Source organism: Lontra canadensis, unplaced genomic scaffold, assembly GCF_010015895.1.
Source record: "Lontra canadensis isolate GAN:19392208 unplaced genomic scaffold, GSC_riverotter_1.0 scaffold109, whole genome shotgun sequence".
Classification (NCBI taxonomy): Eukaryota; Metazoa; Chordata; class Mammalia; order Carnivora; family Mustelidae; genus Lontra; species Lontra canadensis.
This window is the reverse complement of record NW_022631103.1, coordinates 3,308,547-3,380,635: the sequence shown is the minus strand read 5'-3', so window position 1 is coordinate 3,380,635 and position 72,089 is coordinate 3,308,547.

Below are 72,089 nucleotides of genomic sequence, written 5' to 3'. Positions count from 1 at the left end.
ATATATATATATATATATATATATATATATGCAACACACAAAAGGTTAAACACGATGAAGGGATGGAATATGACTGTAAAGATGCAAATTTTAAAAGATTCTAAATAAGGAATTGATAAGATAAGAATTTGGTTGAAAAAAGAAAAAATGTGATCAGGCTGGAGACTAGAACAAGGCCATGTGCTAGATTTAGGGTGTTTTGCTCTATTAGAAGAAATTGTATCCCAAAATTTTAAAGAAAAAAAACCCCTATGTATATACAAAAAATAAGGTTAAATACAATGAAGGGATATAATATGAGTATAACCATGAAAATTTCAAAAGATTTCTTAAAATAGGTATTGATAAGATAAAATAGTTAAGAAATGTCAAAATAGTAAAGAGGAAAAAATTTTTAAAGTAGAATAAGAAAAAAAGTAAAATTAAGAAAATTTAACTTCGAGGATCATGGGGGAAAAGCCATGAATTCTATGTGTTGCTTTCCCCTAACTCTGGAGTTCTGGAGTTCTCACTGATCAGTGAACTTAGGCTTGGCTGGATGTTCCTGGAGATCTTCTGGGGGAGGGACCTGTTGCAGTGATTCTCAAATGTTTCTGCCCGAGGCAGAATTGCGCCGCCCTTGCCAGGGGCCAGGCTAAGTAATCTGCTCGGGTTTGGTCTTGGAAGCTTTTGTTCCCTAAATGCTTTCCGTAGAGCTCTGGAGGACGGGAATGAAAATGGCGGCCTCCCAATCTCTGGCCATAGCAGCTGAGAGCTCAGGGCCCCACTCCTCAGTGTGTCCTTGGAGAAAAGCAGTCAATCCCTCCTGTCTCCCTGGTCTCCAGCTGCACTCCATGCTTGCCCAGCCTTTAACCGAACGTTTCTATCTCTGGCACCCGGGCCCATTTGGAGTCTCCAAACCCAGCAGATTCTTGCAGCGTGCTGCCGTGCTGCTCCTCTTGAAGGAGGAAGGAGGGGTTCTCCCTGGATCTGCCACTTGTAGGGTCCCTCCTTGAAGAGCAGTGGCCCGACTGTGCCTTGGATCAGTTTAAGGTAAGCCAGAGCTGAAAGCTCACCCTTCAGCTCTGTCTCTGCAGCTGGCTTCCCTGCTTCAATACCTGGCAGCTCTACCACACTCAGACACCCCCGTCCTTCTGTGACCCCATAGGACCTGAGACTACACTGTCTCCATAAGGGCTCCATCCCCTGCTAAGCCTCTGGAGCCATGTTCCTCAATGGAGCAGACTTCTAAAAGTTCTGATTTTGTGCTCCACTACACTGCCACTGGCCAGGAGCCGGCCCCTCCCCCTGTGGTCTATCTTCCCGTCACTTGGGATTCACTTCACTCCACGTCCTACCTTCTGGAAAGTGGTCGCTTTTCTGTTCCTAGAATTGCTGCTCTTCTTCTCTTCGACCTCATGTTATGTTTGTAGGTGTTCAGGATGGTTTGATAACTATCTAGCTGAACTCCTGGACCTGATGGTAGGTATTTCAGTTTCTTACTCCTCTGCCATCTTGCTTCCTCTCCTTTAATATTTGTTGTTTTAAGGCGCTAAGTTTTGGGGCAATTTGTTACATAGAATGAGATCAATAATAGAATGTTCGAAATCCTGGGCCCACTTTCTTTGTTCCTCAATTTTAATTTTTGCTTTCTTGAGTTTTCTATAACAAATGATTTCTGATTTTATTGCCTGTTTCTGGTGCCAAACCACTATCGCTACCTCTATTGTTTAGAGCTCAGTTTCCTCATCCAAGCACCAACAAGGGCTACTGAATACTGAACAGTCATCCCATTCTAAGGGTGTGCGCACCTGTTATTCTGCCACTCATTTCTACCAGCATGTGAAGTGACCATATGATTATCCCCACATGGTGAATAAACCAAGGCTCAGAGAGGTTAAAAAAAAAACAAACAAAACAAAACAACTGACCCACATTAGTATTTAAACATTGATAGGTCACACTTGAAGCCATATGCTCTAAATTACTTTGCCTTTCTACCTGCGGCTTTGATCCTGGTTCCCCTCATTTACTTAGGGCTTTAGAGTAGGACAATTTCTGGCTTCACAGCTCACCAGGTGATCACTGTTCCCACCTCTCTCAAAGAAGGGAAACAGCATCCACCTCAAAAGTTTCTGTGAGGGCTCAATGCAGGAAGACCTGCGATGTGTCCACCTGTCCCACTAAACCAGTGCTGTCCAACAGAACTTTCTTGATGGTGGAAGTGTTTTCTATCTCTCCATCATGGTAGCCACTAGCTACATGTATCTATTGGGCACTTGAAATGTGGCTCATAGAAATGAGGCACTGAATTTTTCATTGTATTTAGTTAAGATCAATTTAAATTCAAGTAGCCACCGATGGCGAGTGGCCACCATACTATGCAGCGTAGTTCTGAACTGTAAGCTGCAGGAAGGCAGAGACCACGCCTGTTTGGCTCACCACAGCATATCCAGCAGTTACCACAGCGCCTGGCACAAAAAAGGTCCCTGTAGTTAATTGTTGAATGAAAGAATACATGTACAAATGAGTGAGCAGCCCGTTGCGGGGTTTGATCAATGGAATCCATCCTCTGGGCAGAACACTGATGTTTGTCAGACCCCTGATGTTTGTCAGACCCCTCCTGCCTGTGCGCGTCTTGCCTTTTCTCCCCTCATCAACAGCAGCCAATTATGCTCTCCTGCAGAAATGTCACTGGAGCTGGGAACTGGACAGAGACCAGATTTCAGGTGACTAGGGGGACGGAGGGAGAGAAGCCCCCTACATCTCTAATGGGCCACAGAGGACAAGAAGCCCTCTCCTCATCCCTCCAAGGCTGACTAGAAAGTTTGTCTGTAACAGAGATGGTTAAATTAATGATGAGGCTCAGTGACAGGGAGGCCAGAGCAGCCCCCTAAATGTCACCTTCGTTATTTTTCAAGCCAGCACGATGAACTGCCTTCCCAGTCAGCTTCCGTGTTGTTACTGTTCTGCCTCAGGGTGGAGGGATTTTTTCCCCTAATCCCTACAACATGAGTGCTGTAAGTTCAGCGAGGGCAAGAGACAAGATGGCACAGGCCACTTAATAAGGGGTTTGGCTGTCACTGAGCAGGAGCTGTTGTGCAGACATGAAGAGGTGGTGGGGTGAGAGCGGCCTCGTGGGGCCCCCTTCCTGTTTACCCACCTAATATGCAGAGTTTTTCTTTCAACTCCTGCCAGCGAAAGAGCGCCATCTGACTCTCTGACCCAACAACACTGGGTTGTTGGTTGGTTTGTTGGTTGATTCTTCTCTAGATCAGTATTCTAGTGTAAAACACTAATCATGGCTGGGAGCACAGCAAGCTCTGGGCCAGGGGTTCAGAGACACAGATAGTCTGGACTCTGATGCCACAGGTGTGGCTGACCTCTGGCAATTCACTTTTCATCCCTGAACCTCAGTTTTCTACTCTGCAAAATGGGAGGGGAGTGGGTGTGGCGATCCTGAAAACCTCTTTAAGCTCTAAGCTTCCATAGGAGCTAAAAGTATGGGCTTTGAGGTTACAGAAAGTAAAGTTTGAACCCTGGCTCTGCTCCTTCTTAGCTGTTACTTAGTCTCTCTGGGACAGTAATAATAGAACCTCAGAGGGATGCCGTGAAGAGTAGATGAGGTAATGAATTTCAGTGGCCTCAATCCTGGCTGCATATTAGAATCACCTGGGGTGCTTTTAAAAAATAACAGTGTCTACAGCCTCACCCCTAGAGATCATGACTTAATTGTCTGTGGTGAGGTCTAAGTGCTCGGATTGAAAAAGCTGCACAGGTGCCGAATCTTACTTATGGCCTAATGGGGAGGCATTTGCTCATACATAGCTGGAACTTAGTATTTGGTGATTCAATGCATATTTTTAAGATCATTTACATCACATCTTTCTCCAAACCTGGCTGTCTGGCCCTAAATTACACAGGCCAAAAGCCAGCCCCAGGCTTGTGAAATATAAATCCCCATTGATCGCTCCTTCTCCCATCCTCTTCCCTCGTCATCAGACTCCTCCATCCCCAGCCATGCCTTCAGTGCTCTGGACTATCATTAATGTACCTCTGGGTTCTTTACTAGCCTATTAAATTATATTCCGGCTTCCAGCATTCATTCTCAGGAGGGATCAGGGAGACACAATTGTTATGAACATAGACTATGGACCCACACTGGGTTCTAATCCCAGCTGAGCTGTTTACTAGCTGTGTGGCCTTGGATGCTTTTTTAAACCTTTCTGTGCTTAGTCCCCTCATCTGATTTCTAGGGATCCAAGGATCCCAATCTTTGTTTGAAATCAGTTTTTCTCCTCTATATGACTCTCTTACAGTGTTGTCCTATTAGGAGAAGGAAAGAAAATTGAACAATAGAGGTATTAAGCATAACATGGAGTATGTCATTTCATCCCCCCAGAAGCAAGCATCCTATGCCTGTTTTGCAGAAGACAAATGCCAGGCACAGAAAAGTTATTTAACCTGTCCAAAGTCATGCAACAAAAAGAGGCAGAGCCAGAGTCCCCCTGCCCAAGACTAACCAACTCCAGAATCCATGCTATGAGCTTCTGATATAAAAAGAACGTCCTTTGGGGACGTTCCTCTGCTTTGATTGAACTCGCAACTCTAGGAGCGATGCCAGTAGTGTGGAGCAGGGAGGAAGGAGGCACCCCCACCCACCCTCTTGTTTGACCACAGATTCTGAACCAATTCTGTTGGGTGACAGATATCAAATTACAGAATATATCTGTGGCAGGTTTGGGGGGTTTTTTTGTTTTTGTTTTTGAGGAAGCATAAGTAGGAAGGAATAGCATGTTTCAATAACCAGCCTGAGATTTCCCAGCAAACTCATGAAGAATTAAATATGATAGCATTCATTCCTTCTTTCTTAGTATCAGATTTGGATATCATGTTGTAGTGATCATGAGGTGGTAGAGAAGGAGAGGAATTTGAGTTTTCCAGAATAAGCGAATACTTGAAGGTAGGAAGAGTGTGACAAAATATCTCCTTTCCTCGGAAAGGAGGACAGCTCTTTACTGTCACACACTGAGTCTGGAGGATCGTGGTGTCTGGGAGCAGGCAGAATGAAGTCTCAGAAAGGTCTGTACCAAAGGTGACAAAGCAGCAAGATCTCCATTAAGACTTGGTTGAGAAAGGAGGGTCCTGAGGTCGTGGGGAGGAGGAGGCGGTCACTCTGAAAGCAGGAGGTGTGCCCCTCAAAGTCTGGTTTCCTCTCCTTGCCTGCCCTGGCACCTGCTTGCCCTTCACAGGTCCGCCCTCCCACTCCCTCCCCAAGCCTGCCTCTTCATCTGTCAGCAAAGCTGTTCTGTGTTGCTGTGGCTGCCTTTGCTCAAGGTGAGCTTTGAGTCTGGGTCAGCAACTACTGCAGCAGGCCTCCTGGGCTCACCCTCCCCGAATGCCCTGGCCCTGCTCCTCTGAAAGGTATTTCTGGTCACTGTATCTTAATACTGAGGCTTCCTTGGCTGCCCCTACCCTTCAGTTATCCCTGTAGCTGGATGCATGGTTTGGACTTTATGCCTGTGGGGCTGTTGTAGATCAATAGCTCAACATCATTGTAAGTGACTTCAAGGGACACTTTTCAAAGGGTCTGCCCTTGTCACCATCTCTGGAAGGAGGAGTTCATGGTCCATTTGAGCCTCTACTTCACCCGATTGCTTCCTGAGCCAGAGGTGGGCACGTCACCCCAGCCCAGAATTGTGTGGCAAACTTTAAAAGTTGAGTGGAGCCCATTGATTTATTTCCCCCAAGTTTGGAGTGGGAAACTTAGACTGCTGCCAGTATGTGGACAGCCCCGTGGACCCACAGCTGGAGGACTGAGGGGACAAGTACCAGCAGATGTGCAAGCAGAAGAGGGAAGGAAAGGATAATGGATAATGGGCAGACCCAGGGAGAAAAGCAGAGACTTGCAGGGCCCGTGAGTTGGCGCCCATGCCTCAGTTTCCCTCAGGACTAGCTGTGCTTGCTTTCCTATCAGGTTCCCTGAGACCTCTGAGCACAATCCTCCAGACCCTATTATCCTGGCTGGCTCTGGTGGGTTTCTCTTTTTTGACAAGAACAGAGCATGGGGGAAGCTGCCACACTGATATGCAGTCCTCCTGGGAGAGCCACCTAGGGGAGAGGAGAAGAAAGAGCTGGCTCCAGGTGGGCTTACTTCACTGGCTCTTCCTCAAGTCTCCACAGCATGCCTCAGGCCGCCAGGGTTAGCTGAGCTGCACAGGGACGGCAGTCTTGAGAGGTGGGATTCCAGGTGATTAGTGGAAATGGCTATAGATTCAGACCGGCTGAGAGGAGGGAAAAAGTCCTTTCCAAGAGGGGGCAGTGGTAGCAAACACTTGGAAGGATGAACACATTTATTATTGTTGTTATTATGTAAGTTTACATATAGTCTGACTTTATTTTTCTGGGTGTACAGTTCTAGGAGTTTTATACATGTGTAGATTCATGTAACCACACTCACAATCTGAACACAGAGCAGCTTATCCCCCCAGAAAGTCCCTTGTGCCCCCTTGTGGTCAAGCCTTCCTCCCACCTCTAACCCCAGGGTCCTCCATCACTGCAGTTTTGCTCAGGATGTCCTATAAATGCAATCATACAGTAGGTTAACTTTTGACATTCATCCCTGTTGTGTGTTTTTAGCTGCTGGGCAGTATCCCCTTGTATGGGTAATACCAGCAATTGTGTAGTCTTTCTAGATCCTTCCCTGGCTTGGGTAATGATGAATAGAGTTGGGATAACATGTATGTGCATGTTTTTGTATGAACATGTTTTTATTTCTCCACTGCAAATATCTAGGAGCGGCACCCGTGGATCATGTGCTAATTGCAGGCTTAACCTTCTAAGATACTGTGGGCTGCTTCACAGAGTGGCCAGACCAGTCTGCATTTCCACCAGCAACCAGTGAAAATTCCAGTTGCTCTGTGTCCTTGTCAACACCTGCCTTTGTCATTTATTTTTTAAGATAAATGGAGCCATTTGCTATGGTCTGTATGTTCATGTCCCTCCAAATTCATATGTTGAACTCCTAATGCCTGATGTGATATTAGTAGGTGGGATCTCTGAGAGTTGATTAGGTCATGAGAACACAGTTCTCATCAATGAGATTAATACCCTTATAAAAGAGCCCAGAAAGCTCCCCTTGTCCCTGTCCATCATGTAAAGGCACAGAGGAAAGGTGCCAGCTGTCAACTAGGAAGAAGGCCCTCATCTAAACTACGCCGATACCCTGATCTTGAACTTCCAGCCTCCAGAGGTGTCAGAAATGAATTTCTGTTGTTTATAAGCCATTCAGTATATATGTGTGTGTGTGTATGTATATATGTATATATATATATATATATATATATATATATATATATATATATGGAGAGAGAGAGAGAAAGAGAAGAGAGAGGGAGAGAGAGAGAGTTATAGCAGCCCAAATAGACTAAGATACCATGCTCATAGGGGTGTAGTAGTATCTTATTGTGGTTTTAATTTGCATTTTCCTAAAGGCTGATGATATTTCATGTGCTTATTTGTCATATGGATAGCTTCTTTACTGAAGTGTACATTCAAATACATACACACAAATACATATATATACATATATGTATGTACACGTATATAATATGCATTTACACATGTAAATAATATGTATTAATATAATTGATAGAAATGTATTTACATATGTATGTGTATCTACATATATGAACTCACATATATATTTGTGTGTGTGTGTGTGTGTGTGTATGGATTCAGTTTTTTTTAGAGCAGTTTTAGGTTTGCAATAAAATTGAGAGAAAGGTAGAAATTTCCCATATACTCCCTGCCCCCACACATGCACAGCCTGCCCTTTTATCACCATCCCCCACCAGAGAGGGACATCTGTTACAATGAATGGAGACTGACACATCACAATTACCCAAAGTTGATAGTCTACCTTAGGGTTCAATCTTGATATAGAAAGCCACCTCTCTGACCCTGTGTTTTGTTCATTTTTTTTATTTAGACATTCGTTTCCTTACTGTTGAGGTTTAAGACTTCTTTATATATTCTGAATACAAGTCCTTTTTGGATATGTGAGTTGCATGTATTTCCTTCCAGATTTTAGTTTGTCTCTTGTTTTTTATTGCCCCCTTTTATCATCACCATCCCTATCTCTGGTAGTTTTTCTTATCCATGTTTCTACTTTGATAGGAATCTATCCCTTCCTGCTTTCTTATGATTAGTATTTGTATGGTGTGTCTTTTTTTTTTTCATTTTTTTAAATTAAAAAAGTACTTTTTATATTGGGATGATTTTAGATTTTCAGAGATTTCTCATATGTCCTTCACTCAGCATTCCTTCATGTTAAGTTCATACAATACTATGGCACATTTGTCAAAACTAAGAAATTAACACTGATAAATACTATTAATCAAATAACAGATTTTATTTGGATCCACCAGTTTCCCCACTAGTGTCTGTTCTTTCTTCTGGGATCCAATTCAGGATCCCACGTTACATTTAGTTATCATGTCTCTTTGGTCTTCTCTGAGTTATATAGTTTCCCAGATCTTTTTCCTGATCTTGATGAGTGCGGTCTAGGTCCTTTGTAAAATATCTCTCAGTTTGGTTTTACTTGATGTTTTCTGGCGGACGGGGGTTGCACAGGTGAAGTTCTTTCTCATGGTATTATATCAGGGGTACAGAACTTCTACTTGACTTACCACTGCCCATGTTAATTAACCTCGATCACTTGGTTATAGTACTGTCTGCCAAAGTCTTCCACTGTTGAGTTACTCCCTCCCCCTTTCTATAGTCTGTTCTTTGGAAATGAGTCACCAAAGCCAGCCCACTCTTGAGGGGAGAGGAATTAAGCTGTAATTCCTGCCATGGGAACCAGAACTAGAAGGAGCTTCTTTTATGTTTATCCAGTGCATGGTTCTAGATTTTGGACAGACTTTTAGTCTGGGCAGGGCAAGATTAGAGGAAAAATCAACAGGGAATTCAGCGCCAGTTTGGTGCTCCTTTGCAGATTTGCCTAATACCATTTATTTTTAGTCCTCAGAGAGCTGCCCTGTGCTTGCTGTCTAGGGTATCAGTTGCTTTCACCAGGACTGGGACAGAGTAGAGGGTGCGCACTGCATCTTGACTAGAACCAGAAACCACTCATTTACTTTATTTTTTTTTGGTGAAGATTTTATTTATTTATTTGGCAGAGAGAGATCACAAGTAGGCAGAGAGGCAGGCAGAGAGAGAGGGAGAAGCAGGGTCCCTGTCGAGAAGAGAGCCCAATGCGGGGCTTGATCCCAGGACCCTGAGATCATGACCTGAGCCGAAGGCAGAGGCTTAACCCACTGAGCCATCCAGGCGCCCCTCATTTACTTTTTATTCACTAATTCCTTCACTCACTCTCATTTACTCATTTGCTTATCCCTCATTTATTAATTCTTTCATTTATTGTTACTTGTTTGCTCATAAGTCATATGTATTTCAATCAATACACCTGCTTTGAGCACTTGTTTTACTGAAGTGCTATGCAAGTCACTGCAGATACAGATATGAAATACAGTTTCTGTCCAAGAATACTCTTGGGCTACAGAGAAAGCAGGTTATCAAATAAACATAAATATAGTGGGATGAGTTGTGGAGACAACCAACTGCCTTAAGTGAGGGGATCTATAAGAAGGCAGCCTGGCTTCAGGAAGCTGTCTTTTTTAAAGACAGAAGTATTTGAGGTCTGCAGACATTTCACTTTGAAAAGACAGCATGAGCTATAGCATGAGATTGGGAGATGATGGGGGCATGTTTGAGGAAGTGAAGTCCCTTGTCTTTGACTTTGGCACTCCTAGGATTTCAGGACAGGCATGTGACTAAAAAACATCTTAGGATGGAACAAAAGGACTCCTTCAAGATAACCCCTTAGTTTAGGAAATTGGTATTTGATGGTCTCTTCTATCTGATTCTTACTCATACCGGTGGGTTCCATCTGCTTGGTGTTCTATAAACTACATTGAACAAATGTAGGCTTTGCTTCAAGGAGCCTGGCCGTCTGTCACAGGGCTCACCTGCCTTCTGTAAAGAGCAAGAAGACAGCAGAGCCTGCCTCTGTAGCTGTATCTGGAAAATGGGGTAGGGGTGGTAGAGTAACCTGATTCTCACTGATGTTCATATTCAAGAGGAACCAGGGGCTGAGATTTACCATTCATCTTCAATGACCTTCCATTTCCTTCTTTGGATCCTAGCCCCTGGGGACTCAGAGCCTCCTGTTCCCAGCCTCTTGTCCCTTCCCATAATTGGGGCTCCTTCATGTGCAGACTCAACACCAGGCCCAGCCCCACATCTGAGGCACAGCATCAAACCTCCCAAACCCCCTGCCTTGGATCTGGTCTAGTCCTCACTGCATCCTTTAAGATGGAGGAAAAAAAACAAAACAAAACAAAACATGAATTTGGGATCAGGTTTACCTGTGCTCCAATATAAAATATTGTGAGACAAGTTGTTTAACTCTTCGTTGTCAATTTTCTGATTGTAAAATTGATTATGGGAAAAATTCTTATCTTCCACCTTGCTAATAGAATCCCGTTTCTGTTCCCATGTTGGGCGATCACAAACTTCTAGGGAAAGAGTTAAAGCCTCCAGTGGGTTAATGTTGGTCAAAGCTGATTGGGGTAATTCCTTTCCTTTTAGGAAGGGGCATGGGATGAAATTCTGGCCCGTGAGACATGAGAGGGATGTCTGCTGGGGGCTTTGGGAATGGATTTCTTCAATGGAAAAGGAGCCTCAGAGAAAGAAACACTCACATTTCTTCCTCAAAATGTCTCTCATGTGATGCCTGAACTGGGGCAGCCATTGTAGGAGGCTGCAGAGCGTACAAAAGCACAAACCCACACCCTGAGAAAGATGGCAAGGCAGAAAGATAGGAAAGCCTAGTTCTGGATGACATTGTTAAGCCACTTCACTGAGCAATCCAGAAAGTGTGCTTCCTTCAGTTTACATATCGTTCAAGACAAATTTCCTTTTGCTTGTCATTTTTGGTTGAGTTCTCTGCTACTCACAGCCAAAATCATGCTGATATGTGGTATTGTAATTCCTATCTTGCAAGGTTTAAATGAGAAACTTTTGCTCATCCTTTAGATCTTAGTCCAAACGTCACCACTTCAAGAAAGCCTTCCCTGATTTCTTGTAGTAGCAGGTCATATCACCCTGTCATACATTCGTCACTAGCACCACGTATCATTCGTTTTCTTCATGGCACTTGTCTCAGTTTGTTTACTTGATTATTTACACTCTCCTTTATTAATCTCTAGGCTCTGTCAAATGGTCCTTTTTTGACCATTTTGTCTCCTGTGGCTAGCAGAGTGCACAGCATATAATCAATCTTCAAATATTTGTCAAATGGAAGAATAAATTGATACATGAACATATGGAGTACAGAACTGGCATGTGGCAGGAAAGTCCACCTTCATGCCTGTTCTGGGATTGAAAATTTCATCAACTCTTTCCTTATTGTTCATTTTAACAAATAACTTTGTACCCAGTCATTGGCTAATGTGTTTCAAAACAGTTTTAAATGTGCTTTGAAATGCACCATTATTTCATCCCTGCAGGAACAGGTGGTGTTCCTCCCCATCTCCCCTCTTGCTACTGGTTTTTTAGTATTCATGACAGCTAAGCAAACCCCTTCTTTGATTTTTCTCCTTCAGCAGGCTCTAGGAGACTGATCAGTCATTACTTGTGAATAATGACCAGGGAGGCTGCTAAGCCACTTAGGAATCTGGCTACCTTGCACTGAGCCCTCAGCTCTTAGCTAGTGAAATGAAGGCAGTTTTGTCACCAACACCATCCTAACAGGATATCCAAAGAGTTGCCTTCCATTATCCAGTAGGGATCACGGGACTTGTGATTGGGACTGGGGGTGGGGGGTGGGATATGGGAGCTTTGGAATAGTTCTGTCAACCCTCACGAATATTTTGAGGAAATCACTAGCACAGCATAGTGATTTATTTTTATGAAATATTAGTTTGCCTTGTAGGGTGAAGGTATGAGCATTTAGAGAGTCAGAGCTCGTAGTGAGAGAGGCAGAGCTTATCCTTCTCTTTCTCTCAACTGTGAGCAAGGAACGACAATGTCATTAATGACAACAGTAAAAACTGCAGTCTCAGAGGAGACTAGAAATGGAGTTAGCAGCAAGTATTCATGGTTAGTCCAGCATTTCTCAGAAGAGGTTCTGCAGAGCCTAAGTCCCTGAACACTCTTCGCTAAAAGGGTTCGTGGTTAAACTATTTGGAAAACATAGTATGTACTTCACTCAGTAAATGGAAAGGTCCTTGAAAAATAACAAAACCTGATTAATTTTGTTTAACCCAGAATTCTGATGCCTATTTCATCCAAGAAACCATTATTTTTTGTAGCTATTCTTAACAACTCCTGGAAGGAAGACATTTTGGGAAATGCTAATCTGAGCAAGGGTGGTGACTAGTTATTCTTACATAATATTTACTGAGCAATCAATTCATTCATTTATTCATGTAATCATTCATTTATTTGAGAAAGATCTACTGAGAGACTATTCTGCATAATGTAATGGGCCTGGAGCAAGGGGTGCAGATTTGATCAATGCCTGCCTAAAGCTATAGTCCAGTGGACAAGACAAAATTAAATCACAAATTTCCCAATTGATTGCTTAATTACAGCTGTGATGAGTGCTACGAAATGGAAGCACAGGATGCATATAAATTTATGTGTCAGGATAAGAGAGGTCATTTGGGCACTCAGGGAGGCTGTGAACCGACCATCCTGGTTTGCCCAGGACTGGGGGTGTCCTGTGATTGGTGACTTTAACTGCCCAAACTGGGACAGTCTCAGGCAAATCAAGATGGCTGGTCCCCCTAGCAGAATGCGACTTCCGAGGTGCCATCTGAGGATCTGACTTTGAGAGAACCCTGGTACAGTGGAGACATGTTTTGGGGAGTCATTTTACCCCCTAGGCCTGACTCCTATCTGGAATGAAAGGGGTGGTGGCTCTTCTGCCTCCTCATGGATTGTTGGGGATAGCTGTGGAATGATGACGATGGAAGGCCATAACCAGGCATTTGTACTTCCTAAGCTCCAGGGGTGATTCTTCCTTCTAGGGCAACTATAATTAATCACTACCTGAAGGAAAGTGCCCATCCCTCCAGGAGAACTTTTTCAGAGAAATCACTAGCTACACACCCAGGGTTTTAAATCCAGCAGCAAGAGGCATTTCCCACAGACATGAGAACAGAAGTGCATGTGCAAGCTTCCTGCAGGAGATGTGAATCACGGAGTGGGAGACCATCAGGATGCCCCAGGAAAACACTGCCCCCTGGGGCCTAGAAGGGGCTTGAACTCGAGAGCCTCTTCCTGCTGGCACAATGCTGGCAGGGTGGGCTGGAGGGCACTGCCTGGTCCTACAGCCCAAAGAACAAGATTGCATGTGCATTTGTGCACCACAAGCAACTCATTTCCTGCTGGGGGTTCAGTTTCTTCATCTGTAAAGCAGAAAGAATGATGTTTATTTCAACCAGCTGTTGGGAGTTTAACAACAACAATCGTCACAAAAATAACATCCCCAGAATGTAATAAATTTACTATGCACAGGGAATAAGTAGGGAATATGTCCTTACACATAGAGACTTGACTATTATCTTCCATATTACAAATGTAAAAAATGGGCTGAGAGAGGTTAAGAGACTTTTCAAAGGTAGAATGACCAAGTGTCCTGGTTTGCCCGGGAGTTTTCTGATTTCAGCATGCCAAGTCCCCTTTGGAAACTCTAGGTCCTGGACAACTTGGAATGGTTGTCATATTAGATAGTTATGCAATTAATAAGTGATGGAATTTGTACATGATTTCAGGAAGAGGATTGATGAGACTGTTAATAATTATAGCAACACTTATTAATATAATGTTTTATGTAATAATATCATTATTGTATCAATTTCCATCTCAATATAAACCAAATTTTATTTACTTATTTCTTTTTTATCATGATACATATACTCTTTAATCCCGATCTCCTATGGCCCCATCCCCCCACCCACCTGCCCTCTGGTAGCCATCAGTTTGTTCTCTATAGTTAACAGTCTCTTTCTTGGGGCGCCTGGGTGGCTCAGTCAATTAAGCACCTGCCTTTGGCTCAGGTCATCATCTCTGGGTCCTGGGATGGAGCCAAGTCCCATGTTGCTGAGCTGGGAGTCTCCTTCCCCCTCTCCCCCTTAAACTCCCCCTACTTGTGCTCTCTCTGTCTCTCTCTCTCAAATGAATAAGTAAAATCTTAAGAAGTCTCTGTGTCTTGATTTTTCTATTTTTTTCCTTTGCTGGTTTGTTTCTTAAGTTCCACATATGAGTGAGATCATATTTGTATTTGTCTTTCTCTGATGGACTTATTTTGTTTAACATTATTTATTTATTTATGTGACTGCCTCATATTAACATATAACACTGAAGCCACAGAACTTGGCACACAGCAAGCACTCAACAACTATTTCTTGAAGGAATAGAGGAACTACTCACCACTGAGATGCATAATCATTGGCAAGTTTTGCTTAGTATTATACTCTCTAGATCCATTCATGTTGTAAATGGCAAGATTTAATGCTTTTTTTAATGGTTGAATATTCCAGTGTGTGTATTTGTGTATGTGTGTGTGTGTGTATGTATATGTGTATACATACACACATACACATATACCTCTTCTTTAGTCATTCATCTGTGGATGGGCACTTGGGCTGCTTGCATAGTTTGGCTATTGTAAATAATGCTGCTATAAACATAGAGGTACGTGTATCCTTTTGAATTAGTGTTTTTGTATTCTTGGATTAAATACGGAGTAGTGTGATTTCTAGATCACAGGATAGTTCTATTTTTAGTTTTTTGAAGAATTTCCCTACTGTATTCCATAAAGACTGCACCAGTTTGCATTCCCACCAACAGTGCAAGAGGGTTCCTTTTTCTCCACATCCTTGTCAACATTTGTTTCTTGTGTTTTTGATTTTAGCCATTCCGACAGTTATGAGGTGATATCATACTGAAGTTTTGATTTGCATTTCCCGGATGGAAAGTGATGTTAAACATCTTTTCATGTGTCTGTTAGCTATCTGCATGTCTTCTTTGGAGAAACATGTTCAAATCTTTTGCTCATTTTTAAATTGGATTACTTGCCTTTTGGGTGTTGAATTGTATCAGTTCTTTATATATTTTGGATACTAACCCTTTATCAGATATTCCATTTGCAAATATCTCCCATTCCATAGGTTGCCTTTTAATTTTGTTGTTTCCTTTGCTGTGCAGAAGCTTTTTATTTTGATGTAGTCCCAGTAGTTTGTTTTTGCTTTTATTTTCCTTGCCTCAGAAGACATATCTAGAAGAATGTTGCTACAGCCAGTGTCAGAGAAATTACTGCTTGTGCTCTCTTCTAAGATTTTTATGGTTTCAGGTTTCACATTTAGGTCTTTAATCCGTTTTGAGTTTATTTTTGTGTGTGATTTAAGAAAGCAGTCCAGTTTCATTCTTCTGCATGTGGCTTTCCAGTTTCCCCAACACCATTTATTCAAAAGACTGTTTTTTTTTCCCACTGAATATTCACTTACTCAGTTAATGCTATAATAATTTTTATATTTTTATATAATCACATAATAATTATTCTACCAACTTCCATCTCAGTATGAACCAAGTACTTCTAGACTTTTAAGAAGATACTTTTCCCTTTATAGTAATAATGTTCACCAGATATTAGTGCTACTCACCAATATTTGTAGTTTTCTTTCTTCTGGACCAAGAACCTTTGATGTTAGACGTGACCCCATGACTTGTTTTGACCAATGGAATATGACTGGAAGTGATTCGCATCACTTCAGGGCAGAAACATGGAAGAATCAGTACACAGCTCTCCACATTCTCCACATTCTAGCATCCATCAGTGGATGCTGGTGGGACTTTGCCCAGGTCCTTTTTGCTGGCTGGTGTGCTCACCTTGCAGCTGCTGTGACAGCTGGAGTGCTAATAGCTCACAGCTGTCCCTACCTAAGCAGGACCAAGAGCACAGAATCTGAAGCCAGCCAATGTGGCCAAGTGCAGCTCTGCCATGAATGACTGTGACTCTGGATGAGTTACTTAACCTCCCTGAATATTAGTTCCTTCATCTTTAAAAGGGATAATGCCTACTTCATAGTGTTAAAGTGAGGATTAAGTGAGTAATGCTTGTAAAGCTCTTGTAAGAGTTTGGCACCTGGTTAAGGGCCTGGTTGCCTATTTTTATGTCTCCGCTTTTCTCTGTCTCTACTAGAGTATGACAACCCATTATCAAGGGGGTTAATGCTGCCACAAAAGAGTCACAGATGAGGAAACAAAGTCCAGAGATACTTCACAGGTGTTTTGGAGTTCCATGGGACTTCAGTGCTTGGGTAGTGAGAGAGGCAGAGCTTATCCTAAAAGCTAATACAGAGGTGATGATAACAACACTGAGTCAGCATTTACTATTTGCCTGACATTGCATTATCTTACTTACTGTTCACAATATATCTGGAAATTATGATAACCCTGATTTTACAGATATGGAAATAAAGGCAGGAGAGGAGTAAGTGGTACTCCCAAGGAGTAAGTGGTAGCAGAGTCAGACGAAATAAAAATGAGATATTTCAGGATGAAGCATTATTTAGCATTGAAAATGACAATTATGGTTACTATGTGCAAAAAATGGAAAATGGTGGTTACTAATTTTTTAGAAGACCAAAGGAGTGTTCATTTATTTACACAACTATTTCATACAACACCCACTATTCTTTTTTTTTATGATTTTACTTATTTATTTGAGAAAGAGAGAGACACAGCGAGAGAGGGAACACAAGCAAGGGGAGTGGGAGAAGGAGAAGCAGGCTTCCTGCTGAACAGGGAGCCTGATGCGGGGCTCGATCTCAGGACCACGGGATCATGACCTGAGCCAAGGGCAGATGCGTAACTGAGTCACCCAGGCACCCCAATATCAGGTATTCTATATTTTGCCTTTTAAAAAAATAAAATTTTTATTTTAGAACATCTTTAGATTTACAGAAAAGTTGCAGAGATAGTACAGGGAGTTCCCATATGTATCTTCATCTGGCTTTTCCTAATGTTAACCTCTCACATTACCATGGTACGTTTGTCAAAACTATTGGTACGTTACTGTTAACTAAACTCCAGACTTTTTTCAGACCTCACCAGTTATTTTCATTAATGTCCTTTATTCTAGGATCCAATCCAGGGTTTACTGAATTTTAGGCAAAGACAAGTCTTGCCAATGATCGAAAAGCTTGTTTACTTGTGGAATAAGGATTTGGTATTAGGGTAGTAGAATGATAAGTGACTTTTCTTCTGTGGTCAAAACTTTCACACTCTTGTTACATTAACTGTATGGGAAAAATTATTACAGGAAGGCTCTCGCACCACGGACATTTGGTATTGTCCGGTACAAATCAGGTTATGGATCAGAAGCATCCTTAAATGATCTGCTGGCCTCCTGGAGTAAAGGGAGAAACGTGTGTGTTTGTGTTGGTGGGAGCCAGGTGATTCAGGAAAGCCGAACCACCATCATTGTCACAAGGAGGAGGGAACAGAAAGAGGGAGGGGCCAGATGCTTTTAATTTCTGCCCTGGGGGTCCATAATCCAGTGACTGGTCAATCTAAGAAAGTGACTTCAAAGGTTTTTTTGTTTTTTGTTTCTGTTTGTATTTTTAATTTGAGGTTCTGTGATTCTTTGAACAAAGATTTATTAATTACCTGTAGTGTGGCAGGGCCTCTGTTGGCTGCTTTACCTGCACTCTCTATACTTATAATCCTCAAATCAAGATGTCCTTATTCTCATTTTAAGGATCAAAATGGTGCGGTCAGAGAGGCTAATTGATTTGCCCAAGGACACAGCTTGTCAGTGATAGGATTAGAACCCAGGTCATTGTGACACGCTTGTTCTTTTATGCCCCAAATTGTACTCCTTTGATATCCTCTCAAAAAAAGCCTCTTTGGAGTTTGGGATCAAAGAAGGACCCTTCTATTCTGCTGAGCATTTCGTTAAGGGGACTGAAGGAATACCAGGGAAGGGAGAAAAAACTTCTGGAAGTTTAGTGGGGTTTTGTGCACACATGTTGCCGGTGGGGTTGCTGGGTGTAAACCACTGCCCGAAGTAGAGATATTAACCTCTCCTCCCTCCCTTCTTCAATTGAACAATCACAAGGACTCTTGTGTCTGCTCTTGGTTAAAACTAGCATTTTGGAGGTTTTGGAGGGGGGCCAGCATTGGTGAATAAGCAGGGCCCAGTTAGTCTCCAGATCCATCTGGGGTTCCCTTGGGACTGGCCAAGTTGAGTTTTCTGGGCCAGATGCTTGGGAAACCTCCAACTTGGCTTTGGGGGTACACAGAACCAAAATAAAGTGGAATAAAAAAGCTAGAGGCAGCCCAGCATGCCCTATTTTCAAACTGCTTTAGTTCCTTCTGGGTTGTATTTGATTTTCTCCTTCACTGAGAAATGGGGAGACATCAGAATGACTTATGTGCCAAAGAGAGGACTCCCAACCATCCTTCAGCCTCCCTCACCCCCTCAGTCCCCTTTGTGTGACAGGATGCCCTCAATTACTCTCTCTGGGGGGGTCCTAGTCAGAAGAAGATGGAGCCAACCATCTGTTACTGACTCCAGTGAGCAGTTTAATTTTCTCTTGTTCCCAACGAGGAGGATTCTGTAAGCACATAAATTACCGTCATTCCTAGTTAATCAGGAGCTTGCTGTCTGAAGGGGCGAGGATGATCAAGTCAGAGACACCCACTGACCTGGACTTACCAAGAGGGCAGGCACCCTGCACTTGGGTGGAAAAGCCATTCCAAGGAAGCAAAGAATGTCAGTCAGGGAAACTTCCTTAGAGATCATCTAATCTGACACCTTCTTTTACAAATGAGGAAATCAGGGCCAGAGAGGGGAAATGAACTGTCTAGCAAGGCAAGGCACAGTTAGGGCTTGAACTAAGGAGCCCCAATTCCTAAACTCTATATTTCCAACACAACACAAAGTAAAATGAATGACCTGACCACTTGCCCTTGCCTTTAATCTCTAAAGTCAGGAGGAAAAGACAATAATCATGACAATGACAACCACCACAGGAGCTACACTTCCTATGACCTGAAATGTAGGAGAGGCAATTTAGTGCAGTTAATAGAAGGGGCTCTAGAGCGAGATAGCCTGGTTCAAACCCCAGTTCCAACACTCAATAGCTGTGTGACCTTGGGTGAGTTACTTACCTCTGTGACCTATAACAGATACTGTCAGTTTTTGAGGCCTATCCTTTCACTTCCCCTCAGCATCCCCACCCTTTCCAGCCCAACTTTCCATGTTTGGCATCTGCCTCTTTATGGGAGAGCTGTCCTTGGGCCCCCAGAATCCACTCTGTCAATGCTCATTGCAGGCCCAGAATCTCCTGGGGACAAAGGACCAATGACTGACAGATGTGGGGGGGGATAAATGCCCCAGCTTCCTTACCTCTTGCTCAGGATACCTCCCAGACATGTGTTTTGTACTGTTTCCCAGAGTTCCCTGCAGGAGTAAGTGCCACTCACCCACCACAGTATTTGGCTTAATAATGTGTGTGTTGTGGCTGCTTTCCCTTCCCTCACTGGTACTGTGTCCTTTGCATCTCTTCATTAACTCTTTGTGTTCAAACCCTTGTTTTAGGACCTGCAAATGGTTTGTTAAGGCAAACTAAGGCAGGGCCTCAGCTTTCTCATCTATAAAATGATGTCAATGATTGTTTCTGTATCAAAGAGTAGTATTAGGGTTAAATGGGCTAAAATTACAAAGAACAGTGCCAGACCCCTAGTGAAAATTCAACAAATAGTTATGTAGCTGACAAATCCTTATCTCATTAATTATCTCCTTAATTCCATACTGTACATACAATTACTCCCATTATACAAATAACATAATCCAAGCTCAGAGAGGTTAAGTAATTTTCCCAAAGTCATGAAGCTTAGTAAGGAGTAATGTCTAGACCCAAGCACAAATCCATCTTTGAAATTGCTTCTGTTTACCTTTACCAGTGAGTTTTCCCTGATATTCCCAATCTGGGTCAAGGTCAATAGTTCTTCCTCCTTTGCTCTTACTACCTTAGTCACAGCCCTTGACCCAGTGTATTGTTTGCCAGGATTTCCCTCTAGGCTTCTAGCTCCAGGAAGCCCAAGGCCTTCCCTCAGGCATTTCTGTGAGCTCAGCATCTAGCCTAGTGCCTGGTGCATTGTAGGCTTCCAGTGAGTGCTGAATAAATAAACAAGCAACCTGTCACCAGAGGACAGAGCCAGCAAGGTGGGGAGGCGGGGCCCAGAGTAAACTCCAGCATGCTAGTCTGTGTCTGGGTCTCCCCATCTTCAGATTTTAACAGGAAGCATCTTGGAAATCTTCCCAGGAAATACTCTTCTCCTCCCAATCCTACTGCGGACAGGATTTGTAAGTGTGGTTGATGGGCCTCTCGGGTGTTCCAAAATTTCATCAAAGCATCTAGTCCCTCTTAAAATCTTGTCAGGGAGACAAGGATCTCGCCTGTTACCCCATAGAGATAAGTGAACATCCAATCCCGGTAATTGTTCCATGGTGAGTTAACACTGGAGCAGCAGAGCTTTCAAGGAGTGTTAAGGAGTGTGAGAAAAAGCAGGCAGGAGATGAACTATGGATCGGCATGACTGGAAGGATGCCCACTGGGGAAGGAGGAGACCAAAACGAGGCTAGAAGCACAAGGATCTTATAATGATAGTGCTAACTGATAATCACAGCTGTCTCTTTAGAGTGTCTGCTGCACTCTAAGTTGGCTTTTCCACATTGCTGTTTATCCTCAGTTACACAGTCAATGTTGCTTGAGTTTGAATCCTCTGTCACTTACTAGCTGTGTGATCTTGGGTGAATTGTTTAGTTTCTCTGCGCCTCAGTTGTCTTATTTGTAAAATGGGGATAACACACCTCTCCTTCACAGCACTGTCATAAATAAAATAGCATGTGATGTGCTTAAGACAGTGGTTTACCACATAGTAAGCAAGTAGGCAATTGTTAGTTTTTACTCGGCACTGAATAAGACTTTAAGGAGTAAAAGGTGGACTGTTATTGCTCTCAGGAAGCTCAGAATCTAGAGCTGAGGTCGCTAAACTTTTTGATTACTTGCCCATGCATAGTAAAATGTTTGAGCAGGTTCTCCCAATTACTATACATTTGTTGAAGGGAGCTGAATAATAAAAACAGGAAGAGGATGCTGGGGGAGCACAGAGAAGCAACATCTAGTTCAGTGCTGGGCAAGGGTGGTGACTGGCAGAAGTCAGGGCAGGCTTCCTGGAGGAGGCAATACTTGAAGTGACTCTCATGGAACACATCAGAGTTATCTGAGAAGGTAGGAGAGAGCTTTCCAGGGAAAGGAACACCCTGGGTCAACATTGGCAAATGGGCTTTGGAAGGGCTGTTTGAGAAATGTTGAAAAGTTTGGGTTGATAGCATGGAATGGGAGAGTAGGGAAGGGTACCTCTGCTACTCAAAATCCTTCAGTGGTATCCCATGGCTCTTGGGCTATAAACCAGGTCCTATACATGACCCATTGAAGTCTGATGCACTGTCCCCTATGCCCCCTCTCAATCCCACCTTCTGCCGCCCTCCCCTACCTCACTTGCTTTAGTCACATTGGCTGGCTTAGTTGGACATTCTGTAAAACTGGCTCTGAGCCAAAGATTCAGATGCAGATGGTTTTTTTGTCTGAGGGTTCCCAGGAGGAACACATAAGGAAGTGGTAGAAGCCAAGGAAGGGCATGATTTTAGGTGCAGTTCCAGACTGTTCCTGAGCCCAAAGGAAGCCTTGGAGTCCATGCCAATCAGTTATTGGCACTGAGCACCCGGGGAGGACATAAACTCCCAGGCACCACTGGCTCTCGGCACAAGTGAGGTGTCTCCAGCCTCTGAAGGTAATGGGTGTTAAGGTAAGTGGCTAGCAACAGATCACACAGGAACAGAAGAGATCCCAGGGCATGAGGACAGGAGTGGAGCCCAACAGTGCCCATTGCACTGGCCTACTTTTGGTAACCTGAATGCTCCCTGCTCTCTCTCTTCCTTAATCTGGCTTTTTTCATCCTGCAGACCCCAGCTAAATGCCATTCCTCCAGGAGGCAATCTGACCCTCAAGACTGGGTTGGGTTTGCCAGCTGTTCTCAGTGCACCCTACATTTTTCTTCCTAGCACTTCAAAACAAATTGTAATCAATTACATATGTAATTCCTAGGCAAAACTCAGTCAACTGCAAATGATAGAAAACCAAGTCATACTAGCTGAAGCAAAAACAGGGGAGTGACTTCTGCAGCTGGAAAGGGTGTGAGGTGTAACTGGAGAACCGAAAGACAAATACTGCCCACAGTCCCCAAGTCTGCCGGCCTTGGACCTGCACCCTCCACAGAGCCAGGCTCTTCTCACCTCTAAACTCGGCTTGTTTCCCTGCACCTCCTTTCCACTATTGCAGATGTGGTGGGATGCAAACATTCGCAGCTCCAGATTCCCACCCTTATAACTACTATGAAATGGGCTACTGTGATTGGCCATATGCTGGGTCACGTACTTGCCCAGCTGCAGAAGCAGGGCCCTGCCCTGTAGATCTCTCAGAGTCACATGACCGGAAGGGGCCGTGCTACTTCTCAAAGGAAGTGCAGGGAGGGGCTGCAGGTGCCATGTCTCTGTCTTGCTTGATGGTCTTCAGGGTGGTCGGAGATGGCGACTTGGAAGATGGCGTTGGCGGGAGCCAGATGGTGACGAATCTCCTACACCATTCTGAGGGACGTGAACTAAGTCCAGATGCCTGGACAGCTTGTCTGCCTGCCCACCTTTCTTCCTCCCTCCCTCCCTGCCTTACTTTCTTCCTTCCTTTCTAGGTTTTCTTAAAATGTTTTCTTTAGACTGCCCTAGTGGGGGCAGGGCATTTATTTTAAAATACAGGTTCCCAGACCTTTCTGAGGACCCACAGATTCAGAAGTCCCTGGGGTGATGCCCAAGAATCTATATTTTTAATAAGCTCTCTAGGGGATACTTATGCACATTCAACTTTGAAAACTAATATCTGAAGCAGTAGAAAGTTGAGAGGCCCTGAACAGGGAAGAAAGTTGTTCTCATTTGTGTTCTAAAAGGGTAAGTCTAGGAGGCTACCGTATTGAGAATGGGCTGGAGGCTGGGCAGTTGTAAAGGTCTCAGGGACAGACAGAGAACCTGTAGGCAAGGTGATAGAACAGAAGAGAAAGTTTAGGTGGTGGTAGATCACCAGGGTTGGCACGTGGTACAGTGTGGGAGTGAAGGAGAGGGAGCTGTTTAAAGGCTCCCTGTGCTCTGAGTGGGGTGCTGGGAGGATGGGATGATTTTTCTAGGAACAATGAACTGTGGGCATCACTGGCATTGCATCTCTTTCTTTAAATATTCTGTATCTGAGGAGTGATTTTATTTATTTATTTTTAAAAGATTATTTATTTATTTATTTGAGAAAGTGCGTGTGCAAGCAGGGGGAGGGGCAGAGGGAGAAAGACAAGCAGACTCCCTGCTTAGCAGTGTGCAGTGTGCAGATGGATCCCAGGACCCTGACATCATGACCTGAGCTGAAGTCAGAAGCTTAGTCAGTGAGCCACCCAGGCACCCCTCCCCCATGCAAGGAGTGATTTTAGAGTCACACATTATAATGGTGTCATTTGATTATTCAACAGATGATTAAAAATTATTTATTGTTCCCTTTCCTCCTCCTCTTCCTAGTATTTTTTGTTTTGTTTTGTTTCTGGATTTTTACTTGAAAGGGGTAGATATCAACTGCTTATCTTTCCAATTTTGTCTCTGATATAATTCATTTGCCAAGGGAAACCATTAAGAAGGATCCAGCTTTATTTTTGTGACATAGAAGTGAGAGACGGTGAGTGATACTGAAGAGCTAAGGAACCTCATGGATTAGGAATATGGTGGCTGGAATTTTTGGTTGTTCTAATTGGATGTCTTGGGTAAAGCTGGTCACTCTGTTCCCATTTCCTCACCCCTGTTCAGAATCCTAAGGGATAAAGAATAAAATTATCTCCATTTACTCTTTCCCAAATATTTAGTGGGTGTGCTATAGGTGTAACTAGCTGGCGATTGGATGTGAGGACTACATGAGATAATGCTGGTAAAATTCATGGCACTCAGTATAATCCATGTATTTTCTCAATCAAGGAGGCTGAGCAGGGATTATTGGCCTCATTTTATATGCTCAGAGAAGTAAAATGATGCCATTTGGGTTCTATAATTTGTGTATTTTTTTGCCACTAGGTAGGTGAAGTTTGGGCAGGGTGTCAGGACCTTAGTTAAACTGGCTGGAATTCAGGATGTCCTCCATTCCAGGGTGAAAGACAATATTAGTTTGAGAAGCTGAGGCAGCGGTCTGATCTTCTCCACCATGGTGGCCCTGCCCAGGCCACAGATGGCAGATCTTATGCTCATCAGAGACCAAATCTAAATTCCCACTGATATTTGTTCAATAGCTCAGACATGCTAAGGTTAGCTGTCTTATAAATTATGGAACAGATTAACCAAGTTAGGCCTGAGACATAAATAACAAAGCCTCTCCACCCAGTGACAGGACACAAGGCCAGAGGCAGCAAAAACACAGGAATTGTAGCAGAAAGAGAGACTATCTTCCTCTTTTAGGAAAAGGATGATGGAGAAGAGGATCAGAATGAAAATAGAGGACAAGGGGCTAGGTACAAGGGAATTCCAGGCAGAAGGGATGACAGAACAAAGGAAAATAAGCTCTAAGGAACAACCTCATTGACTCTTATGGTTTTGTGGAGACGAAGCCTGGTTCACTGTTTGGCAGGGTGACTTGGTGGTGTCTGTGGGGCATCCAGTGGAGGTGGCCAGGGAGCAGCCGAGCCCACGTGTTACCACTCCACTGGGAGGGTACAGGAAAGAGCTATAGCTGCTCTTATATATTTAATAACATATAAGACATGAGTGGTAGCTAGAACAATGGGATATCACCAGGTCAGAGCATGTGGTGGGAGGAAAGAAGAGAGAGTTGGAGAGAATGCAATGCCAGCATTTGGTGTACAGGGGAAGGATATTCCAGGCATAGAGACTGAGACAGGAAGATTAGAACCAGGGGAAGAACAGGCTCAAGCAGAGCTTAGTAAGGACTAAAATCTTGAAGGAGGAAGATGCAGTCATTGCGAGAAGTGGGGAAAGAAAACAGGGAGAGAGCAGAGAAAAAAACAAACTCTGACTTCCCTTTCCTGGTGCCCACCAATCTCCCACTGGATGAATCCAGTCTGAAGTCAACCAGCAAGGGGTCCCAGGTGATGTCATCCACAAGGGCAAAGATATGAGTCCTTGCCACCATCTGTTATTACGTGCATATATTCTGGAGATGATATATGTTTTGAGAAGGTAGGAAAGTTCATGAAACAGTGTTAGGTGATACTGAGGTTATGGTGGGTCACAATATAGTGAATGTAGGAGAAGAAAAGACTTAAGTTCTCAGTAGACAGCATCTTGGTCCTTCCTCTTGTTTTCTTCTGAAGCTATGGAGTCACCCATGGTATTTCTCCTTCTCTCATATCCTGCTTCCAATACCTCAGGAAGTCCTGTTGGCTCTACCCTTCGCATCCAGAAGGCTATTACTTCTCACTGTCTTCACTTCTATTACCCTCCTTAAGCTGCCATCCTTGCTGTCCTTGCTTGGATTCGTTCAATAGCCTTCTACACTACCGCTGCCTTTCCTTGCCCCTTTGCAGTCCACTGACTGTCTTGCTGACACAGTGGCAAGATGGGTCCCTCAGAAACGCAAGTCAGATTATGTCACTCCTCTGCTCAAAACCCTGCTATGGACCATATTGCACTTAGTCAAAGTCAATGACCTACATGATCTGCATTCCCCCCCCAACTTTTTCTCTGACATCACTTCCTACTACCCTTGCCTACACTTCCTTCCCTCCAACTGCACTCACCTCCTTGCTGTTCTTCAAAAACTCTAGAAAGCTCCTACCCTGGCGGTTTTGCTTTGGCTCTCCCTTCTGCCTAGGATATTTTTCCACCAGCTGTTTATGGGGTTGACACCCCTCACTTCTTTGAAATCTCTTCTCAAATGTCACCTTCTCAGTGAGTACCCTGCTCACTCTAATTAAAATCACAACCTATCCAAGCTTCCCCTTCCCCAGGCTCCTGATTTCCCTTATCCTCCTTCCTTTGTTCTCATTGGGCTGTTTGTTAAGATGAGTAGTTGAGACCACCCATGTGAAGTACCCGCCAAATGTGCAATTCTGCACCTTCTGCACCTTCCAGTCTGGTTGGCCCCCCTGGGTGAGAATAGAAAGGGCGGGGGTGTGGGAGGCCCCTCTTGACTGCTCAAGCTCTGCTTTGCTTCCTCACGCAGCCCACAACCTCATTATCCATAGGCAGGAGCACAGGCAATCGCCTCAGGGTACAGAGTCAGCTTGCAAAGAGGAGTGCCTGTGAGGGAGACAGGAGGCTGAGGAAGAGCTGGCAGCCAGCAGGAGGGGCCAGCCCTGCTTCCCTGATGTCCTCAACCAGATGGGAGCTGGGGCCACACAGCAGGACCCACTCCTCCCACTGGAGGTGTGTGTGGGGCGAGGTGCCTTTGGTGGGGGGGCTGCAATTTAGGGCTCACAGGAAGTTCCTAGTTTCCTCCTGTTCCCCAGGAAAATGCTCCTGCTTTTAGGGAAAAGTGTCAGTTGTGGGCTCCTGGGTGGCTCAGTCGGTTAAGCATCTGCCTTCAGCTCCGGTCATGATCTCAGGGTCCTGGGATCGAGCCACACCTCAGGGTCCCTGCTCAGAGGGAAGCCTGCTTCTCCCTCTCCTTCTGTCCCTCTCCCCACCCATGCTCTCTCTCTGTCTAAAATAAATAAATAAAATCTTTAAAAAAAATTGTCAGTTCAATAAATGCTTATGCCAGGTGCTAGGCGGGAGACTGATAGAGTCCCTGCCTTGAAGGAGCTCTTGGTTGGGAGCAGTGGGAGGAGAGCAGGCAAATGAATGCTTTCACTTTTGTGTTACCAGTAAGTACTGTGATGAGGTAAGCACTTGGACACGCACTTGGCAAAGGGGTACTCCTCTTCTGGACTGGGAGTGGCCTCTAAACTGAGTCTTAACTCATTCGTGCATTCATTCAACAGTAGCTGTGGAGCATCAGCCATAGGCACGCACACGTTTTCAGGTGCAGGGGGCACAGTCAGGAATCAGAGAAAGTTTCCTCTGATTTCAAGAACTTAGAGACCAGGCAAGAAGACAGATCTAACAGGTAAACTGAAAAATAAATGTCACATTAAAATCGTGTTTTGATGAAAGGCCATGAAGAAAAATAGGAGAGACTTTTGATGGAGTGTTTATGGGAGGCTCTCTCCCATCCCCAGGGAGGAGAGGTTTAAAGCAAGAGCTGTACAGTGCTGTTCAAGCAGCCTCAGGAGAAAAGCAGGGGAGTAGAAGCCCTGGGGCAAGAAGAGCCTGGGAGTGGGAGGCAAAGGAGGGGCAGCCTGGAGGAGGCATTCTGGGCATGGCAGGGCTCTGAGTGTGGAGTGCAGGCCCTTGTACTCCTGTTCTGAATGTACCCATTCAGATCCTTTAAAGACTCCATGTTTAAGCCACATTCAACTTGGCGCCTCCCCTCAGGCCACTGGCGAAAGTCCCTACAGGACAAGTCTCACTTTGTCCTTCATGGCTATGCTCAGATATCACCCCTCAGGGCTCTTTCCTAAAGCCTGCAGGCCAAGGTGGTCATACTCACCTTTGAATTCCCAGCCTGTGGGTGTGACTCATCTGTCCACAGGACTGTCTCCCCAGCCAGGCTGTCAGGCCTTCAGAGCAGGGGCTGGGAAGCCCCTGGGTACAGAGCCCAGGGTTTAGGCCAGCTAGAGACTCAGTTAATGTGTAGGAAAAAGGGAGGAAAGTAGGAAGAGAAGAAGGAAGAAAGAGAGGAAGAAAGGAGGAGGAGGAGAGGAAGGAAGGAGCAAACTTCTAAAAAACCGTGTAAATATTTAGCCCTCACCAAGGATATATTCAGAAACCCTTATAAATCCAGCTATTTGCAAATGTCAATCTGGAAGATATTATTTTTGCCACAAAACTTTTCCCAAGAGCCATTGCTTTCCAGTCTTTATTACTTTTTCTTCGCTTCCATCACCAGCATTAGCTCTTGGCTTTCTGTTTCAGAATCACACATGATTCACAGAGAAATCATTTTTTGTACATTTTTAGAATTCAGTTCATGAGCATTACCTTGTAAACCTCAAAAGCCACTCTGCGATACGAATGCTGGGGTTCTCAAACCCACTCACTGGCAAAGCAAATGGCTCTCAGAAACCAAATTAATGATGCTGCAAAATGACAAATTACTACGTGTCACAGACCTCAGGGATCCCAAGAGAATAGTGCAAACAGAGAAAGTTAAAGCTGGAATGCTAATGGTGACCGCACTCACCTGGAAGGTATGGGGGGGGGCCTCTGGGAAAGACTTGGCAACTAGTTCTCTGCTCCAGATGCGCCTGGCTCTTGCTCACACTGGGCCATGGGTTTAGCTAAGTACTCGGTTACTAAGGAAACCCAAGTTGTCAGTCCTGAGCCATATGGGAATAATGGTGATTTATTTAGGAAAAGCAAGGTTTGTCACTTTAAGCTTACTGCTACAAAATTGCTTTTTGATTACCTCCCTCCTTATTGCATTGTCTTGTCACAATAAACTACAGAAACAAGTGGCAAGGTTAATAATTATGGGCTTCGTTCTTGTCACTCTCAGGGCCCAGCAAGGTCACGGTTGCAGCCTGAGTGTGGCAGGCAGGCTTGTTATTCAACCTCCTCCAGTGGAGAAGAGGGGGGCTTCTCGCAGAGGGGCAGTACACACCCACCTCTCTCCAGGAGCCTCTTACTCTCCACTCTCCATGATGCCAGGGTGCTGCTGGAGCCACAGGGTTCTTAAAATTCATCCCTCCCAGACCAAATGCAACCAGTCTTTCAAACCCATGCCATATCCTCTCTGGTTGAAATCACTCAGGACTTTCCTTGCCATTCAAAGCTCACAGTTGGTGCTCTCAGTCACGAAAGCATAGTGACTAACTGCTAGGTGCCTTACACAGTGCTAGCCTTTCCATGGCTTGTTCATTTCGCCCTCACCACCACTGACAAGATGGACATCATTGAGTAATGATGGTTATGCTTTCTCTTCCTGGTCGGCATCACTTTCTTAGGCTGGCTTTCCCATGATTTTCTGGCTGTCCATATCTCTGGGCCCAAATTTTTGATAAAAAGGGAAGAAAAAGGCTCCCTTGACCTGGTCAGAAATGCCTGGTGAAGAATCCAGATTGGTTTGCCTTGGTTCAGGGGTCTCTCTCTTCATGAATTAATTTAGTCAGGCAAGCAGCATCTCAGACAAACATGTCAGCTTCCATTCAGATTGATTATTTGGAATGATAATCTGAAAATAGGGAGGCTGCTGTTTCTGTCGGGAAGAGATTCTGGGATACAAAATGATAAACACTCATCACAGAGCTATATATTTCATTATCTACTAGATATCCAACTCAGAGTCCTCCGGAACTAGTCAGCACCTGTTCTCTGACTCAATGGGTGACCTCATCATCTGCAGAGTGCTCAAACCCAAACTTTAGGACTCACTGTGGTTGCCCCTTCTTCCTCCCTCATGTTTAATATTAGACTGGTGACCATGTCCTGCTATGCCATTTCTTAAAATTCTGCCCTAAAATTCTGCCTGATTGCCATTCTCTCTCCTTCACCCCCACTGCTAATATTATAACCCCATCCTTCCGTTTCAAGACATAAACCACAGCTCCTAACTGGCCTCTTTGCCTCCATTTTTCTTCTTTATATCAGTCAGGATCAGCTAGAAAATGGAAGCGACTGTAGGTTTTTCTCTAGCTTATTTAAACAGAAGGAATGTGATTGAAATACATCCAGTGGTAAAGACTGTGTGTTTGCCTTAGAGCATCCTTTCCCCTGTTTTTCTGCAGGATCTCCTTATGCTGGGAGATAGCTGGATAGGATACATGCACATCAGAACACAAAGAATCCCAATAATGGGTAGTTATTCCGCTTTGGACAGCTCAAACTCCTTTTAACTTCCTTCTGTGGGGCCTGGGAAAACCCATACAATGTGACTCCAATGGTTTAGCAGCAGCGCTCATTAAGCTTCCAGGATTTGTTCAATAGTGATGTGCAAGGGGTATGTCTTTGGGCTGCTGTGCATAGATTCTCTATGGTATCAAGAAGAATCTATTTCTCTCAAAAGGGAGATTAAAGTCCCCTTCCATTGAGACTGAGAACACTGATGATGTAGGCAGAGTACAACTTACATAGGAACTGGAGACTCAGAACCCAAAGTCATGGAAATAGGGAGTAGCTACCTTCTGAAGTGTGTTGGCAATAGCCAAGCCCCAAAGAGCTCAACAGATCATAGATCTTACATCTTGGAACTATACTTGGAGTGAGCTCATAGTCAAAGCCTACTTACAAGGGGAGGTATGAGGGAACAATGGATTAGGCAGTCTTCCTAGACTTCACAATGGTTCTCTTGCTTGATCTCAATGACCTGTGATGATGATATTGTAGGATCCACTTTTTTAAAAGACGAGTGAACTGAGGGTTCCTAATAGTTATGTAACTTGTGTAGGGTCAGTAGCCACTGACCACTCTACCAAGTGGTAGAGTGAGGTTTAAGTCCGGGTCATCCTTGACCATTTCCTTATTGAGGAGGGTGTGGAGACTGATACTGGTACTCACTGTGTTTCCTCATGTACACATGTATATAATTCTCTTTTCAGGGTGGGTGTTTATTATTTTCTCAACTCATCCTTTTAGCATATTTTAGCATAGCATAAAGTTCTGGATCAAAAAAACAAAACAAAACAAAAACCCTTTCAGGAATTGCTCTATAATTAATTCCTGAACTATGTGGACCCTGCTTTTCTATTAAAGACAAATTGTGTCTAGAGCATCAAAACTTGATAAAAACCCTTCCCTTCCCCAGAATGTGGCTTTAAATTGTCTTCTGTCTTGTCATATAATGTGTTCAAATTAAAATAGTAATAATTTATTAAGCACCTCTGTGTGTCAAGCACTATTCCAAATGCTTTGTATGCATTTACTCCTTTAATCCTTATAACAATCTTAAGATATAGATACTACTATTACCACCATTATTTTTTAGACTTTTTAAGTTAAAAAAATTTTTAATAACCATTATTTTTAGATGGAAAATTGAAGCATAGAGTGGTTATTGCCCATCATTGCAGACTATAGATCTAGCATTTGGATTCAGGTCTTTTTTTTTTTTTTTTTTTTTTTTTACAGAGTTCAATGTTTAATCACATGCCATTATGCCTGTGATTGTCTGATTTCTGGACTGGGGGACAAGGGAAAGTATGAAAGGAGCAGGGGACTATCATTCACTGGTCACTTACTGGGTGTTAGAACTCTATAAAAGATGCCACATATGTTGTCTTACTTTATTCTTCTAGCCACATGTTGCCTGCACACTCTAACTTCCAAGGGAAGCTAAGGCACCTTCCCTCTGACCTCTCATTTCTTTGCTAAGAGGGAACGCCTCTGATATGACCCAAGAACCCTTAGGAGGGAATGTGGCATCTAGTGGTAGGAACAAAGGGAATATAAATGAAATATGTCTTGAGAAAAGGGGAAATGCTCTGTCTTAGATGGTCCTTCCTCAAGGCCAATGTTAGTCAGGAGCCCTATTTCTTAATAGTGTTTAACCAAAGAGAAGTTAATAATGGAATTGAATAGAAGTATGGGCAGGGTTAAACGAACCAGCAAATGATGTTGATGCACTCAGGGGCTAGCAATAGATTCACTACTTTCCTTAGGCCTTCAAGTGAAAAGGGAAGAAGATGTTACTGGAGCCCAAGAAGTAGGGTTACCTGGCAGGAGCTATAACGACAGAGGCACACAGGCATTGCCAGAACTTTGGAGCTGAACTATGGAGGAAGAGAAGAAGAAAAACCCTCCCATCTTTTTTCTTGCTTTGGCTCTTCTGCCAGTGCTTCTCATTGACCAAACTCAACTAGAAGCTTAAGGGTAGGGAACTCTGGGGGTGCTGTCCTTGTGGGGCAGCCTCCTGGCGGAAGAATGGTGGATAGTGGATCTGTGTGAGTGTAATTGGCCAATGGAAAATAACTAGCATGGGGATGAGGCTATAAGATGAGTCTAAATCTGCCTCCAGAGGGAGATTCCCTTTGCTCTTCCCTCTCTTGGAGCATACACAGATCACAGAAGAAGGAACTGGCATTATGCTTAGGTGATCAGCTCTATAAATTTGGCAAGGTTCTTCCCACTGTGAAAATAATAAGACCTAGAGGTCTAAGATTGGGATGTGGTCAAGCAAAAGGCCCAAGGAGCAGTTATCTGCCCAAATTCCTGTCTGGTTCTTAAGACAGAACAAGAGAGGATTTTTCAGGCTTTATATGGACAACCAGAGAGTTCTCTGGGGTTGAAGTCCTGGTTAGTAGTGGACAGTATGTTTTCCTAGAACTTTGCCTGTTCACCTTGGAACAGTGCAGAAGTGGCATGACTGATAAGGTGAAAGAACGCTTAACATCCAGAGAGGAGGTGGGTGGGGGGAGTGAAGTAGGTGAAGGGGATTAAGAAGGTATAAACTTCCAGTTACGAAATGGGTAAGTCATGGAGATGAAAAGCTATAGCATAGGGAATATAGTAAAACAAACAAACAAACAAAAACCCCAACATCCATTCCACCCTCCTTCTAGTGTGCTTTCCTGTATGGCAGCATTTCAAAAGGTGTCCTGTAAGACTCCTTTCCCAGACTTCCTAGCAGTTGGGGTTCTAGATGTCTTTGGAGTTCAGCCAATCAGGATTGGCTCATACGAGATTTAGAAGTGAGAAAAGCCTTGCTTCTGGTACTCCTTCTGGAAACCATGGTTGCAGAGGCTAATTTATGTACGGATGTATGTACGTACGTACGTATGTATTTATTTACTTTTCCAAAGCAGCATTAGCAGGGGCTTCACTGTCCACCAACCAGCTTCCTGGGTGTTAAGATGCAGGGTGTCTGGCAGTGATGCAGACTAATAGGAACCACGTGGCTCTGCAGCTAGCAGCATTAGAAATAGCCATTTCACAGGAACATAGTCATAGTGGTCATAGTGGTCATAGTGGCTTCCTGACCATGGCCCTGAGGGTAGACTTGGAGCTGGTGGCTTCTGGATGGTAGAAGAGGCAGCAGCTCTCTTAGAGCATAGGGCATCGTTTTGGGAGTTTATTCCTAAAAATTCAGCTTTGAGCTTGTCCTTAGCAGTCGGTAACCCTCTTGGATGTTTAATCTCTGTAATAAATTTCATTTCTGCCTCCACTAGCTAGGGCGGATATTTTCTTCTGAAGCTGAACCTTGAACAAAATAGGTGACTAGCTAACGTTAAGTGCTAACATTAGCTAACATACTAGCTAATATTAAGTGCTTACTATGTGCTGAGTACTCTAAGCATTTTACATGAATTATTTTATTCATTCAGTTCTCTTGACAATCCTGTGTACTAGGCGTGATATTGATCCTCATTTTATAGATGAGAAATCTGAGGGCTCCAGAGACCAGTAACTTGCCCCACAGTACCAGATTTTAAGTGGTGAGAAGAGGTAGGCAGTGCAGTGTGCTTCTGGTGCCTGAGCTATCAAACCTTCATTCAGTGAGACAGGTAGGCTGAGGATTCTGGGATTCCAGATCTCGGGTATCATCTCATATTTTTGAATATATGATTAATACAACCGAAAAAGGAAACAGAGACTTAGACACATGGTGTATTTGCCCAAGGTCCTGTGGAGAGTGGGTGGTCGAGGTGGGATTCAAACACGTCTCCTTGACTTCCAAATCTATGCTATTGTCCACTTGAGTCTGTTCCTGCTGCCCATGACAGCCCTTCATATCTGCGACGACAGCTCCCATATCTCAGCGACTCTTCTCTGCAAGTTAAACATGCTGAGTACTTTCAGATGTACCTCTCTGAGCTCTCTCTCCACCTGGATCACCCTCCCCCAGTTTGTGACTGTCCCTCTTCAAGTCTGTCATCTTGGACAGATCACAGAGTTCTCTCTGTGGTCTGACAAGCACAGAAAAGCCCCCAGCATGAAAGCTCTTAATCTCGGTCAGACCCTTGAAGTTGAGAGGAGCAAATCTCTCTGTTGCCGCCATCTTCCCCCAAATGCCTTCCCGGTGGGACCCATTCACTTTACCTTTAAGGAAGACGTGACATATATATTTCCACACAAATTAAGAGCTTTTTTTGCCAGGCCATTCCAAGCAGGCGGGTGCGTTCCGTCTCCCTTCCACTGCGGAGCTGGAGTGGACTTTCGAGGAGTTATTTATGGGCAGAATGCTAATTACTTAACTACAAATATGTAAATACTTTGAGAATAAATTCATCACAATATATTAGGCATCACATTGTAATTAAGCTCAATTAGGTATTATTAGCGGTATTAATGTCATGTAGCTTGTGCCTATTCCTAATGAATATATTAACCCAGTCTTGCTGCCACTATCCATGTGGGTGCATGATGATGACGATGATAATAGACACATAATTAGAGCATTATTGCTTTGCTTGCAAATTGTGGAGAGAAATGTCTCTCTTTGGAATCTGAATGATTGGCCTGACTAGATGTGTTAGATGTGGTCAGGGCATTGTGTAGTCTAGAAATGAGAGTTAACATCTTGGCATCTCTGTTTGTAGCTCTTCAAAGAGAGAGGTTTCTGGTTTTCTTTCATGGACTAGAGTAAATTCAATAGGAATGGAGTGTGGGGCTGGAAGCCACCAGAAAGGTATTTGGTATACCAGAGTGGTGAGTTTATTGTTCCAAATCACAGCTGAGGAAAGGAACCAAGTCTGGACATGGAAATAGCAAGGGGCTGAAGGTAAGGTCAGACATGAGTCTGCATGGAGTTCAGGGTTCAAGGAAGGGGGAAGAAAGTAACCCTCAGCTCTATCTTTACAACAACCCTGTGAGGTAGATACTAATTCCCCAAATATGCAGAGTAAGCATCATCTCAAAGACGTCCACTAAAGTTGCCCCAGTCATACAAAAATAAGTGACAGAACCAGCCTTTGAACTCAGTTTGTCTGACAATAGTTCATAAAAGAATTCAGGGTAGGCCACTCTAAAAATTTAGGGCCAAGCAGACCATGATGTAGCAAGTATTTATTTACTAAACTTTAGCGAGTATTTTCTGTGAGCCCCTGCTCTGGGCTAAGCTTTCCAACAGACTCTACAAACACATAACTGAGGTGCTTACCATCTGCTTCTAGAAGGATGAGAGAAAGATCAGATGGGCCAACACAGAACAAAGGGAATGATACAGTCAAGTCTTTTACTCATGGTTTGGGCCTGGGTTGGGAGCACGTTGGTGTTATATAGCCAAGTTTTAAATATTGGTTGTAAAGTTGGATGTTAACTCTGAGTTGGAACAAGTTGATGAAGCCGGAGAGATGGCTGTGGTTGGAAAGAAAGCACCTCAGAGGTGATTTAGATATGTCCAACTCTGAAATTCTTTAGCAAAAAATTACTTGAGTGTCAAAAGTGGAAGATGTCTTAGAGATCACCCACTGGCTTCATTTTACTGCTGAAATAACTTACCCAGGGTCTCAGTCAGGGTCCAGACAGTAAAAACACTCTAAGAATGTCTTGTAATACAGGGTATGGTCACACGAGAAAGAACCCAGAAGCCAAATGGGATAGAGAGGTAACCTAGAGACTGTCAAAAGCTACATTCCTTGAGGTTGGAGGGCAACAGGAGGAGGTAGCTTTATCAGAGGTCAGAAGCCAGGCCCATCCCTGGTAGGAGCTAGAATGTTAGGACGCTGTGAACCTTAGAACTCCTGGAACCCAGTGAAATGTGCAGTTAGGCTAGATACACAGCATCTGCGAGGTATGGCACCTGAGGTAGAGTGAGAGGCTTTGCCCTCTTTTCTTTTGCCTCTGTCCCACCCTCCTGTCTTCTCTGGGAGCATCTCAATGGCTACACCAACCAGGAAGCCAACAAAATGTAATTCCATACATACGGAAAGGAGCAGAGAAAGGGCCAGGGAGGAAATCTGAAAGGAAAGGGGCAGAACCAGGAACAGAATTCAGGTTTTCGAATTTCCAGTATAATGTGTTTCACATTGAAATCAGAGCCTGGTTTATTCATGAGGGATTCTTACCAACTAAGAGGGAAATAATGGTGGTGACGAAGATGACCTTAGAAATATTTGCCTATTTCTTGTAATATTTTATGAGTAAGTTTTCCAAGGCCTTTCTCATAAAATATTTCCTCTAATCCTTACAAATTTTGGGAGAGGGACACTACTAGTCCTATTTTATAGGTGAAGAAATGGATACTAAGAGAGGCTAAGACAGCCTTACAGTTTCATACCTGATAAATAACAAACCAGAATTTGACCCCAGATAGATCTTACACCAAATCCAAGGAGCTCATGGAAAGGATGGAGGAGATGCTGAAATCCAGGGGCTCCTGTGTTTGCATGAACATAGGGACGCAGAGCTAGGAAAAAAGACAAATCACATTGCTGGCTGTTCTTCCAAAGGAAACCCTCTTGCATGGCTGACATTTTCCTGCTCCTTACAAGGGGCCACTAGGGCACTCGATGAACTCACCATAACCCCAGTATCCACAATTCACTGCAGTTTTCAAAGGATGCTCACAAAGAATTACATTTCATTTTTCCAGCCACCCCCAGAGGTAGTAAGGTTGGGGACAAATAGACAAAGTCACTGAAAGATGAAATGACTTAACTTGGAAGTTTACCACCCTCTCATGCAGCATAGGCTTCAGCCAAGCTTATTTCTACTTTCCACACAGATAATGGGCATTATTTATGACTTTGCATTTACTATTTCCTCTGCCTTGAGTGATCTCCTTCCTCAAAGAACTTTACTTGGTTGAGTTAGCCGGCTCCTCGTAGCTCCCGAAGCAAGTTGGTCTTGCCTCTATTGTATTGCTGTGTGATCATTTGCTCGCTTTTCCATCTCAAGTACACCCTAGTAGAAAGAGTATGTCTTAATCACCGCCACTTCCCCACATGGTGCTGAATAAATGAATGCATGTGTGCGGGCAGAGCTGAGTCTCAAACCCAGTTCTGGGTCCTTCTTGCCGCTGGTCTCTACCGAAGCAGCACTTTTGTAAGCACAGGAGGAAGCTGCTGATCAAGGAGCATACTTGGGGCTGATATAATGGGTTGTGTAAAGCTCTAAGCCATCTTTTTCCTTGTTTTTTTTTTTTTTTAAGATCTTATTTATTTGACAGAGATCACAAGTAGGCAGAGTAGCAGGCAGACAGAGAGGGGGAAGCAGGCTCCCTGCAGAGCAGAAAGCCCGATGCGGGACTCGATCCCAGGACCCTGAGATCTTGACCAGAGCCAAAGGCAGAGGCTTAACCCATGGAGCCACCCAGGTGCCCCTTTTTCCTTGTTTTTAATAGGAGAGTTCATGCAAAGAATTAAGTTATCTTCCTGAGACTTTAGTTTTGCTGAATTAGCAATCCCTGGTCAATTAGACTGCAGGACTTTCTCTGAACATGCCAGCTCTTGATTTTTTATTTTGTAGCAAAGCAAAGAGAGGGTAAAAGAGCAAGGACGTGGTAGAGGGTCTCAGGCGCACAAGGGAGAGTGGCAGAATTGCAGTGCCCTGTGGGGGTTGGGCGTGGATGGGAGGGTGGGCTGCAGCCCAAACCGAGTCTTCCCCTTCTGACAGGGTACAGAGCCCAGTTAGTTTCTGCAGGTGAGGTCCACCCCTGAGACAGGCAAGACTGAAGCCACTGTGACAGTTTCACAGTGGGAGGGAACCCAGTGCGTAGGCTCTTCTCCCATTTTCTAGTTGAGGAAAGGGAGGCGTAATGAGGCAGAGTAACTCATCCAAAGTGCCAGTAACTCAGTGTCAGAGCAGAACCCTCCCAGTGACCTCTTAAGCATTTACCTGCACACAGGCCTCTGTGCTAAGTGGCATCTGTGGTTCTTACTTACCCAGGATCCATTTTCTGACGTCTCATGGCAGCATCCTGATCTCCTCTGGAGGGGCTGATCCTTCTGCACTAAGTACCATCATAGTGGGTCTGTTAATCAAAGTGCCCTTCCGTCCCCCAGCTACCCCCAGCCAAGGGGCTGGCAAGTGAATCAAACACTGGCAACTGGATTCCCTTTTCCTACAATGTGGAGTATTGTGATATGGGGATTAAAACAAGTGAGAGATCCGCATCTAGGAGGCAGGGACCACCTTTGCATCCTACTCCCTTGGTCTGCCCTGGGTCCTTTCCTAGGCCAGCTGCTTCAGCTTTTCTTATAGAACCTATGCTCAAATCCTTCTTTATTTGGTTACAGTAACCAGGCCCAATTTCTACTGCTTGTGACCAAAGGATCCTAAATGGTCCATTTTCCCAACCACTATCTTTAAGAACAGCCAGAAGGCAAGGAGAGGAAAGAGGATAATAACCCTTCCAAGTGTGTGGCCCTTTCTTCATGATGTCCAATAGTTATATCATGTGAACTAATAGGACATTTAAACTTTTCTAGTAACTACATTAAGAAAGTACAAAGAAACAGATAAAATTTATTTTAAAAATAAATTCTATTTAACTTAATATAATCAAAGGATTATCATTTGCACATGTTACCAGGATAAAAATTGAAATAATTTATATTCTTTTTTACACCAAACCTTTGAAATCCTGCCTGTATTTTATACTTTTACATTTCAATTTGGATGCTAATTTTTCATCAGAAACATTTGATCTGTATTAAGATTTCATAAAACAGACAGTTGGAGAAAATAGATTCACACAACCAAATTGTGAATACTTGGATGTTTTCCAATAACCGAATTGAGTATTAGCTTTTAAATTTAAATTGAATTTAACTAAGATTTAAGATTTACTTCCTTAGCCACATTAGCCACATTTCAAGTGCTCATGGACACTATAGTTAGTGGCTACTATACTGGACAGCGTATCCCTTTACAGTTACTACCCTTATCACATTCTTACTGAAGCCCCACAACTGTGAGAGAAGAATTGTTACTATTATGAACACTACCATCATCATCATCATCACCAGTAGCATTATCATGCCCATTCTCCAGATGGGAAAACAGAGATTCAGAGGTTAAATAACCTGCCTAAGGTAACAGAACTGGGAAGAACTAGGTTCAGGGCTTGAGTTCAGATATGTGTGAGTAGCAGTGCCCGGGCAGGGTCTCCAGGTCATCCACATAGGGATAGCCTTAAATCAGAGTACAGCTGAGGCTGACACCAGTGTGCTGTGTGACCTGGAACACATTGCTTGTCTTCTCTGAGATGCAATTTCCCTGTCTATAAACAAGAACGTGAGACTGCCTCCTCTCTGATACCTTGCAGGTTTATCCTTCTACCTCTCTTTGAGGGTGTGCAGGTGGAAAATAGAAGCTAGTGTTTATGGAGGCTAAGCACATGCCACCCATGGTTCTAGATGCTTTACTTAGATTGCTTCATTTAGTCCTCACAACAACACTATGAGGAGGAGTCTCTACTTGTACCCCCATTTAATACACTAAGAAGTCAGGCGACTTGTCCAAATTCAGCAGTGACCTGGTGGTAGAGTTGAGATTTGAACCCAGGCTATCTGGCTGTGATGGCGGGTATTTTATCAGAGGCAGCATGGTGTCTGAAATAGACTTGCAATGAGGGCAGGGCTTCTGTTTTACTCACTGCTGGGATCCTAGTGCCCAGCACATAGTTGGTACTCAATAATTTTTGAAGGAAGAAATTAATGACTAGGTAGGGAGGAAGAGAGAGCCAATGCTGGATGAATGTAGTTCTTGAATTTTAGGGTCTCTGGGGTGTTTTGCAAGTGAAAGTAGGTATTTGGTATTCTAAATAAACAAATTCCTGAATGCATTCCTCTTTTCAGATGAACTGGAGATATGATTTCTATAGTGGCTCCATTCATTTTTGTCTTTTCTCTAGCATGTGCATGTGTCCCTAGGGTAGCTGGTGACTGTGAGAAAGCCCAGTGGAGCCCACACCTAAGTGGAAAATGGATTTCTTTTCTTTTACTAGAACCTAGATGAGGAGAATCATAAAAGTTGTGTTGCCAAGTATTATAACCCACACAACTTTGAAACAAAAGTTTTACCCAAATTATTTCTGATATTAACTTTTTAAAAATTTTTTCTGATGTCCCTTCCCCATAGCCTAGATCTTAGGCTATAAATAAGTAAATAAATATTTTGCCATAATATGGAACAGCACTACACTTGGGATCGAAAGACCTCTTTTCTTTCCTAGACTTTCATATACTTGCTGTGTGGGTTTGGGCAAGTTTCTTCACTTCTTTGGTGCCTTCCCCCCTCTGCCATTTTAAAAATGAAATAAAGGTCTAAAAGGTTTCTGATTTGTAACCCTCTATAATTCTAAGGAATTATAGCTAGTCATAGAAATAAAACCTTACTGCTTGCATAAAATTCTTTGAATATGTCTCTCATCCATCCATCTATCCATCCATCCATCATCCCATTTATTTAAGAAACACGGAGTGCTTACTCTATGCCAGGCATCATTCTAGGCATTGGGGGAATAGAAATAAAAACGACAAAACAAAACAGTCCTTGCCCTTAAATGCTCCTGGTTTTAGTGGGAAACTGAGAAGAAAACAGACAATTAGGACACAGTGGGGTGAGTTTACTGCTAGAAGATGCTGAAGAAGCACTAATCAGTGGTAACCAACCCAGTTTTGGGGTCAGGGAAGTCTTTTAGGGGATGATGGCATGTGAGCTGCTCCTGAAGGATGAGAATGAATTAGGGAAGATATAAAAGGAAAGCATTTTAGGCAGAGGATAACATGCACAAACATGGAGAGAAATGAGAGATTCTAGAATCTGCCCAGATAGTTCAGAATGGCTGAAACGTAAGGACCTGGGGCAAGCATCAGGAGGTGAGGTCAGGATAAGGAGCAAAGGCTAGATTGCCAAGTTTCAGTGTGCTAAACAAAGGTGCTTGTACTCAGCAATGAGTAGCCACTGAAAAATTTTAGGAAAGGACATGACATGGTCAGATTTGCATTCTGGGATGATTCCTTCAGCTATAGTGCCGACGATGACCCATAGGGCATCTTGGGAGGCCGAAAGACCAGTTGGAACATTGCAAAAATAGAGTAGGAGAGAGATGACAGTACCTGAAGTAGGAAAGAAGCAGTGGAGCTGGAGTGGATGGGGCAGCTCTGAGAGGTAAGGTCTGCATTGTGGGAATGAGGGCTGGAGAACATCTAGATCAGGTGTGGACCATGGGTGGACAATGTATTTTCTGCTAAGATGAAAAATGTGATGTCCGTTTACAATTCCATAATGTCAAGAGACAGGTTCTTCTCAGCTCTGACTGTTCTGCTTGGGGGATGTTTCCATTCATTTAGCTCCAGAATATGTTCTATATTAAATACTGTCAGTGTAATTACAGAATGTGATACACTGTAATTATGCTCTATAATTACATTTTCTTCCATTAGCACCATGGCATTCTGGCTTCATGTAGGCCCCCAGCACTCTGGACTGTCAGCATGGCCCAGACTGCAGGGGCCCCCCCAGAGCACATACAGAATTCTCTTCCTCAACCTTGGTCAGGTGGTACAGTGGGAGTAATAGGGAGGCAGTGCAGCATAATGGTTAAGATCATGGGTTTTGGAAGCAGGCTGCCCAGGACTGAATGACAGCATTACCTCCTATTAGCTTTGGGACTCAGGCAAGTTACTTAACTTTTTGTGCCTCCGTTTCCTTATTTTTAGAAAGGGGACAATTGATTCTATCTCACAGAATTATTTTTAAGAATAAAAGAGATAATGTATGGTAATTACCTCTCATGGTTCTTGTCAAATTTAAGCCCTCAGTAAAATATTACACTGATGGGAAGTAATAACAAAAGGGGACCCTGCTCATCTGCAGACTTCTTGGGTAATATCTAGCCTCCATTTACATGGGGGAGTTTTAAGATGCCAAGTGCTAAGCTATTAGGAATGATGTTCTTACATCATAGAATTGTAGAATGTTCCTAAAATTCACCTAGCCCTTCCCTCTTGGACCACATTTTATTTTTTTATTTTTTATTTTTTAAAAGATTTTATTTATTTACTTGATAGAGAAAGCACAAGCAGCAGGAATGGGAGAGGGAGAAGCAGGCTCTCTGCTGAGCAGGGAGCCTGATGTGGGACTGGATCCCAGGACACTGGGATCATGACCTGAGCCGAAGGCAGACGCTTAACCAACTAAACCACCCAGGTGCCCCTGACCTCATTTTATAAATGAGTAAACAGAGGTGCAGAAAGAATAACCAAATTGTCTTATAAATCATTAGCCTCAGAGATGTCTTCAACTCAGAATCCAGGACACCATATTCCTTGACTGAAGTTTTAATTTACTTGAATGTGTCTCTGCATTTTCAAAGCACGCAAGATACATTCTTATTTTTAAACCTTTGAATAGCATTTAATATTCTATTATTTTTAAAGACTTTTATTTTTCAGGAGACACTTGAGGTTTACAACAAAATTGAGAGGAAAGTAAAGAGATTTCCTATTATCCTTGTCCCCACACATGCATAGCCTCTACAATTGTCAACATTACTCACCAGAATGGTCCGTTTTTTACCAAGGATGAACCTACATTGACACATCATAATCACCCAAAGTCCATAATTTATCTTGGTGTTGTACATTTATGGGTTTGGACAAATGTCTAATGACATATATCCATCATTATAATACCATGCAAGTATTTTCATTGCCCTGAAAATCCTCCATGTTACACTTAACTCATCTCTCCACTCCCCACACCTTATGCTCAGAATCACTGATCTCTTTATGGTCTCTGTACTTTTGCCTTTTTCAGAATGTCATATAGTTGGAATCATACATTCTGTAGCCTTTTCAGATTAGCTTTTTTTTTTCACTTAGTAATATGCATTTAAGTTTCCTCCATGTCTTTTCATGGCTTGATAATTCATTTCTTTTTAGTACTAAATGATATTCATTGTCTGGAGGGACCACAGTTTATATATTCATCTATGGTAGGACATCTTGGTTGCTTCCAAGTTTTAGCAACTATGAACATGTAGCATGCATTCTTTTAGTCCACCCTGAAGTGACTTTAAAGATACCATCTCCATTTTATATATGAAGTATGGAGGTGTAGAAACTGAGTCTAGAAGAGATAAGTGGCTAGGATACCCATTTAGGTGATATTAGACCTAGAGCTTGAATCACCATGTCCAAAGCTCCTCCTTCATATTCTTTTCCTTTTCTCCATAAACATGTACTGAGCATCTGCTCTGTAAGTCCCTCCACGGGGATACAAGTCTGCTTGCCTGTAGATACTAAAGAGGATATATGTGCCTAGTACTAGTACTAAGTACCTAGTACCTAGAACTAACAGGGAAGGTAGGACGTGATAAAGGCCAGTTGGCTACGACAAACCTGAATGTCTATGAGTAAAAGGAAGAGGGTAAAGTGGAGGGGAGGATGGGCATTGTTCCTTGGTGACTGTGCTAAGCTGTGACAGGTGACAAAGGGGTTAGAAAGTTAAATAGTCAGAACTCTTTTTGGTTTGAAGTGACAGAAACCTAATTCAAAAGTGTTTAAGAAAAAAGGGAAGTCCGGCAATGCAGCTGGTTCTAGGCAGGTGTCCATCCAGGCACTCAGATGATATTATCTTGCCTCTCCCTCTACTGCCATCTCATGACTCTGCTTTTCCTTACTTGACGCTATTCATCAGAACAATATCCTTTTGAGGGACAGGCAAGATAGCCTGGCAGCCCCAAACTCATGTCCTCCCAATTGAGCTACACCAAGAGAATAGCAACTCCAGTGGAAAACTCAAGGGAAGACTCTGGATAGTTTGGCTTGGGTTATTGTCCATTTCTTAAGCCATCACTGTGGCCAGAGTGTGGGTCATTCTTTGGGGACATAGCCTAGAGGTAGGGGTAGATGAAGGTGAGCCCATCTGAATCACATGGAATGGGTACTGCATAAGAAAGAGGGATTCTGTAAGCAGAAGATGGTGTGAAGGGGGCCTGAGAAAATCCAAACCCCAAATACCAACTATAGGAAATATTCTTGGGAAGAGAAACAGCATAAGCAAAGCTTAGATGTGGAAAGGTGTAATTCTTGTTGCTAGACATGTATGTGAACAGTACAAAACTGAAAGATAAATTTGCAAAAGTAAGTTGGGACCAAACTGCAGAAGTCTTTAAGTGTCATGCCAAGGATCCAGACGTAGTGAGGATTTTCCCATGATCAAGCTCTCCAAAAAGGACATGGTTCGTCCACATCCCTGCCTTGCCCTCTCTGTTCCAGATACGCAGAACTCTTCTAATTCTTGGAACACTCTGTGCTTTCCATTTATTCCAGGATAAAACTGCAGTGTTTAGAGTTTCATTTCCTCTTCCTGAAACCATTTTCTTCTTTGACTAGAGAACTCCTGCTTGGCTGTAATGTCTCATTTAGAGGTCACTGCCTTCAGAAGCCTTCCTGGGCTACCACCCCAATGGATTAGATGTCCCCACAGCTTTCTGCAAACACACACTTCATTGTAGATGCCTATTTACTTATCTATGTTGCAAGTTCCCATGTATTCGTGCTTATAAGGTGCCAGGTTGATAGTTTTTTTTATCCTCCTTTTACATACAAGGAAATTGAAGCAAAGAGAGGTTAAGTAATTACCCAAGTTATGTAGCAACAGAGTGGTGAAGCTGGTATTGGAACCCAGGGAGTTTGCCTTCAGAACTTGTGCTTAACCTCTGTTTGAGAATGTGATATTCAGCACTGCATTCTCAGATTAATGCCATGCCTGTTCAATACATATCTGTTATTTAGATAAAAGAGGGCTAGTAGGGTGCCTGGGTGGCTCAGTGGGTTAAGCCTCTGCCTTCAGCTTGGGTCGTGATCTTGGGGTCCTGGGATCAAGTCCCACATCGGGCTCTCTGCTCAGCAGGGAGCCTGCTTCCTCCTCTCTCTCTCTCTCTCTCTGTACCTACTTGTGATTGCTCTCTGTCAAATAAATAAATAAAATAAAAAAAAAAAAGAAGGCAAGTAAATGAAAGAATGAATGGGATAGGAACAGGTGATGAGATCCCCATTACTAGAGTTATTCTAGCGGATCCCAGGGGGGATATCAGTGTGGTTGGTAGAGTATATTATTGCATAGTTTAGGGTGTAGGATTAGATGGTCCTCAAGTTTCCTTTCAACTATGTATTTTCCTTACATAAAAAAAAAAATCTTTTGTATAATCAAGTGACCCAATCATGCTCACTCTTGGAGGAAATAACCCTAGCAGTAGCATGGAAGGTAGATTAAGGAAGATTGCAAATGTTTGGCTAATAGGTCACCACTTGGATCTACTGCTGGCTGTAGGATGGGGAAGGAGGACAGTTCTCCTCCATTATCAAAGAAAATTACCCTTTGACTCTTGGCCTATCATTTGGGAAGTTTAATCCTTCCAACTGGGTCTCCTTCTGAAAATAGGAACAGAAATGAGGTCACACAGTGGTTAGGAGGCCATTAGGTTGTGTGGGAAAGGGCTTTGGACTTGGAATCAGAGAAGTGAGTTTGAATTCTGTCTCTATTGGGAGCCTCCGGGTCCTCATCTTGACAATGCTACCAGGAATACCTGCTCAGACTATTTTCCACCTCTTCGTGAGGGTGAACTAACATGAGTGATGTTAAAGAGCTTCTCAGATACAATGTGCCGTATGCATGGAGGAGCTGTACACACAGGTGGTGGCTGGAATCAGCTCAGATCCTCTCCTCCTACACCCTGCCCCCAAACCTTCCTGGATCCTCCAGGAAGAGGGTGGGGTGGGGAAGACAGGAGAAAGGGCCATATTAGAAAGAAGGAGCAATTCCCCAGAATCATAAATTCTACCTCAGGACCTTAACAGACTGTAAAATTGTTATCTGAAGACTGGAAGTGATTTATCGAAAAATTAAAACTCCCTCTCCACTGCAGAAAGCATCCTTAAAGATCTTATATATGATTTCATAAAGCTGCATGGCATCTTTTCAATTCCTTCCCAGGGCCGGGTAGGCCCAGAGCCCAGCATGCTGATGAAGTGGAGGGGCGGCTGAGGCTTAAAAGGAGAAAAATCCAATTACTCTTGCCCTGGGATAAAGGAATTCTGGGGATTTGAGATCACTGGAGCATAATTGGAATTCTAATAAAGTGAATTTTTGGGGGGGTGGCGTGGGGATGGAGGTGGTGCGTGGGGAAGTAGAGGTTCCCAAGCCAGCTGTGGGAGTGGTTCCAAAAGACTTTGTCATCAGACCCATATTTTGCTGCATAGAATTTTCCATAATATGGATTTGCTTGTGGGCAGCCAGAGGCAAAATTGGGAAGGAAGTAAAGTTTCAAAGCTCGCAGTTCCCTTGCCTGGGCAAGACTTTCGCTGAGGGCTGCCAAAAACCTGGCCAGAGCTCTGTGAACCTGGCCTCCATGTCATCCTTTAAAACCAAAAACCTTTGAATGCAAGGTCTGGAAGGAGACTGAATAGTCTTATAATCCCATGAGGAAAATGTGATCTATGGAGAAGGACTGTTCCAAAGCCATGTACTGAGGAATAGAATCATGGGACTTCCATCCAGAAACTTACAAGTCATCAGTGTAATATCCCTCTATTCACAGCAAACACTACAATATCCCAGACCTATTGATGCCTGGTTTCTATCTGGATGCATAAACCAAAAGAGTCTACGAGTCATGAGCTAACCCAGTGCATTTTCAGATAGCCATCCTGCTTGGCAATTCCTTCCTTGTGTAAGGCCACAAATGGGCTCTACATGACAGCCAGTGGAGATGGGAATCCCTAGTTTTTTGTTTGTTTGTTTGTTTGTTTGTTTGTTTTTGAGCAGAGGTCTTCTCTCACCTTGTGCAAATGACTTTGGTTCTCTGAGGCTTAATTTTCTCAGGGGTGTAGAGGAGACTGTGATATAAATACCTCCTAGGAGAGCAGTGAGAATTCAATGAAAATTCCTGGAAATCATTCATTTAGCTTAAAGCAGACCTGATGCTCAACAAATGTTTCTATTTTTATGAGTGTCTGTAGAATGGGGGTACTTACTTTCTTTGGGGTCACATGAGATACTCAATGTAAAGCACCAAGGAAATGCTTCCTCTCTCCGCATGGCCCACCTCTTCCTGCCATCGCCCCTGTGCACATCTTGACCTCCATAGGACCCTCTAAGCTTCTTGAAGACAGGGTTTGTTTTCTAATCCTTTTCTGTGTTCCTCCAGGACTTGGCTTTTAGAGGGATTTCTCTGTGTGTGAAATGAGTGCAGGAGGTTCATGGGTAGACCCCTTCAGTCCCAGTGCTGGCCTCACCTCCGTGTGACGTCAGATTCCACACGGTGCCGGTGGAGGCTCCACGCAGGAGCTGAGTCTCTGTGTGTGTCCTGCAGCAACACTTCTCAAAACTCCCTTTTCTCCAAGTCCCCACTCCTTTCATCTCTCCAGAGCCGAAATTCTTAAATGCCCCAGTTTGAAATTATTTCTCTGGCCCCCCCACTTCTCATTGTAATATTAATTGATAGCTTCTTTTGTTTCTCTTTGAATGTCTTTTCTGTTCATTAAGTAGATTTTCCACTTACGTATTCATTCCTTTAATAAACATTTTGACAGGCTCTTCTCGGGGTGCTAGAGATGGAGTAAGGAACAGGATGAAGTTCCTGCTCTCCAATGGAGCTTATTTTCAGTGAAGGAGAGAGAAAATAAATAGAAATAAGTGACTGTTACAATTTAATAAAGTAACGCCCCTAATGAAGTAATGTGATATTAATTTGAGTCAGAGGCCAACTCTAGCTAGTGTTCGGGGAAGCCTTGCATTAGGAGGTTATCAATTGAATTGAGACCTGAACGACAAGGATTTAAGCACATGAAATTTGTGGGAGAAGAATATTCTAAACAAGGAGAAGAGGAAGAGCAAAGGTCCTGAGGTAGGGGTGATCTTCTCTGTTAGGTCGTTTGGTCTGAAACTTGAGAATGCTTCGGAATCACCTGGAGGGCTTGTTAATCCACAGATTGCTTGCCCTGCTCCTGGACTTTCTGACCAGGTGGTGAGGGAGGATAGGACTGGAGACGTTGCATGTCTGACCACTTTCTGATGCTATTGCTGCTGCTGGACTGAGAACGGCACTTGGAGAACTGCCAGTCAGAGAGACAGAACATCAGTGCGGATGGAGCTGAGAGCATGAGGAGGTGAGTGGTAGGAACTGAGGACCGAGAAGCAGGTGGAGGCCAGATCCTGTAGGGTATTGTACGACACAGTAAGAAGTTAGGATTTTCTTTGCAGGGTAATGAGAAGCCAAAGGTTTATTGAAAGGTCTTGAGTAGGAAACTGACTTGATTTTTTTAAAACATTACTTTGACTGCTCTAGGGAGAGTGGATTTCAGTGGACAAGAGTGGGATTGGAGATGTGACAGAAATCTGCTTCAGGCAGATGTCAGCAGTGTCTGGGTCCAGGATGATGACTGGCAGACATCGGAGGGCTTGCTGGCTGGACTTGGGGTGGGGCAGGCTTCTTCACTGTGGCACTGTGGACACTGGGGCTGGAAAATTCTTTGCTGCAGGGGCTGTCCTGTGTACGGTCCTGCGTTTAGCAGCATCCCTGGCCTCTCCCCACTAGAGGCCAGTAACACCCCCTTCCATCTGTGACAACCAAAAATGTTTTCAGTCATTGTCAAATATCCCTTGGGGGAAGGGGCAAAACCACCCGTGGTTGAGACCCACTGGTGTTAGGGATTAATTCACCTTTCTTTCATTTATTTAACGAACATCTATTGATACTAACAAATATACGTGTGATGAGGTTGTTGTGGGTGTCAGTGTCTGGCTGTGAACAAAGCAGACCAGATCCTTGTCACGCTTCTGGTAGTCAGAAAAGAAAAGAGGGGTGTGTGTGTGTGCATGTGTATGTGTGTGTCAGAGGTGAGGGGTGAGTAAAGGCCACAGGGATGCTGTGGTGTTTGAGCCCTAGCCACTTTCTCAGATCTGTAGCACAGAAATCTGACAAAGACAGAAGCCTCCCTGGGGAGTGGAGCCAGGGAGAAGTTGAATGTACAAAGACAACATCATCTTTAGCCTGTAGGGGATGCAGGGTGGGGGGAGGTAGGAGAAGAAAGGGGGAAGAACATTTACATATTGATAATTTTGTCAGGCAGGCAGGCGTGAATGAATTTCTGGAGACCAGAAATATACAATAGCACTAGGTCAAAATGTCACATGTCTCTCTTTCTCTGCTACCAGCAGTGATCACATTAGCTCACCTGCCCGGTGCCAGGTACCGTCTCCGGCACTCTAGCTGGACCATCAGGTAGCTCTCATTTGATATTTTTTCTCCAGCTGAGAAAATGGGTCCAGAGAGGTTAAGTAACTTGTTAAAGGTCACACAGTTGGTGAGGAGCATGGTCAATCTTCCCACTCCTGAGCCCATTGTATTGTCATTAAACTTGGCCACTAAGAATCATTTTCTTTGGCAGCTTCATTGGGGTGGGAGGTAGAGATCTGTGAGATGGAGATGGAGGGGATTCTACGATCTTTCATAATTATCTTGGAGCAGAGAGAGAGAATCAGAGCAGGTGCTGGAGGAGCTGACCTCGAAGGCCACATCTCCTGAAGAGCCCAGGGCCAGTGGGCCATTGTCGTCAGTGGCATATATTTCTAGTGCAATTATCCCGTGCTCCTCTTACAACTCTCTCAGAAGTTCCTTCCATGATCATTAAAACTGGCTCTGGGCTGGGGCTTTGAAAGCGGCCGGAACCGCCCAGGGCTGGATCATGTCCTCATTAAGCAGGGACGGCCTTCCAGGGACTTCAACAGGATTTCTTCCTCGTTACAAATTGAGGGAGATGCGATCAGCGCTCTGCCAATTACAGGTGGGCACCTCTCGAAAGCGGTTGTTCTCTTTTGCTTTCAGAGATCTTAAGATTTCCGGCTCCATTTAAACTCAAAGGCAATCCTATGTCTCCTCTGGTCTGTCACCAGCCCAGGGGTCACAGGAGCCAGAGCTGAGAGAGGACAAAGGAGCGAGAAGGCTTGGAGAGAGGAGGGGGTACCACACAGTGGTTCTCTGACTTAGGGCTTGATGGTCTTAGGTCTGCAGACTTGCTCTGCCATGACTTTACACAGGTGCTTGAGCTCTCTATGCTTCGGTTTCTTTTTCTGAGATGACTAGCACAGTACTTGGCACCTGGTAGCTCTAAAAATACTGTGTTCCTGGGGCTCAGGGCTAGGGACACTCTCCTGAGATGTGATCTGTTCTTTCCCAGGGTCATAGTCATCAGCCTCCTAGAACAAAGGAGCCTCCTAGAACCTCCTAGAACAAAGCTAAGCGTGGAAAGGGTGGACGGGGTGATTAGAAGAGAGCCACATAGTCCTGTGAGAGATGGAGCGAGTCTCCTCTGAGCCTCAGTTTCCCTCATCCATAAAGTGGAATGATAACAACATCATTCATGCATTCATTCATTCATTCACCGTGCTCCGAGTGTGCTCACTCTGCTAGGGTCTGGAGTACAAAAGTGAGCAAGAGAGATGATGGGCCTTCTTTCAGGGAGTTTGTACTCTGAAAGGGCACCTCACAACAAACAAGTAGACACAGAATAGATTTATAGATCATGCTCAGTGCTCCGAGAGTCTTAAAACAGTGTGATATTACAGAGTAGTTGGGAGGACTCTTCTTTATCTAGGGTCCTCCTGGAGGTGACATGTGCATGAGCCCCATGGTGAGAAGAAGCCAGCTATGAGGAGAAGGAGGAGTATCCCAGGCAGAAGGGATGGCAAGTAAAAAGGCCCGAGAGGATCGAAGGGCCGGGCACGTTGGAGAGCAGAGAGCAATGGGTATTACCGGGAGGGCAGTGAGTAAGTACAAGGGGCAGTAGTGTGAAACGATGGTGTGTAGGACTAAGTGCAATGAGGTGTATGACTGGGGCTTTATCAGTGGTGAAGTGCTGACCATAGGGAGGAAGGATGATCAATGTGTCAATATGGCGGGAGAGCCTGCTAGGCCTAGCTGAGACCACCAGCCCAATGGGAACTGGAGGAAGAAGGAAAAGCAAGCTGGAAGGGATGAGGTGGGTGGCAGGGATGCAGGACGGCTGGGAAGCTGTTCCCTGCACATCCATTGTCTTCTGGGCATCGTGCTAAAGGACGTTTCTTCATACTTCATCCACCCAGCCACTCCAGGTGTCACCGATGAGGAACTTAACAGTTGTGGGGGTTAGTGACTTGGCTTGGCTCATACACAAAATTCTGTTTGACACTAGATTCTTAGGACCCCTGAGAGTGTGCGCCCAACTTTCATGATACACTGTTTCCCACTCAAAGCCATGGCTCTTGGTCAAAGGGAGGCGGGCTCTTCCTGAGAGTCCACTTGGGCCAGGTACTTTTCTAGGAAGCCTGTGGAGGAGACAAATCAATCCAGGTGGCCTTTGGGGCTGACAAGGGATGTTGGTCATGCTGGTCACCAGCTACTTTGGGGGACTGTGTAAAGATCATACAATTGGTCTCTGTTACTAGGAAGATGAGACATGAGGAAGCCAGGACTCATGTCAAATACAACAAATGGCCCAGCCTCTCCACTTCGTCTTGCAATAGTCTAGTAAAGCCTTGTCTTTCCACAGGAATCTACTGCTTGTGAGATCAGATCCCTGAAACACGGTGTCTTATCATGCACTCTTTGGGTACACCTTGTACCCAAAAGAGGCTCTTAGAATATCAGGGCCTGGAGGAATTGATGTCTCGTGCATGTATTCTATTGACATGCCTTCCAGGTAGGTCACTCAGCCAGCTTGCTCAGTGCCTGTCATGGGGATCTCACCACCTCTCTGGAGGGCTGCACGCGTTGGCCCTGAGGACATTCTTTATACTAAGCAAAAGTCTGGTAACTACCTCCTGTTGGCCCTAGTTCTGTTTCTGAGAATTCACAGAGCAAGTCTAGTCTCTTTTCCCTGTGATAATCCTTCCAGAGTTCTTCAGAATCTTCTCCAGATTCCAGGTTTTTCCGTAATGTAGACTTGGGTCTCTCCACTGTCCTATCTACAATTTAGGGGTAGTAAAAAGAGTTGAGATTCTGGAGTTTTTAGTCATGTGTGCCTGTTCAAGTCATTGAAGTTGTGTGTGTGTGTGTGTGTGTGTGTGTGTGTGTGTACGCACGTTTGCAAATGTATATGGAGTGTACAGGGAGTAGTGGCAGCAGATTCTGAGCACCTGGGCAGTTATCAAAGCCCGAGTCTATGCTCAGAGATGCCCATCCATGATCTGATCTCATCCTCACAACTCTGTGGAAGTGATCTCACTACCTCTCCCTCTTTTACCCTTGAGGAAACAGAGACTCAGTGTTTAAACAGCTCAAATCACACATCCAGTGGCAGCACTTGGGTTTAAAATGAAGCCTCTCTAATCTCAAACCCCTAAAATAATAGTTAACATCACTAAGGGTAGGATTCTACATCTGTAGATGAGAGCCATAATGATGCCTTCTTCCTGACTTCTGGAAGGTAGAGAGGATGTGGTGCAGGGGAAAGCCTTATGAAAATCCCAAAGCAGTATAGTATTTTACTTTCTTTTCTTTCTGTTAGTCTCAATTCTCCAGAGAGTTGAGAAAAAGTTTTTTTTTTAGTAAAGTTTCTTTTGGTTGCCAAAAATAGATCACAATTTTGGTGAGCTCAGGCAAAAATGGAGATACTTAGAGGTGCAAGGGAAATTTACAGAATACAAAAGAATCGATCAGCCAAGCCTCAGAAGAAGGAGCAAGGACCAGGGGCAGTCTTAGGACCTCAGCTGTGGGAATTCTTTTTTTTTTTTTAAGATTTTATTTGATTTTTATTTGACAAACAGAGATCACAAGTAGACAAAGAGGCAGGCAGAGAGAGAGAGGGGGAAGCAGGCTCCCTGCTGAGCAGAGAACCCGATGTGGGGCTTGATCCCAGGACCCTGGGATCATGACCTGAGCCGAAAGCAGAGGCTTTAACCCACTGAGCCACCCAGGTGCCCCAGCTCTGGGAATTCTTATAGTTTGTTCTAAAAGTCTTGACTTTGACACAACTCAACTGCAGTGAATCCCAGTCTGTGTCTTGGGTCAAAATTCCCAGTTCCTGCTAGAGAGATGGAATGTCTCAGCATAGCCAAAGTGTGGGGTCACATGGAATGGACATCACCACTGGAGATGCACCCTGAGAATCAGAGACAGATTTCATGGCTAGGAAGTTATTGTGAGCTGGAAAGCTTGTCCCCAAGAGGCTCAGGACACGAGTATTCTCGTGGTCTTCCAAGGCATTCTTCATGGAGCAATAGGACTTATGGCGAGCCCCAATTATTTTGTTTGTTGTTTACCCTCTCCACTAGCATGTCAGTTCCTATAGGACAGGAAGCGTGTCAGTCTGTTCAGTGTTTGTTTGTTGTTTTTTTTTTAAGATTTTATTTATTTATTTGAGAGAAAGGGAGAGTATTATTTATTTGAGAGAGAACGAGCTTGAGAGAGATCACAGAGGGAGACCAAGAGGGAGAAGCAGACTTGCCTCTGAGCAGGGAGCTTGATATGTGGCTCAATCCCAGGACCCTGAGATCATGACCTGAGCCGAAGGCAGACGCTTAACCGCTGAGCCAGCCAGGCGCCCCTGTTCACTATTTTCATAGCAGCTCCCAGCAGAGTGTGTAGCATGTGGTGCTAACTCCATAAATAAACGCAGAAAAAAATGAGTAAGTGTTTGAATCTGGACACAAATGAAGTCACCAGTTCTCTCTCCTCCTCTTCCCTCCGTTCAGTAGTTTAACTGACAAATATTTACTGAGTGCTAACTGTGTGTCAGTAGCTGTTCTAAGTTTTGGGATACAGGTTTTGCTTTTGTTCATATCCTCTGTCTCTCTCTTTCTTTCCCTCATCTCTCTTCTCTCTCTCTCTGGGTTTCTCTTCTTCTTCCATTGCAGACAGACTTTCTTTGTGCTGCCAAAAAGATTGCTCTCTCTGACCACTGATTCAAATCCTTTTATCTTCATTACTAAAAAAATAAAACAAAAAAAAAAATCCCCAAAACCCCAAGAGACATTTTTTAGGGGGCAAGAGAACTTCGATTGGCCGCCGCAGTATCACTCACTGGGCCAACGGAAAGGAGCACTGTAATTGGCTGGTCAGGGTGCCAAAGTCGAGGACAGGGGCAGGGCTGGCCTCAAATTGACAGCCCTGCTGGAGTGCTCTGACTGCTGTGGGAAGTAGTAGCTCTTTTAAGGGAGCTGACAGACCAAAACAACAGATGTCCACTCCAGGAACATATGAACACAGGGCCTTTCTCATGCCTGATGCCAGAGTATATGCTCATCTTCATTCTTTCTCAGTATATGGATTCCTCAGTGTAATCAAGACTCCATCAAGAATTGATCATTACAAGTGTTGCCAGCTGTGGGCAGAACATTTATTCTATTTCCTTTTCTAGGACTTGGATATATAAGTCAGTTCAACCGATACTCGGCAGGTGCACCTTCTATGTCCATGCACCATGTAAAAAAAAGCAAGGATAGAAATACAGACAAGAGACCCCCGACCCCCCGCCCCCGCCCAGCACACCGGTACCTGAACATGGGGTATGGTTAGGGTTTAAAGAAAACATCAGTTACAACTACTATCTTACTAAGACAGGAGGAAAAGCAATCATTTCTGAAGACTTGGAAGGAAAGAAAGAAGTGATATTGAGCACTGACTCTGTGCTGAGTTATGTTCTAGGTGCTTTCGTGTATCCATTCCCTCACTGAATGTATCCATTCCCTCACCTACTGTGTGTCATGCACTGTTTCAGATGCTGAGACACTACAGTCAGCCAACTGAACAGATTAGAAATCCATGCTTTTGTGAAGACTACATTTTTTTGTTGTTGTTGTTCATGACTGCAATCTTGTGGGGAAAGACAGATGTACGTAAAATAAATAAGAAAACTGCATGGTCAGGTAAAGGCCACACATATCATAGAGAAAAAGCAAGAGAGGGGGCTAGGACATGCTGGGCAGAGGGGATTCTGTTTTAAATCGGGTGGTCAGAGAAGGTGACGTGTGAGTGAAGGGTTGGAGAAGGTGAGAGGTGGGTCTTCAGGATGTCAAGGGGAAGGGCTTGTAGGCAGAGGGAACAGCAGGTGTTAGCCCCTGGTGGGGAAGCCTGTGTGGAGTCTTTGAGAGACAGTAAGGAAGCGAGTCGCTGGAAGGATGTCAAAGAGGGAATGGCAGGAGCAGACAATGAAGACAGATACGGAATGGCACAGGGTAGACAGTGGGAAGATCATGCTGGGCCTTCCAGGACATGGGAAGGACTCTAGCCTTAACTTGGAGGCTTCTGAGAAGAGTGACCTGCTCTGATTCACAGTGATCGCAGCATTCTGTAATCTCAAGGTCCCTAAGAGCGGTATTATTGGCCCCAGTCTGTGATGAGGAATGAGAAGTAGAGAGGGTATGTAACTTCCCCAGCATCCCACTGCTAGTGCATTTCGGAGATGGGCTGCCAAGTCATATGTTTCTGATAAGGACGCTCTTTCCATTAGACCACACTGCCTCCCTAGTCTTTACAATCTTATTTTACTATGGTTATAAGATGAAAAAGCCACCTGGCCTGTCTTCATTTTGGATTTTATACATTAACTTTATATAACAAAACTTTACTATTATTCTCCCAAATATATCTAAATAATACTCCTCAATTGTGAATGTCAAATAATTATATCTCTGTTTCATAATATAAAATTATGGTTAAGGCAAAATTTGCTTTAAAGCCTTTGTTGTATATACATGCATCATTTAACACTAACTCTGAGGTTCTGAGGTGCCTGGGTGGCTCAGTGGGTTAAGCCTCTGCCTTTGGCTCAGGTCATGATCCCAGGGTCCTGGAATTGACCTCTGCTTCTGCTCTTTCTTGGCTTCCACAGCCTGACTACAAGAGCTTGGCTCTCAGACTCCCCATTACCAGCTATACAAGCTGGGCAGGTTCACTTGACACGTACAAAGACTTGGTTTTCCCATCTGAAAATGGAGACAGTTGCCCTTTTCTCATCTTTGGCCCTGAAAGCACATAGACCTTCGAGCATCCTGACTCTCAAATGGTCAAACCGGCCAAAGAGGTAGAAGGCCCTGGTTCCATCCCTGGCTGTGTAACCTTGAGCAAGTCATGGGCTCTCTGTGGACCTGAGTTAGGAAAGTGCTTCTCTGCATCACAGGGTGAATCTCTGTTCTGGCTGCTTCACAGAAGATCGTAAAACAAACAAAATGCATTATTTTGCGTACTGTCAAATGCTTTATGAATGTAAACTGAATACTCTCAATGTTCAGATGTGTGTCTATCTGCCATGCCTACCTTACTTTCCTCAACTGTGAAATGGGACTAATAATGCCTACACTGCACAGTTGTGATGAATTGAGATGGTACATGAAAACACAATCCCAGTGCCTGGTACATCGTTGTGTACCAACACCTGGCTGTCCTCCTTTCTTCTTTAGGTTTTACAAAGCAGGTCACCCCCTTTCTTTTCCCATTTGGTCTTTTAGCCCGCTTTTGGGATTAAGGCAGCATGCGATTACATCCATTTCACAGGTGAGGAAGCTGAGGCTTGGAGATAGCAAGGGACTCAGCACAGTTGCACAAATAATGGCAGAGGTAGACCTGGAAACCTGCTCTCCAGTCAGCCCTTCACAGCAGGTCAGGAAATCTGCTCAGAAGCCAGCCTCCCTGTGTTTTCTAGCCTCGCTTTCTGCATGGTAACTTGTACAAGTTGGTCCAGCTCTCTGTGCCTTGGTTCCTTGATTGGAAAGGAGGGCAATTATGCCTGCAAAATAGCACCTGCTTCATAGGGTAATTGGGAGGATTCAACAAGGTAATGCATGTGACACTTAGCAGGTGCCTCAGACACGGTCCTTGCTCTGTGAGTGTGGGCAGTTCTTTTTTTTAATACCTGCTGCTGATGTGGCAGAGTGGTACAGACCTGGGGCAGAAGGCCCTGTGGTTAAGGCTAGGCTCTGCCCCTCTTCTACCTGCTGTGGGACTTAGGCTATGGAGCCTCCCTGGCTTCTATACAGGAGAGTGACAAAGCCTATCTTGGGAAGGGTAGAAATTGTAGATGCCGAGCATTATCTGTATAATGCTTGGCATATGTGGATACTTAAGAAATGGAGCAAGTGGGGGCTGGGAGGAGAAAAGATTTTCCAGGAGGAAGGGGCAGCAAGAACAGTAGTAGGGAGGTTGAAACAGCCTGGCATGCTCTGATGTGTCTTTAAGAGGAACAAGGTGTGGCAGGAATGAAGAGGAGAGACATAGAAAGTCCAGATCACAAAGGACCCTTGATCCCCATCCTGTGTCTGTGTAGAGCTCCTGAATGCTTTTAAGCAAGGAAGGTAGGAAGAGCATTCCCTTGTCTCACTGTCATCCTGGTGGCTGTGGAGGATGGAGGGGCATTTGCTTGCCTGGAGGCAGGGCTCAACGAGCGAGTGCTGCGGGTGAGAGCTGACGGTGACGGACTGGGCAGAATGGAATGGCTTCTATGACCACTAACCACAGGCTGGTATTTACTGAGGGTTTAGTATAGGCCAGGACCTCACTGTTTCATGGGCTTTGCATATATTAGCTCATTTAATTATCATAACAACCCAGTGCGGTAGGGACTAGTGTCATCTCTGTTATAGGTGCAGAGATCGAGGCACAGAGAGGCTAAGAAAGCATACGGAGGCAGAATCCTAAAATTTAAAGAATCCTTTAAAGGGATAAGGTGCAGGACCTGACATGGAGGGAAGGAGTAGGTGGCCTGCAGGTTTCTGGCTGGGGTGGCGGGCAGAGCCCAAGTGCCTGGGAGAAAGAGTGGGCTGGAGAAGGAGGCCAGAGCTGTGTCTGTGTTGAAGGCACGAGGGGCTTGTGTGGGAGGCAGTGGGGTATCTGGAGTGGGGAGAACTGGCAGAGGGCTCTCGTGCGTGTGGAGGTTTGGGCTTTGCCATTATCATGGAGTCCTGGAGCTGAGGGAGGGAGAAAAATATCTCTGGGAAATCTGAGAGGCGGAGAGAGTTCTGGACCATAGGACCTTCACAGACTTTTTCTGTCTTTCAAGTCCAAGGCATGGGTCCCAGTGCTGGGACCCAGAGTGCGGGGAAGGGTGTGGCTGTGGGCAGGCTGCCTGCTTCTCAGGAGCACTGATTTCCTCTTGCCGGGGTTAACACAGGTTCACAGGTGAGATAGCCAAGCAGCCAGTCCAGCAGTCCACGTACATTGTGTGCCTGGGCTGTCTGGGTCCCCCACGTATCGCTCAGTGACTCCTCTCCACCCCTGAACCTTGAGGGCTACCCACGGCTCAGCCTCTCACCCCTCCATTCCCACCTCTCTTCTATTCTCTTTACCTACTTCTCTCATCCTCACTTTCTGTATTTCCTTGCTGCTTTTTTTGGCCTCTGTCCTAACTGCTGTCTCTTCACTTGCCTCTCCTTCTCCCTTTTTCTCTACTTCTCTCTCTCTCCTCTCTGTCTCTGTCCCTCTCTCTCACTGGATCTGCCTCTGTCTGTCCCTGTCTCAACTCTTTTCTGTCTCTTTTGCCTTCCTCTGTCTTTCTCTCAGTCTCGGAGTCTTTCTGCTGCTTCTCTCTATTTGTCTCTGGGGTGCTGGTTTATTTATTTATTTTTTTCCTCTCTCTCTGTCTCTGTATCTCTTGTTCTCTATGTCTGTGTGTGTGTCTCTCTCTCAATCTCTGTGCTTTGTATCTGTGCCTATCCCCTTCCTCACTACCTCCATGTTTTCTTTCTCTCCTTTCCCTCTCCCTCCCCCTTTCCTGCCTCTAGGAAGAGGGCAGAGATCACTGGGTAGGATTGGAAGTCATTAAAAGCAAAAAAAGGAGAAAGGGCTCCTTTTCTCCTGCTTGCCCCTGGGGAATGCCTAACAATGAGAGACACTTTGGTGGGTAATCGATAGGAACAAGATGCAACTAGATGTCTTTGTTGGGCAGTGGCAGCAGGCAGTTCCCTCTGACCGGAGCCCCTGGGAATGGCTGGCCCCTCGACCAGGCTCAAACAGAGTGTATCACAGTGGAGCGACCTGAAGTGTGAGCCCAGCACATCCTGACCCCTGGGGCACTTCATTTCCATCACCTCCTCTCCCTCCCTCCCGGGCCCTGCTCCCCCTTGGTACTACATCCTGAATATCATTAATAGAAAGAGTCTCCATAATGGGCAGGGCATAGATTATAGCCAGCGTAGGTGTGGGGTTTGCTAATAATCAGTCTGGAGCTGGAGCAAGAATCTTCATCCTTCTAAGCCCAAATATCCTTATGCGTAAATGAGGGAGACTAATACCTGAAATCCGTTCTGAGCAAGGCAGCCAGTGTCCTTTTTGAATAACAAATCTGATCAGTGCCTCCTGCACTCCAACTCCCCACAGTAAGGATCACACGTGTCTTTCTCACTGCTGAATCCTAGCACCAAGCTCACGGGAGGTGCTTGGTAAGCATATATAGTATCATACATAGTAGATAGCCCATAAGTGATTGCAGATGAGTGGACCTGACTGCTTCTACATCTGAAATACTTGGCTGGCTTCTCCCTTCTTCTCCTGCCTTCCCAAGATGCAAGCCCTGGGCAGGATTCCAGATCTCGTCCTTCCTGCCTGGGTCTATCTTCCTTTCCTGGTTTTCCTTCTCCCTGCCTGTGACCCTCAGATGTTAGGGGAATGAAGAGAAAAGACAGTGAGTCACAGGGTTGAAAACAAAAACACTGGTCTCTTGGACATAAAAACCCAGCAAAGAGTGCACATACAGCAGCGGCCTGGACTTAAGCTGGAAAGTTAAGCAAGAGACCTTAGAGATCATCAAGTCTGCCCCTCCACCTCCCATTTTACAGATGACCAAACTTCCCAGAGAAAGGGAATGCTTGCCCAAAGTAGCAAGTCCCTGTGATGGAGATGGGCAGAAGGATAAGAGTACTGTAATCTCTCAGAGCTCTTCAAATATTATCTTAGGTTTTTATACCTACATACCCTTATGCCTTGGTCAGTGTAAGCTCCACTGAACCCCATTCTCCATTCCAGTCTTAAGAATGGAACTCACCAAATCTTCCCTATCCTCCTAAATGCAGTCTAATATTGGGACCCATTCCTAGCCCTTGGCCAACAGAGGCAAACAGGGACTCTCAACTTTTGCAGAACCAGCCAAAAGCATCTGCTTGCTACCTGGTTCATGCCTACTTATTCTTCCAGATTCAGCCTTCCCTGAAGCCTTTCAGTGGGTTTTGACAAATATGTGCAGGAGTGTGACTACCACTGTAATCAAGATACAGAATACTTTTCATTCCCACAAAAAGTAACCCCATATTCTGTGGTCAAATCTCTACCATAGCCAGCAGAGCCATTGATCTGATTTCAGCTGCCATAGTTTTGCCTTTCTAGAATCTCTTATCATTAAGAATTATTTCGTATCTTGTTGCTTTCACTTGGTATAATATTTTTGTGATTCATTAATGGTGTTACATGTATCAGCATTTCTTTCCTTTTTATTGCATTAAAATGGTTATTCATTCATTCCAGTACCACTTAATTAAGCGGCCATTCTGCCCCCATTATATGAATACACTACAATTTGTTTAACTATTCATCCGATGATGGACATTTGGATTGTTTCCACTTTTTGACTTGTGAATAAAGACTCATGTTCTGCTATTGACTCCTATTCTGCTGTGAACATTAATGTACAGTTCTTATTTTATTTCCATATCCTCTCATTTCTCTTGAGAAAGTTCTCAGGGGTAGGATTACTAGATCATTTGGTAAGTACATATTTAGTTTTCTAAGAAACTACCAAATAGTTTCCTGAAGGGCTGGATCATTCTCCACGAGCACTAGGAATGCATGAGAGTTACAGTTGTTCCACATGTCTGCTAACACTTGGTAGTATCAGTCTTTATTTTTAATCATGCTGGGGTGCAGTGCTCATTGTGGTTGAGATGTTGAGAATCTTTTCCTTGGTGAAATATCTATTCAAATCTTTTGCCCACTTTTATTAGGTTGCTTTTATTCTTATTATTGAGTTGTAAGTATTTTCGTATTTTCAATACAAGACTTTTATGATAAGTATGTTTTACAGATGTTTTCTCTCACTCTGTGGTTTGCTTTTCAAGGCATATTCAATACTATTTACTTCACTATGACCAGACCCGAGGTTTATTTACTATCTGAGCCTCAGTTTTCTTACCTATAAAATGCTACTAAAATCTATGTGCTTCTTAAGAGTTTTGAAGATTCAAAGAGAGACTGAATAGATAATGTTGGGTCGGTGGGCTCAGGGAGTGCAGGAGGAATAATAGAAACGACTGCAGACCACCAGGCTGCCGCCTTCCAGCCTCCTCCCCACCCCTCTCCTTAACCCTTGACTCTCTGGCCAAAAGGATATATGCCCAGGTCATGTCTCCATAGGTAAACCAACACCTATGCAGGAAACAGAAGTATCAGGACCCCCCACCCCATACCCTCCGATCACTAAATACCCTACCATATATGGATGTGAGCCCATGCCCTACTTTGGCCCCATAAAAGACCCCCGCCAACTCCCTCCCAGTGCGACTTCCCCCACTCCCCTTTCCAGAGTCGAGGAACCTCGCCTGAGGGTGCCAACCTCCTCCTGGCACAACTTTCCTGGCTCCCCTTCTCCTGAGCCCTGAAACTTCGCCAGAGACGCCTTTGATAAATCTTGCCTTGCGCCTACCTCGGCTGGTGTCGTGTTTATCTCGCCTATAAAGCCTTACAGAAAACTCATAGCATAATGCCTAGAGCTTGAAAATCCTTGGCTAATTGTTGTTTGACTTTTATTCATTCCATCTTTGCTCACTCAGACAGTTCTCTTCGGTTATCATCTCATAGTGATGACAACTGGTGGATGGAAAGAACGGTCTAGAGCTCAGGAAAACGGTTGGGACTAGAACTAAATCTTTTGATGTAATCAGCATGTAGACATCATTTGAAGACCTGGGGCTGGTTGGGCTGACTACAGAGACTCGTGTGTGTAGTGAGATGACCACAGCTGGAACTCTGGCCAATCCCAACACCTAAGGGATGGGCAAAAGAAGAGGGATTTATGAAGAATAATGAGACTGTCTAACTTGGGAGGAGAGGAAATTCAAGACAGAACAGAGTCATAGAAGCCAAGGCAGGGGCGAGACCTAAAACATAAGGAATCATTAAAAACATCAACTGCTATAGAGGGGTGAGGCCTAAAGAAGAAAAGTTTGGATTCACCAAGACCAGGCCATCATTTCCCACTGAGCTGTGCTTTCAGGGGAGGCAGGGCAGGAAGTCCAATGATGAAGGGTTGAGAAATAAACAAGTGATCAGGTTTCAGGAGTATCAAGCATGCACTCCATCCCCCCAGCCCCACATTAATTTTGATAGAAATGAGGAGAGGAGATGGTGATAACAGCTTTCATCAGAGGGTAGCAGTTGTGGAGGGAAATTTTCTTTTTATAGTATGGGACAGGCTGAGCATGTTCTTGGACAGATGGGAAAAAAACAATGGAGAGTGAATACTTAAAAGGACACAAAAGAAAGGGGTTAATGGATAGTGTGAGTCCCTGGAGGAAGATATGGCATCCAGATCACAGGATTAGCCTGGAGTAGGGGAGTCAGGTGGCTTTATACTGTGTCAGCCAGCTGAGCTGGAACAATGTCGCCTTTTAGAGTTTTGTTAGAGTTGGCTAGGAGAGAAGTTTCCATGTAATTTGGAAGACACAAGTGAAGCAGTAGCCATTACTCTCTGAAAGTCATTGTGGTTAAATGGGTTGAGATGTGGGTACATGCGGAGGTGTAGGGGAACACCAGCTTGCTCGTCTTTGCAATTTCCTGGTGGGAGTTAAATGCAGAAAATGTCAGAAAATTTCAGCTTGTCTTTACTGCCCTCAGTTCTGTGCTTAGCTCTTCTTCCTGCCTGGCTGGACTGCTCTCCAACATCCGTTCCAGACCCACAGCCAGATGCAGAGGCATCTTCCGAACAGTCTTCCAAAGACTTCTCCATCAGCTTTCCTTTGCAGACCCTCTCCAGCAGCTGGGTGTGCCCCACTGCCCATATCCCTTTATGAGCTCCAAGTTGACCACCCATTTCCGTATTTCAGGGAGGTTGGATAGTGACTTTTATTTCATCACCCAACTCCCCCCTTTTGGGATCTTCCCTCCTAGATTCTCTCACAGTTACAGAATGTGTTTTTCCTACAGTACATCTCTTATTCCACTATACTCACAGAATTTCAGCTTTCCTGATTGAACCCCGACTGATATGGGATGGTTGGGGCACTCTTATTCAGATTGAGAGAAGGTGCTAAGAGTGGGTGCAGAAAAGGAGTAAGGGAGTGGATGTCAAAGGAATTTAGGTCACATGGTCTTGAAGTCACTGCAGAAAAGGGTTAAGGTTAGCATAAAGCTTGAGCCTTGAAAAAGTTGGAGAAGCTCTAGAAAATGGTGTGTAATAGGTAAAATAACGAGTTGAAAGAACCCTTTGCTGGACAAGTGAAGAGGTTGGGAGGCAGCTGGGAAGAATGTCAAGGTTGGAGGCTTGAATTCTAGTCCTGGATCTCTCCCTCATCAGCCTGGTGGCCTTGCATAAGTCACATATTTTCCTCTCTGTGGCTCTCATTTGCTTATTTGTACTCCTCCCTCCTCTACTCTGTATTCCAGGAAATCACATTCCCCAAATTTCAGGTCAGGTTCCAAACAGGCCAAGCACATGTATGGAACTAGTAGAGGACTAGATGGGGAAGAAGGGAGGAAGCTTGGGTATCTGCCACCTGCAGTCTCACAGTCCCCTCCACAGCTCTGATTCTGAGTAGCTTCTTCCTCAAGGGTCCAGCTTCTGGCTAGCCAGGTGCCCCCTTCATGGTTCTTGCTCTAGCCAGAAGGCCTGGAAATGGTAGCAATCTCTGGGTTACACTTCAGCTCTTCTATCACCCATGTAGTGAGGTCCCTGTAAAAAAATCTTTTCTGTTTGAAATATGAGAGTGGATTCTGTTTTCCTGACTGATGTATTCATCTGTATAATGGCGCGGCTACCACCCACCTCCCACGGTTATTGTGAGTGCGTGACCCTGGATGACTTAGCTCACTCTGTGCCTTAGTTTCCTCATCTATAAAATGGGCAGCTCCATGTTATAGAATAATTGGGTCGAGATCTTACACATGAAGTGCTTGGAACAGGGTCTGGCACATATTAACTATCAGTAAGTATTAGCTATCATTATTACAAATTTTAGCTGCTATTATTGCTTTTTAAAAATTATTTCAAGAAGGCTCAAGGAAACTGAGATTCAGTGAGGTTACACACCTTGCTCAGGGTCTCAGAGAGAGAAGGTTATAGGCTTGATCTTAGGTCACTCAGACCCCAAAATTGTGCTTTTTCCTTTGGTCCCTTGCCAATGCTGGTTACTTCCAGCTGGGCAGACCCAGGGCCGCAGCAGCATGCTACATCGAGCAGCTCTAGGCTTCTCTGCTCCCTTTCACTTCCTTTGTACAGCTTCTATATTTAAGCCTGAATGAAACAATGCAGGGCCCTAAGAACAGGACAGACTCGATCCTGGTAATAAGTCCCCTGAGGGCCTTGGCTAGCAGAAGGGCAGCCAGAGATTCACAGAGGAGGGCAGCCGCTGGCCAGGGAGAAGGCATCTCTGCTTTGAGATTCCCTCCACCACTGCTCTATGAGCTGTGTGCATTCTGGAGGCTTTTATTACCAACAGGCAACACTCAGCTTGGGTCTCTCCTCCCCCAATCCCTCCTCAGCCTAAAATATATTGAGCTGTGTTAGAGACAAAGTGTATTTTCAGCCCTGCTGTTCCTCAGGGAAATGGCTACCATGGAGAAGAGCCAGGGATCTATGAAGGACTTTGAACCCTTCTTTTAGCACCTGCCTCCCCACCAACCCAGTCTTCCCAAGTGCTGCTGCCTGGCAGGCATTACCCCCTCACAAGCTTAGTGGTCACGTCTGCTTCCAAGGCTGGCATTGACCTGAACAACCTCCTCTGTGGTTCTCTGTAGACCATTCATTTTGTATCTTTGGAATTCAATTTGTACCTGTAACCCATTCTTCCCTCCCCTGCGCTCTTCTCCCCCTCCCCCACCCCCCGCCAGCACTGGGGTCACTACTCTATGGACTGGAGAATACAAACAATGGTCATAGTAAACCTGTGCAGGTTCACATCTGTGGTCTCATTTGAGCCTCTTCTATGAGGTAAATGTACGAGACAGACAAGGAAGAGATTGAACCTCAGAGTGGTGATGTAATCCACCCCAGGTTATGTCAAAAGAAAGGTGGGGCCAGAACACAAACCCCATGTGACTGACTCCAGAGCCAGAGCTCTTAATCCTATGCCACGATGTCTTTGAAATGGTTGACACTAATTCAGATGTTAAAGTTCTCACTTGTTTAATAGGTAATTCTTACTGTCCTCTAGTACTCCATTAAAACAGGGGTTGACCAAACAACTAGAAAGCCCATGTTTTCATTAAGGGCTCATGACTTCTAGTCTAGATCCAAACTTTGAAGTGCTGTTAGGGTCTCCTCTGCCCCCATCGAGGTACCGTAAATGTTTGTTGATTGCTTAATATGCACATGCCCTTTTCATGCACAACTCATTGTGAAATGGAGATTACTGTTGTTGTTTTGAGGTTAAGATCATAGCAATTGCAGAATCCATGCTAGGGCTTCTCCAGGTGTAAAAGTGACTTAAAAAATATCTGGATCTTCCTCCTGTGTCATACTGCATTACATTCTTTAATGATTCTGAAGGAAAAGTTGTAGTGAAGAACCTGAGAATGCATTTTAACACTTCTCTTGTTGCTATAATTAACACTTGTCAACTGGGATTGTATTTGGCTGCATTAATAGAAACCTGACCACAGAGGTATCAAAAAGTAGTTATTTCTCCTAAGGAACAAGAGTCAGATAGATGATCTAGAACTAGTGCAACTTCTTGAGCAAATACTCAAGGACACAATCTCCTTCTAGCTTTCTGCTCTGATATTCTAAATATCAGTTGACCCTGAACAACATGGGGGTTAGGTGCCTGAGGCTCCCATGCAGTTGAAAATCCATAGGTAACCTCTGATTCCCCCCCAAATTAATTTCTAATAGCCTACTGTTGACCAAAAGCTATACTGGTAATAAACAATGATTAACATATTTTACTGGTAATAAGCAGTTAATCAAACATATTTTGTACGTTCCATGTATTTTGTACTCTATTCTTATAATAAAGTAAGCTAGAGAAAAGAAAATGTTATTACGAAAATCATAAGAAAGAGAAAATACATTTACAGAACTGTCCTATAAAAATTTTTCATTTAAGTGGAACCATGCAGTTCAAACCCAGGCTGTTCAAGGGTCAACCGTACGCAACTTTTGTCTTTTCTGGTTGCAAGATGGGTGTCTTGGATCTAAGCATCAAGTCTGCACTTCAGGCAGGAAGAAGGATAAAGGATAAAAAACTATATGACTTTGGAGTCTGCTGCTTTCTATCAGGGAAACAGTAAGTTTTTTGGAAACTCCACTTTATAGACTTTTGCTTGTATCTAATTGGCTGTAAGTGGTCACATGGCTACCTATGGCCATAAGGGTGTCTGGGATGTGACTACATGGCAGTTAGTAACATGGCATCCTGAAACAGAATCAGAGTTCTGTTAATATGATAACAAAAGCTGAGGAGATAGGGGCAAAATCTTGCAGTGTTTCCCACCAGTTTGCATGAGTCTGTGCAGTAATGACCCATATAATCCCTTACCTTGATCTAGGTTTTTAATTTTCCAAAACCACTTTCTCGTGCCTTATCCCTTTTATTCTCCCTTCATGAAAACCTTTTAAAGTAGCCAGAGTATGGATTATCAGGAGTTATGCAGGTAGAGGAGAGAGGATGTAAAGCAGAGAAGGAAAGAAAGCCAGTAAAGTGTGCATTATCCAATATATTACTTGTGTGGGAGAATGGAGCATTATCCCAGTGGGAAATTCTAGGACCCACTGTGGAACATCCACTTCAGAGTGATTTCACCCAAGGTGCAAGAGAGCTATGATATTTATGCACTAACTTCTGTTCGTCCTTACTTGAGGGGTACTTTTGGAGGCTGCGAGCTTCCTGGTATTTATTTCTGCCTGTCCACATGTGGACAGAGGAATTTTCAGTGGCCAAAGAGAGCCATGAAGCAGAGTTTCAGAGGCTGGCAGTTGGATGGTGGGCTGGTCTCAGTGGAGATGATAAGGCTGAGGCAATAGGTCTGTATACTATATAGTTCACACTTGGGACTGCCTGGGTCCCTTTCTGCCCAAGTTCACTGTGTCTTCTTGCTGATTCTTTAAGAGTGTGACCTATGATAATTCTAAAAGCAAACGGCTGAACAAACAAAGCAAACAAAAATCCTACAACAGAAGGGTCAATGGGATATAGAGTCTCTGCCACCACAGTTGTCGTTAAGGTGATATTGGTAATTATCTCCCTCCTCTTTATGCTTTCAAATTTGACTTACCCTTGGCTATCACTTGTTCCTCTATAGCATTTCACCAGTGGGGTAACCCAGCTTCTCATCCCTGAGGTGTCAGAACCCTTGGTTACCATTCTTATCAGGCTAGTGTTGCTGTAATTGCACACTTATTGTTATCTCTGGTCATAGAAGTCTAAGAGACGTCCCAGTAAATCTTCTGAGTCCCAGACATACTCCTCTATGATGCTGATAGGTAGCAGCAACCCTAGCTCCTCATGATAACATGTTCAATCATTGCTGCCAGCATAGGAACTCCTTTTAAAAAATATTCTTATCTACTGGCATGAAGAGTTCAAAATACCAAGAGAGAAAACACTTCGTACAAGTTCCCCAGGTGTGTCACTGGGAGTGATGGTGAGAAAAGCCATTCCTTCTATACATTTATTATTGGATCCATGTATTCTACCTATGAGGCACGCAGCACCCTGTACTGATTTTTCACTCAAAATAGGAAGTGTGTTTAGGAGGACAGTACTCTGACACTGGAACGTGTCACCCCCCAGCTGGTATTTTCGCTATGCCTTTACAAGTCTTTTCAACATTCTATCAAACCAGCAGTGTTGGAAGCTGTCGTATATAGTAGTATATCGGTGGAGCTGACAGATATAAATACCAACTATGGTCTTTGCCCAGTTAAAGAAACAAGGGTAGTAGCAGCTATGAGGATTTTCTTCCTTGTTTGTTATAAATACACACACACACACACACACTCATAAACACACCCACACATATTTATATTCACACATTGTTGTCTCTTTTCTCTCTCGCTCTCTCCTTCTTTCCCCTTATTTTATATAAGGACTAATGTTGGTGATTAACATTACAATGTAGTCTTTACAGAATATTAGGAAGTAACTGTGACTGAGTTTGAGATACGAATAAGTTCAGATATGTGGAGCAAGGTGGGTGTGGATGCTAGGTAGCCAAAGTGGAGGACTGTGCTGGATATGAAGCTCTTACGGTCTCTTAGCTCCTTAGACCTATCTTTTTTTTTTTTTTGCTCCATTTTGGATACCTGGACTGGGACTATGAAAATACATTTCTCTGTTCTTAACTGGCTTCCTGTTAGTCTCTGCCAGACTGGAAAGCTGAAAGAGGGAGAAGGATTTCCTGCTCCCTGTTCGTTGGCTCTTCCAGTTGCTACTAGCCTAACGATTGCTTATTACCTTGCAAGCAGGAGTTGATTTCCATGGCAGTTTGTTTCAGCTTTCAACCCCTCTTCATGCTCCTAGAGCCGGCCTCTTCATCTCTTCTCGGAGTTACTGGGCCCAGAAAGGCTGTCCTCCCCTCCTCAGGGGTTTGAATCCCAGTGCCTGCAACACAGAGTATTAAAGGTGTATTCAGAGGTAGGACGCAGTACCTTAATAACCTATGCATTCTACTTTTTTTTTTTTTAAGATTTTATTTATTTATTTGACAGAGAGAGCGAGATCACAAGGAGGCAGAGAGACAGGCAGAGAGAGAGCGAGGGGGAAGCAGGCTCCCCTGCTGAGCAGAGAGCCCGATGCGGGGCTCAATCCCAGGACCCTGAGACCATGACCCGAGTCGAAGGCAGAGGCTCAACCCATTGAGCCACCCAGGCATCCCTGTGCCTTCTACTTTCGAAAACATGTCCCACATGTTTGTCCTTCAGAAATGACTCTTTTCTCCAGGGTCATAAAGTGACCCCAGAAAGAAGGCAGACTTCTGCCTCTAGGATTATAGATCTTACTGGAAGCAGAAAATACTCTGTCCCAGCATAGTTCAATGGGAAGTTCCAGGGGCATTTCAGGGCTAGGGGAGGAGATAAGGGCTGCCCTTAGGCTCCCCAGCGCAGCAGCAGAAGAGAACAAAAGGGCAGGAGAAGCCTGGATGCCATTACCTTAACCCACACACAGTCTCAAACAAGCAAGTGAGGTGGTGGTCTATGCTGACCTTTCTTTCCAGCTGCCTGGCAGGCTTTCCTCTGGAAAATGAAACTTTCCACAGTGTCTGTCTTAATTATGCATGGACACAGTTGATTTGCATATCCAAATACTCAGGGCTGTGGAGCGAACAAATAATTGCTCTTTGGTGGTTGGCTGCAGAAGAATGAAAAAAAAAAAGGGCAAGACTTCACCAAAGTCCTCTATCCTGCGTACTAACCTATGATGGTCAGCTTCCCCTAATAAAACTAATCCCTTTGCATTTGCATCCTGTCTTCTCCATCTGTAAAAATTCTACATGATCGATCTGAAGTGCCTCCTCCTTGAAGCTTTTTCCTCAAATCCACACAGATCTGTGTGTGTATATGCATGTGTGTGTGCGCATGTGTGCGCGTGTGTGCGTGTGTGACAGAAAAAGAGAGAGAAAGAGAGAAAGACAAGGAGACAGAGCCATGTTATTCTGGAATTCTGGGAAGCGTGTCCAAAGGGGATCTTAGGATTTGACTCCTATATATGCAGCTCTTGCTGGATGGTGCTATTTTAAACAGTTCTCAGTTGGGAGGCTGGTAGCTCTGATTGCTTTTCAAAGCCCTGTCTTTTATCACCGTTTTCTTCATGCATAAATCCAGGCTGTGTCCCCACCTTCTCTTTCCTTTCTGTCTTTGAGTTGAGAAGTAAGCAAGATGCAATTTAGTAGCTGGGCTGGAGGGGAACCGCGTTGCTTTAGAGACATCGTTGATTTAATTGACTTGTGTGCTTTTGGAGGAGTTATGTTCAATCTGAGTTGTTTCCCTTTAACTAGATGTTGCTCGTGCTTTTTTATTTTTTTTTTCTTGTTGTGTTTCTGCTTCTTCTTCTTCTTCTTTTTTTTTCCTTGTCAAACACAGTCAGCAGTCGTTCTGATGGAGTACAGGCCCAGCTTTGAAGGAAACAGTCTTTCTTCTCTTTCCTGAAATTAGAAGGAGGTTCTCCACACTTGGCCGCATTTGGCTGATGGCTGAACTTCTTAATTTTTAGCCGTTCTCATTCCCAAGGTCAAGCTTAGCCAAAGCTTCCCATTCCCACATTTTCTTGCTCCCTGTGCCTCATCTGCACAGAGACAGTTAAGACTCCTGAGGGGATCCTTTCAAACAGGTGTTTATATTCTTAAATTTCTAATCTGGATATTTCTGGAAACAGATAAACAGAGCCTTTGAGTTCAGCTGAAAGGTCTTAAGCAGCAGGGAGTGGGAAATTTACCTGCAGAATAAAAGACTGAATTAAAGCTTGGCAACTTTCAGTCAATAGAGGAACATAAGAAACTGTTCAGCACAGTCCCTGACACCTAATTGGCCTCATAAAAGTTTATGGGTAGAAGGAAAGGAAGGAGACTGGAGAGAATTGAGGGAGGGGAGGAGGGACATTTCTTTTCCTGGCTCCTTCTTTACCTGCTATCTATGTTGGGTTGCAAAGGTCACAGTCCTGGGCCATTTTCCCTAGTTACCCATTCTCTCTAGACTCCTGTTACCCTGTCTCCAGACCAGCAGCAACTGCATCACCTAAAGCTTCTTAGATATGCACACAATCAAGCCATACCCCAGACCCACTAAATCAGAATCTGGATTTTAACAAGACTTGAATACCCATCAACACACCTAGTCTTCCCAAGTCAAATGCATTTGTTGATGACTCCTAAGGATGCTTCTTTAATCCTGACACCCTCAGGAACTTAAGATTCATGTATGTAGATGCCCACTGCCGGATGGACTCTGTTGCTTGAAAGTCAACTAAGTAAGTCATCTCAAACTTCATATGTCTAAAAGACAACTCTTGACCCTCTAAATTCTCTACTTTTTCTCCTCCCTAGAAATGGCACCCCCACCCAAAGATATACCTGTTATTTTTTGTTTCTTTTCCTCACACCCAAAATTAAATGTACCAGCTAGACCTGTGCATTAGTCTTGTAAACATGTACTTAATCCTCCCACTTCTCTCTATTCTCACTGCTATAGACCTAGCTCAAGCCACTCATCATTCTTGGTTTGAATTACTGCTCACTTCCACTTTACCCCATATCATCCATTTGCCAAAAAGCTGGAGAAATCTTTTTAAAACAAGTATCGTATCACTTCTCTGCTTAAAAATCTCCCAATGTCTTCCCATTTCATTTAGAATATAACAAAAGAAAATCTTTAATTTAGTGGAAAAATCCCATGAGATCTATGACCTGCCTACCATCCTAACCCAAACTTGTATCACTTGCCCCCTTTTTACACTTTCTTCTACCCACACACCGGCTTTCGCCTCAGGGCTTTTGCATGAGCTATTCTCCTTATCTTTAGTGCTCTTTCTTTCTTTCTTTTTTTTTTTTTTAAAGATTTCATTTGTTTATTTGACAGAGATCACAAGTAGGCAGAGAGGCGGGGGTGGGGGGGTGGCGGGGAAAGCAGACTCCCCGCCAAGCAGAGACCCCGATGCAGGGCTCGATCCCAGGACTCCGGGATCATGACCTGAGCCAAAGGCAGAGGCTTTAACCCACTGAGCCACCCAGCTGCCCCTTGAGTGCTCTTTCTTGATCTTAACATATGGCTCTTTCCTTATTACTCAAACCATAGCCCAAATGTCATCTTCTTAGAACAGTCTTTCATGATCATATAAGCTA